The 72,089-nt window shown below is 45.0% G+C and overlaps 1 protein-coding gene across 1 annotated transcript; it reads right to left on the bottom strand.

Annotated features, from left to right (window-relative positions):
* Positions 1 to 32,799: 32,799 nt before the first annotated feature.
* Positions 32,800 to 56,882, bottom strand: LOC142259026 (uncharacterized). Its single transcript, XM_075331562.1, is given in 9 exon segments — positions 32,800 to 34,714; positions 34,717 to 35,910; positions 50,654 to 50,767; positions 51,161 to 51,236; positions 51,366 to 51,515; positions 56,049 to 56,146; positions 56,230 to 56,353; positions 56,435 to 56,614; positions 56,747 to 56,882. Coding segments are annotated over 9 exon segments (2,724 nt in total). The 5' UTR covers positions 56,819 to 56,882; the 3' UTR covers positions 32,800 to 33,998.
* Between the last annotated feature and the right edge of the window lie 15,207 nt (positions 56,883 to 72,089).

A 72,089-nucleotide genomic window follows, 5' to 3' on the forward strand; every position in this document is an offset into this window, starting at 1 on the left:
TGTCAACTGGCTGCAAGTGTGATTTAGTTATTGCCAACACCTGTTAGGTGCCACAGGTAAGTTACAGGTGCTGTTAATTACACAAATTAGAGAAGCATCACATGATTTTTCAAACAGTGCCAATACTTTTGTCCACCCCTTTTTATGTTTGGTGTGGAATTATATCCAATTTGGCTTTTTGACAATTTTTTTTTTCATTGAAGACAAATTAAATGAAGATAATAATACCAAAGAATTTGTGATTGCAATCATTTTCAAGGAGAAACTGAGTATTATCTGACAGAATTGCAGGGGTGCCAATACTTTTGGCCAGCACTGTACACACATACACTCAGCTTTATATATTAGATTTCACCTGAACCAATCAGTATAAATGATAAACAAGGGTGTAACCAATCATTATGTAATAGTGTTGGGATTGACCAATGAATGTTGGGGTACATTGACTTACATGTTAGAGCTTTGGAATAAATGACCTCCTGGGCACTTGCTCAGATGGGGAACCACACGACTGTCATCTGTCATTGCTGACTTCCTCCAGCCAGCGAAGCATTCATTGGGCACGTGGCTCGTGGCTTTGCTGATTGCCATAACAGTTTTTGGTGCAAAATTGCAGCCTCACAACATCTCCCCCCACAGGAACAGGACTGGATGCAGGACAAAAGGCGGTAAGTAACCCCTTGTGTTACTGACTGCCTCCTGTGCTGTCCTTGTGGTTTGGGGTGTGTCGTGCAGGCATCCTGCTGCCTAGTCCCCAATGAGTGTTGCTTTATATGTGCTATTGTCTGTAGGCGTATGAGTCTGAGTATGTGTATAAGCCTCTTACGGGGGAGGCTGAGAGAAGGGGCCCTGTATACAGGGGTCCAACCGTGAAAAAGGAGAAGGGGCCCTGTATACAGTGGTCTAACCGTGAGAAACTTAGGTCCCCTGCGATTCCACGAGCTGACCCATGTGAGGCGCCTCCGGCCAGGGACCTGTTTGTTTTGTCTATATCTAGGGACATCTGCTGAGATTGATGTGTATAGCAGTTGAAACTGAGGGTCTGAAACTCTAACATTCATGTGTAAAGACCTACCCAGACCCTGGCACGTGTTTGAAGGATTTGATAGACCAGGTCTGTCGCTCTTTGAGCTTGATAGACTAAAGGGGGCTTTACACACTGCGACATCGCTAATGCGGAGTCGTTGGGGTCACGGAATTCGTGACGCACATCCGGCCGCATTAGCGATGCTGTTGTGTGTGACACCGATAAGCGATTTTGCATCGTTGCAAAAACGTGCAAAATCGCTAATCGGCGACATGGGGGTCCATTCTTAAAAATCGTTACTGCAGCAGTAACGAACTTGTTCCTCGTTCCTGCGGCAGCACACATCGCTGCGTGTGACGCCGCAGGAACGAGGAAGCTCCCCTTACCTGCCTCCCGGCTGCTATGCAGAAGGAAGGAGGTGGGCGGGATGTTACGTCCCGCTCATCTCCGCCCCTCCGCTGCTATTGGGCGGCGGTTCAGTGACGCTTCAGTGACGTCGCTGTGACGCTGCACGGACCGGCCTCTTAGAAAGGAGGCGGTTCGCCGGTCACAGCGACATCGCCGGACAGGTAATTATGTGTGACGGCTCTGGGCGATGTTGTGCGGCACGGGCAGCGATCTGCCCGTGTCGCGCAACAGATGGGGGCGGGTACCCACACTAGCGATATCGAGACCGATATCGCAGTGTGTAAAGTAGCCTTTACTCAGAGGAGACTGAGGTGAGTATAAGATCTAGATACGCATCACTATAGGCAGGGAACGGTCGTACACCATTTGAGGCTTCCGTTCAGAAGGGACGTAGGTGCTGGGAACAAGCCAGGGACTTTGTGGTTTCTGTGTGTTTGGTAACCTTTGTGTGATTGTAAAAACATTGCAGCAAGTGTACTTGAAGACTGATTGCAATGTCTGTAACTGACGTTTTGACTGACTGGCAGTTTTGCTGACAGGTTGTGATTTCTTGTATGTGTGTATGTGGATGACCTGCCATTTGTGATGAGCACTGTCGGTTTGGTGTGAACACCGGCATGTTGTGTGACTTTGTAAAGACCGCTCTCACATCCTGGCTACTGACACTGACTGTCCCAGCCTCATGTCTGACAGTGGCCAAATTTGTGACTTTGAAAGCCCTGAACGCTGCTGACTTTTACAGCAAGACACTGTCTCATCTCTGTGCAAGCAGACGCTGGACGTCCTCCAACTAAGCTTTCTTATCTTGCAATGTCCTGCTCTTGCTCACATTCTCAGAGAAACTGACATATTATGCATACTGACATATTTTTGAGATGATGAATTTGTTTTTCCTGATCGCTAGTATTTGCATCTATAGTACTGATTTGGACGTTATTAGCCTGCCTTTTTTGATGTATGCAGTAAAGGGTTAATACCTTGTTTATCCAGGATAGGGGAGCCGTCCGTCCCTGACGCGCGGCCGTGTGTGTCTGTTTGCAAGCATGGTTACAACAGCGTCCTTAGCAGCGGAGACCTGGACTTACTCACTGACGTCACAGGAAGTTTTCTTCCCTCCTGTCTCCACTGTGGACGCCGGGTGGCTGAATGCCTCTGGACTCAGAACACCGGCCGTGCGCAGTAACAGCTGGGCGTGATGTGGTGTGATGGGGCTTACACGGGAGGCTTATAAGGCTGCACATCTCCACACTTTTTTATCTGTCCCCTGAAGAAGCGTTGAGACGTGAAACACGCGTCGGGACGCTGATCCCCACGTGCACCCCTGGTCCTATAATTACTAAATATGGGTGAGTTTTTACATTGTAATTTGACTGTTTTGACATGGCTGTTTAACTAGGGCAATTTTCTGCACCTGCCTTTTTACTCTGCCTTGTATACAGCATGACTTACCCATCCTATTATTAAAACATCTATCCAGGGGCACGTGGGGTCTTTTCTATTTCCCCTCTGCACTTTATATACCTGTTGATCTTTGTTTGTTTGTCTGATTTATACTATCTTGAAGCATTGTTATAATAAATATTTATATTGCATGAATTTTGGCTTTATGAGATGGTTTTTCACTAGCTAGCAAAATTTAAAGACTTCTCTCTTTTGTTCTGTGTTCTGATGTTCCTTGAAGTTGTTGCTTGACACGTGATATGAGATTCATGTCAGGTCCCTGTTTTCTTGTTCTCTATAATTTTATTACTGTGTTTTTTCACAGCCTCTTCACAGGGTCCTATGGATCATAAGGCCCGTGAAAAAATGTGGGCCACACAATTGGATCAGGTATTTGAAACCGAGGGGGGTGATGTACATGTTTTGGGTTCCAGATCCGCTCTGGACCATATGAATAGCATGAAGTCATTATTAAATTAAAAAAACCGCCTCTGGTGTAATGTGGCATTTATGAGGAGGTACTTGGAGCGTAGCTTGATTACAAGTGGACTACGTGTGAGGGTTTTTCCCTCCTTTACAGTCTCCGATGATTCTTTCAAAAAACGATGGGAAGAGGCAGCATCAACTTGCTCAAAAACGTTTATGCAGCTCCTTACTGAAATCAACGAGACCTCAATTAAGGAGGTGGAGAGCAACATTACTGAGACCCAAACCAAACACAGTTATCTTTAGAATTGTCACCTGATGAGTTAACTAAATTTAATCAATAATTGGAGAATGAATTTACGAAGTGGGAAAAAGAAATTCTGAGTACTAAGACCAGAAAGTATCAACGCGATGTGTCGGATTACAAACAAGGTCAAGTATACTGGTGGCGAGGTGCTTCACTCAGTAATAAAAAGAAACATGATGCATCATCAATGTCAATATCTGCATCATCTGCTTCTTCATTGGATGAGGAGGGTGTAGCAGACAATATTGGATCTCTATGACCTAACACGAGAGCTGCCCATGCAAAAAATAGATTTAACACCCCTGGTGGTGTCCGTGGTGCTCCTCCTCCATCTAGTAAAAAAGATGGGAACACAGGTCGTGAGGTAATTAATTTATCTAAACATCAATTAACCAGCTCCCAGATTGAAGTTCTTCAACTGGGTTTGACTTTTGTTCCCCAATCTAATTTTGATTTATTTTCAGTACTTAAAGGAGTTGTCCGACATAAACTCCAAAAAAAAATTAAGTTAATCTGTGCTGTCTTGTCATATAAAACACCCCCTACATTATTTTTTTGTTTTCTAATTTTTGTTTCTCTTGATTTTTCACTTTATTCTCTGCAGCTCCTTGTTTACATTCAACACAACCTAACATGACATGTTTGACTGCCAAACCCACAGTCACAGCTGGCACCGCCCCCGGCCTCAGTGTCCAGCCACACCCTCTGCACACACACATTCCCTCCTGTCAGTATACTGTCCCAGCACCTGTAGATAAATTAATACTATGTAATGAACATTATATATAGCCCCTAACGTGAGTCTATAGGATACACACACACACACACACACACACACACACACACACACCTAGAGTTATATAATATACATTATCCCACCTCATGCACTCTCTCCCACTGCACTGTCTCCTCTGCCCCCAGCACTCCCCTGTCTCTCACCCCCATGAAGTCTCGCCACTGCCCCCCTGCTGTGTAACCCATGATCTCTTCTCTAGCCCCCCACTCTGTCAGCAGTGCACTCTTCTCTGCCCCCTCCCCCTCTGCTCGCTCTGCCTTCTCACTCGTGCAGCATGCTGTCTCTTCTCCGTGCTGTGATGATTGCAGTGTCCTTACAGCTGAGCTATACAGAGCTCAGTGCTGTTGTTCGCTGGTGTCAAGTGGCATCCCTGCTTCTGACTGTATTCAGAAGCGAGGAGCACGGGAGGCTGCATTCATCACAGAGACAGCGCACGGGGGAGGGGGGTCACAGTTGCCCAAGCACCATACAACATAATGAGCTGAGGACACTGTTGGGAAAACACCACTCACAGTGTCCTAGACAGAGAGGGCAACCCTGTGTTTGTCCAGTACATACAGTGCAGAGATAGCAGCGCACAGGGAGGGGGCGGGACTCCTCACACTGTACAGCCCAGCAGGGCGGCAACATGCAGTGGCAGATTTGCATGTCAACATGGCCCTGCCCATGTTGACATGAAATGACCGGAAGTAGCAAAATCACAGCAGGAGCAGTCACATGACCACTCTGAGCCGGGGGAGAGGGGCTGACAGCAGGGCAGGTAAGTGGTCACTATCTACTTACCTGCCCCAATGTAGCCCAATAGTGTAAATAATAAAAAAAGCAAAATAAGCCGGATAACCCTTTTAAGGACCTCAACCTGTTCCTGCAGAAATTGATGCTACATAAATTGCATACTAAAAAGGATCCGAGTACATCTAGGGGCCGGGCCTTGTGCGCACTAGGCGTTTTTGCTGCGTCTTTAGCGATGTTTTTATCGCGTTTTTGCGCTGAAAACACAGTGACATTGCTTCCCCAGCAATGTCTATGAGTTTTCATTTTTGCTGTCCGCACACAGCGTTTTTTTGTAGCTGCGTTTTTGTGGTGCAGCATGTCAATTATTTCTGCGTTTTTCACTGCGTTTTTCACCCATTGAGTTCAATGAGATGTTCAAAAACGCAATGAGAAACGCATATAGCTGCGTTTCTGACTAAAAACGCAGCTATAAACGCAAGGGGTGGGTACTAAAGTGACGTGTACATGAAGAGGATTCCTTCTGTTGGTAAACACAGAAGCGTGAATCCTCCGGTACCGCCACCGCCGCTTCCACCTCCAGTCCTGTGCATGTCAGCTCCCGTGCGGCGCCATGTCTGGGCGGGAGGTGGAGGCAGCGGCGAAAAAAAAATGTCATACTCACCTGTCTGCAGGGTCCCGGTGCCATGTCCGCTCCCAGCTCCTCTCCCGGTACCGCCGCTCCGGCTGTGTGCTCTCAGGCACGTACGAAGCCTGCAGGACACGGCGATGCATCACCTGATGCAGTCACCTGACGCATCAGCTGATCGTAGTTCTCGCGGTGTCGCCGGCTTTTTAGCACCCGGCTGGCTTAACTTATCAGCTGATCCTGCCGTCAGAAGACTTCATCAGCTGATTACCGGCAGCTCCTGCAGTGATGGGACAGGATCAGACTCTCATCCGATCGCTCCAGGAGCTGCCGGTAATCAGCACGGACGTGACTCAGTATTTTTTTTTTTTCTACTGATGCATCAGCTGATTGTATAAAAGCCGTTTATACAAACAGCTGCTGTGTGATGTGATTCACGTCCTTGATCTTGACACATCATCTGATCGCTTTGCCTTCCAGCAAACTGATCAGATGATATTGGATCCGGATTGGACGGTGCGGGACCCTTGACCCAGGATTACTGCGGAGGGGGGTTCTTTATTTCAATAAAGATGGAGTCACTAATTGTGCTGTGTTTTTATTTCTAATAAAAATATTTTTCTGTGTGTTGTGTGGTTTTTTTTTATATTTTTTTTTATCTTTACTAGAAATTCATTGTGGCCATGTCTAATATTGGCGTGACACCATGAATTTCGGGCTTAGGGCCAGCTGACAATATACAGCTAGCCCTAACCCCATTATTACCCAGCGAGCCACCCCGGCATCAGGGCAGCTGGAAGACTTGGATACAGCGCCAGAAGATGGCGCTTCTATGAAAGCGCCATTTTCTGGGGCGGCTGCGGACTGCAATTCGCAGCGGGGGTGCCCAGAAAGCATAGGCACCCTGCACTGTGGATTCCAATCCCCAGCTGCCTAGTTGTACCTGGCTGGACTCAAAAATTGGGCGAAGCCCACGTCATTTTTTTTTTTTTAATTATTTCATGAAATTCATGAAATAAAAAAAAAAAAGGGCTTCCCTATATTTTTGGTTTCCAGCCGGGTACAAATAGGCAGCTGGGGGTTGGGGTCAGCCCGTACCTGCCTGCTGTACCTGGCTAGCATACAAAAATATAGCGAAGCCCATGTCATTTTTTTTTTTTTTTTTTTTTTTGGGCAAAAAACTCCTGCATACAGTCTTGGATGGAGGATGCTGAGCCTTGTAGTTCTGCAGCTGCTGTCTGCTGTCCTGCATACACTAGTTCTGCAGCTGTCTGCTCTCCTGCATACAATGAAGAACATATTGAAGAAGGAAATGACATCAGACCTTTTTTTTTTTTTTTTTTCATCAACAATCTTTAATGGCATTTGTTCACTGATTAAAAATGCAGTGAGCAAAAATGCAGCAAAAAACGCACACAAACGCGGTAAAAACGTATGCTTTTTTTTGCCGCGGGAGCGTTTTTAAAACAAAAACGCACATAAAAACGCAGCGTGAAAAAAACGCCTAGTGCACACATGCCCTATGAGTCTGCTCTCCGGCCACGAGGCAGCATAGAGCCGTGAGTTTGGATCTGCGCCCCGCCCCCCCCTGCTTCAGAACTTTGCAGCGTCTGCAGTGTGACAGTCTGGGACAGACAAATAAGTAAACAAACAAACAAAACTAAACAAAAACAGTGACTGGAGAGTGAATGATCTCCTGGAGTGATAACAGGCTCAGCTAATTAACTCTTAAAGCTAGGGTCACACGTAGCAACGCAGCAGCGATCACGACAGACGACCTGACCTTATCAGGATCGCTGCTGCGTCGTTACATGGTCACTGGTGAGCTGTCAAACAGGCAGATCTCACCAGCGACCAGTGACCAACCCCCAGCCAGCAACGACGCGTGGAAGCGATGCTGCGCTTGGTAACTAAGGTAAATATCGGGTAACCAAGCAAAATGCTTCGCTGGTTACCCGATATTTACCTTGGTTACCAGCGCACGCCGCTTAGCGCTGGCTCCCTGAACTCCTAGCCAGAGTACACATCGGGTTAATAAGCAAACCTTTGCTTATTTACCCGATGTGTACTCCGGCTGCGTGTGCAGGGAGCAGGGAGCCGGCACTGGCAGCGTGAGAGCGGCGGACGCTAGTAACTAAGGTAAATATCGAGTAACCAAGGAAAGGGCTTCCCTTGGTTACCCGATATTTACCTTGGTTACAGCTTACCACAGGCTGCCAGAAGCTGGTTCCCTGCTCCCTGCACGTTCAGTTCGTCGCTCTCTCACTGTCACACACAGCGATGTGTGCTTCACAGCGGGAGAGCAACAAGCAAAAAATGAACCAGGACATTCAGCAACGAGCGGCGACCTCACAGCAGGGGCCAGCTCGTTGCTGGATGTCACACACAGCCAGGGCCGGCTCCAGATTTTTGTAGGCCCCGGGCGGAAGAGTCCCAGTAGGCCCCATCCACACATAGACATACACATACATATACATATTTAAAGACAAACTCACAAAAATTCATATAAACACAAATCTATACAGTCATATACACTGACATACATAGATACACATCATACATGCATAAAGACAGACACACACAGCTCTGCTGCATACATACAGACATATAATTATTGTTATTTATGGCTATCTTTGCGGTTCCCTCCTAATGGTAACAAAGAGAATGGGTCTCCGTTTTGGTATGATGTATATGTTATAGGTAAATATAGGTAGATATATGTACATATTTTTTAACCTTTATTAATAGAATTTTAAATTAAATTATTTCATGTATGTATTGTATTATATTTATTAAATGAATAGTTATTTTTTAGGTTGCAAATAACTGATTAGTTAAATCCATGTTTTTATACTATTTAAATTTATGTCCTTGTGGTTCAGTCTAATTCATTGTAATGAACCAGAGTATAAATGGGGTCTCAAATGGTGGTTGGGCTATCCTTAAGGAAGGGGACCGGTAACGCCCCCGAAACGCGCGTCGGATCAAGCTCATTTGCACCTATTTTCTTCCAACGGCGGAACAGCCGGATTGTGTGTGGATTCAAACCTCCAAAGTTTAACTTTGCTGGAAAGAGTGAACGCCCTAATCAATTCTTCGGAATCTAGAAGGCCTTTTGTACCTTGGAGCTCTGCTGCAAACTAAAAGCCTTGGCGGTATCTCCACTACAGGAACGCAGGAGCTTACATAGGGGAGGAATCATTGCATCCCCGCTGAAAATTCTGCGATCAGGTACCCTTAATAACCCACATTACAGAGACTTGTCTACCTGTCAAAGTGTTAATTTATCTGTGGCAGAATAAGTGGACTGTGTCCTTCATTCAAACTTCTTACCCGGGAAGGCATTCATACCCTGGAGTCCCGTGGTTGTTAATCAAGCGGTGTCTGCTTTCTAGGAATCCAGGAGCCTGCACAGGAGAAGTTTACAGTGCCTTGCTGTGGACCTGCAATCAGGCATATTTAAAAACCGGCAGCGCAGAAATTCCTTTAATCTGCCGGAGCCTGTGTATTCAAGTTGTTATTTAAACACTCAAGTGATATCTGCTTTCTAGGAATCCAGGAGCCTGCAAAGGAGGAATCTGCGGTGTCCTGTCGTAAACTTGTATTCAGGCACACTATAAAATCCACAGCGCAAAAGTTGTCATTAATCTGCTGGAGCCTTGCACTGAGGAAAGAAACATATAGTGCAGAGACTTTCATTGCCTGCTGAATTGTTACATTTTGGACACATCTAGCGGTAATGTGCTAGATGTGTTGTTAATATTTAACCCTATAAAGACAACTGCAGCTTATGTGAAGTGCGTGACTCAAAGTGACATTTGAGGAATCTGTGGTGCAGTAACACAAATTATTATTCATCTATATTATGGGCTTTTGTGTATTTTGTAAAGATTCATATAAAACCCTTTCTTGAGATTTATATTCAGTTGTTTTAAATCATAATCAAGTACTTGTATATTTGTCCTTTTGATCATCAGCATATGATAGCCATCGGCCGAGACTTCATATGCTTAAATGATATGTGATGTTTTAGTAGAGTTTATATTTTTTTTGGTGTGAGTGGAGAATAAAGCAAAATAAAACATCATTCCTCAATACATTGTTGTGGTTCAGCGCAAATTTTTATATATATATATATCTACATACAGACACACACTGCTCTGCTGCATACATACAGTCACACACAGCTCTGCTGCATACAGACACACACAGCTCTGTATGCAGCAGAGCTTTGTGTGTCTGTATGCAGCGGACACACACAGCTCTGCTGGATACATATAGACAGACACATACAGCTCTGCTGCATACATACAGACACACACAGCTCTGCTGCATACATACATACATACACACACTGCTCTGCTGCATGCATACAGACAGACACACACAGCTCTGCTGCATGCATACAGACACACAGCTCTGCTGCATGCATACAGACACACACACAGGTCTGCTGCATGCATGCATAGAGACACACACAGCTCTGCTGCATGCATACAGACACACACAGTTCTGGGGGGGTGTCAGGGCATACATCTCGGGGGGGGGGAGGGGTGTAGCACATACTGCTCGGTCATGTAGATGGGGCCCACACAGCGACGGAGAGAAGCACTGTGCTGGGGGTCGCTGGATGGCATTGCACCTCCTTCATCTGTGGGACTGAGCAGGACGCCGGGCGGTAGCTCCGCCCACAGATGAAGTTCAACCAGGAGGATGCAGCGAACGCTGTGGTCTGCGCGCCTTAAAGGGACGACAGCCACAGTTTCCTGACGAGGACTGCGGTCCCCGGAACTCGGCCCGGGGGCAGCAGAACTAAAGGCGAGTGGGCATGGCCCTGGGGTAGCAGAACAGACGAGGCTGAGTGGGCTCCCCGACTCTCCAGGGCCCCGGCATTTGCTGCACACAGCGACAGCGATGGGACGTCGCTGCTACGTCACAGAAAATGGTGACTTAGCAGCGATGTCGTCGTCGCTGTCGTTGTGTGTGACATGACCTTAAGGCTCTACTTGCAGGAGACCGGCTGTGATATTTGTAATCAGTGAGCCTGTAAATGGAAGGTCTTGTCATAAAGCATTTCTGGCTGCAGAGATAAGGGGATGCCCTGCTGGGTGAAACTCTGAGGGTACCTTCACACTTTAGCGATGCAGCAGCAATCCGACCAGCGATCTGACCTGGTCAGGATCGCTGCTGCATCGCTACATGGTCGCTGGTGAGCTGTCAAACAGGCAGATCTCACCAGCGACCAGTGACCAGCCCCCAGCCAGCAGCGACGTGCAAGTGACGCTGCGCTTGCACGGAGGTATGGTTACCCGATGTTTACATTAGTTACCAGAGCACACCGCTTAGCTTAGCGCTGGCTCCTTGCTCTCCTAGCTACAGTACACATCGGGTTAATTAACCCGATGTGTAATGCAGCTACATGTGCAGAGAGCAGGGAGCCGCGCACACTGCTTAGCGCTGGCTCCTTGCTCTCCTAGCTACAGTACACATCGGGTTAATTAACCCGATGTGTACAGCAGCTACATGTGCAGAGAGCCGGAGCCGGCAGCACAGGCAGCGTGAGAGCTGCGGAGGCTGGTAACTAAGGTAAATATCGGGTAACCACCTTGGTTACCCGATGTTTATCTTGGTTACAGCTTACCGCAGCTGCCAGACGCCGGCTCCTGCTCCCCTGCTCGCTTCATTTGTCGCTCTCTCGCTGTCACACACAGCGATCTGTGTGTCACAGTGGGAGAGCGCCTTTGAAGAAAACGAACCAGGGCTGTGTGTAACGAGCAGCGATCTCGCAGCAGGGGGCAGATCGCTGCTCAGTGTCACACACAGCGAGATCGCTAATGAGGTCACTGCTGCGTCACAAAAAGTGTGACTCAGCAGCGATCTCGGCAGCGAGCTGGCTGTGTGTGAAGCACCCCTGAGTGTGCTTTGGTTCCTTTCTATCAAATAAAGTTAATCCCCCATTTTAATGGAAAGAAATCTGCTGAGAAGTGGTACAAAAGCCATAGAGAATAATATACAGCTCATCACTCAGGGGGATAACATGGTGTCTACACATGGGTCTGCACCTTCCACTCTGGCCCCAGAAGATGAGGAGGTGGTAGCGTCTAATGTGACACCGGGCACTCCGGAAATCTTCAGACAAATATAATGTATTGATTATAAACGACTGGCGGATGAGGTGGCAAATAGTATATTACCTGATATTTCTGTCACAGTTAAAGATTCAGTAAGGGCTGCACTCACGGCTTTGCAAAATCAGCTGGATGAGACAGCGGAGTAAGTCACGGCTATTGAGAACAGACTATCAACCTTAGAAGATGACCTGGGTTCGGATCACACTACAGTGATGCGCTTGTCAAGGGAGAATCTAATATTGCGAGACCAGATTGGCGATCTGGAAACCGCTCTAGGCGCAGTAATCTGCGTATAGTGTGTCTCCCTGAGGCCTACCCCTACGGAGAACTGCGTACTCTTTACAAATCAATCATACCCAAGACCTTGGGCATTGCAGTGGGCAGAAGAATAGAGAGAGTACATTGCATTGGGCCGCCTAGGAATAATTCGGAAGAAGACAAAGCCAAACATCCAAAACAAGTAATTACAAAATACTTGGATTACTCGGACAAACAAGAAATACTCCAGGCATACAAGAGAAGACCACAGCCTCTGGAGGTGCAGGGATCACGTATCTTGATATTTGAAGATTTCTCAGCAGAAGTGACAAGGCAAAGGAGAGCTTTTTCTTCCATCTGCTTGACTCTATTCAAGAAAAAGGTCCGTTTTCAGCTGAGGTACCCGGCTACTTTGGTTATACGGCATCAAGATGGTTCCTCCCATTCTTTCACGAGCCTGAAGGAGGCGGAAACCTATGTGGAGAATATGATCAGTCCACCTGGTTCCAGAAAATCCCCAGGGTCTGGCCATAACAATTCATCTGAGAAGGGTTCGGCGGGAGGAGCTTCGGAGAGGTCTACGCCGGCAGCATCGAAGGGGAAGAATCATCCCGGTCGGCAGCACAAAACCGCTGAGGGAGACTCTGACCCAGCAGAGTTTTCGATTGAATTTGGGGGTAGCAGTACTCCTTTATATGTGTGGACAATTGTACAGGAACACTGTCCATTGGTTATGGGGAGGTTATGAAAGTCTTTGTACATTGAGGTGGTAACGCGGGGCAGGGAGGGAGTGATCACTTTTTTTTATTTTTGCTTTTCTCACCATCTCCCTCTCTATCTCCCTCTCTCTCCCTTTTTCTCCTTCTCTTTCTCTCCCTCTTCCTCTCTTACTCTCCCACCTTCTCTCGCTCCCCATTTTTCTCTCTCTCTCCCTCCCTCACTCTCTTTGTCCCTCCCTCTTTCTCTTTTATTTCTCTCACCCTCTTTCTCTTTTATTTTTCTCTCCCTATTTCGCTCGACCTCTACTTCTTTCTCCCTTTCTTTTACTCCCTTTCTCTCTTCCTTCCCCTATTTCTCTTTTTCTACCTCTCCCTCTCTTCCCATTTTACCTCTCATTCTTTTGCTTTCTACCTATTATTATATACTTTTTTTTCTTTACCTCTCTTTTTCGCTCTCTCCCTCTCTCTCTTCCTCTCTCCCTCTCCGCCACGGTGGTGTGAATATCCTCTTACGAAGGTTGTTACATGGAAAAGTTTGGAGGTTTGACTGATCTCAGGGTCATGGTTGGAAAAAAGTGAAGTGTATTGGAGGCTGTGGGGAAACAGCTGAATGGTTATTAGTGGGAAAAGTTTTTCCCCATAAAGTGTTAATTATGTTGGTTATAAACAGTGGTTTAGACTGTTCTCTTAAGATTAGGTTTAGTATTGGTTCAGTGGTATGCGATATTGGCAAAATGAAAGGCTACAGCAGTAATACTCTTTGTCATCGGGGCAAATATGCGGATAATTACTTGGAATGTTAAGGGGCTACGTTCTAAACAAAATAGGCTTAAAATATTGTGACATCTCAGTCACTTCAAACCTGACATAGCACTCTTGCAAGAAACACATCTCGAGGGAAAGGATATACAGAGAATGTGCAAGTTATGGGTAGGGAAAGCTTACGGGGTCCCTTCAGTAAAAAAGAAAGCAGGGGTGATAACTAGAGTTGAGTAGAGTTCGCGGTTCGAGGTTCTCCAGTTCTAGGCTCGAGTGATTTTGGGGCCTGTTCTAGATCGAACTAGAACTCGAGCTTTTTGCAAAAGCTCGATAGTTCTAGAAACGTTCGAGAACGGTTCTAGCAGCAAAAAAACAGCTAATTCCTAGCTGGCTTTCCGCTGTAATAGTGTAAGTCACTCTGTGACTCACACTATTATGACATTTCAGTGTATAGTGTGCGGGAATAGCGCCTTCAGATCACTGCTGTTTCTATAATGGCGATCGCCATTTTTTTTTTTTTTCCTTGTCTTCCTTCCCTAAGCGCGCGCGTCTTGTGGGGCGGGCCAGCATGTCAGCCAATCCCAGACACACACACAGCTAAGTGGACTTTTAGCCAGAGAAGCAACGGCATGTGTGATAGGATGTCCATGTCACATGTCCCTGCATTATAAAACTGGACATTTTCCTCCAGGACGCCATTATCTCTTCTGCGTCTTTGGTGTCAGACATCACTGTCGCAGCTCCGTCCTGAGTCCTATCGCTGATACAGCTGTATGCGCTCCATACACAGCGCTGGACAGCTTAGGGAGAGCACTTTCTATCAGTCCTTTTAAGGGCTCAAACCGGTAGGGTCAGAGCCATAGGTGACAGGTCCTGAAAACAGCGATAGCGTCTGTGTAGCCAAGGTCAGGGATTTTGTCGCTGCATTTCACCATTAGGAGGGAATAGAAAGGCAGGCTTCCATTCCTCTACCCAGAGCCCCACAATCCTGGCACTGTACCCTCCTGTCCTCTGCACACTCCAACTCTTTTTAACTAAGCCATTATACTAGCAAACAGTCAGTGTACCTAGTGGCATCCTAAACGTGGCTATTGGACTTTTGTGTAGTCACACTAGTGGAAAGATATTTGCAGCACCTCTGCCTGCATTGCACACTCAAACTCATTGTTACTAAGCCATTATACTAGCAAACACTCAGTGTACCTAGTGGCATACAAGAAGTGGCTGTTGTACTCCATTAGTGCCCCACTGGTGCAAATCTATGTGCAGCACCTCTGCATGACACCCTCCTGCTCTGTTTTTAATGAGCTATAATGATAGCAAAAAATACTGCCATTTAGTGGCATCATAGAACTGGCTGTTGTATTCCATTAGTGCCCCACTGGTGCCAAGCTATTTATAGCACCTCTACATGACACCCTCATGCACATTTTGCTACGCTAATGTTATAGCAAACTCAGGGAATTCATTGCTGCATTTGATAATTCGGAGGGATAGAAAGTCAGGCTTCCTTTAGCTTTTCCTTCTGTTCATAGACAGCATCTCCAAGAGCAATTTCCCCTCCACGTCTAAGTGTGGAGAGGCAGCTAGTGCGCATGCGTGTGCCGATTTACCCCAGCTGCAGCCTAATTATAGTGTTTCGCCTAGTGAGTATGCTCAGCCTGACTGTGCCATTCCTGACGCTAAGTCTTCATTTCGGGATACAGCGCATGCTCCCACACTAAGTGTGAAAAGCCTCTTTGCACAGGTGCTTGCATTCCGTGCCGGGTCTAAGTCCTGTTTTGTGCCTAGACACCATGCTAAAGCTGATAGTCTTTTTTCAGAGACTGTATTTCATGCTACTGAGCATGCTCAGGCACTTACTGCATCAGAGACTAGGTCCGGTAATGAACTCTTTGGCCCTGCCCCTGATGTGGGGGTCCCATATAGACCACAGGGCATCAGGTGTCCTCCCAAATGGCTTGCAGAGGCCCACCCCTATGACTTGTCACCGCATTATTGATGGTCAGACGATGACTGGTGAGGTGTTTGGGTCATGGCAGCCATGAGGTCATCATTGAAGTTGCGGTTCCAAATAGGACGCTAGTTATGCCACTCATGACGTGTCACTCTACTTTTGTCTCCAGGAGGTGCTTTGTGGTTCACCCTGGTTTGGGGCGGACCCAGGTTATAAAAGGGGCTGGAGCCAACAAGGAGGTGTGCAGTCTTCTATTATGCTCCGAAAGAGCACACCTCCATGTGTTGAACCCATTGCGGCTTTAGGCCAGAGGTAGGCAGGGATAGGGTGTCGATGCAGGCCACCACCACAGTTGGTAACGCAGAACGGTTAAGACCAGCTCCTGTCCTACCAGTCCTGCTTGTGCAGCCCAGTGGCATTAACAGGCCTGCTGCTGCTGATGCGCCTGCTGTCCACAGGTGTGGCCCCAATGCACACGGTCAGCGTACTGAATGGCCCCTGTGTTGTTAACAGGGAGTTCCTGGGCTGGGTGGGCATGTGGACCCTGTGACGCTAACAGGGCTCCCAGTCTCCAGATCCGAATGGCGTCTAACTTGGTTCAGGCTACTATTAGTTTCATAGCCACACAGCTCTGCATCCTCCACCAAACCTTCCAGTTGCCAACCTCTCCTTTTCCAACTGGGAGCACGGTGGACACTGACTGCTGATGGGGATATATACCTTTCTCTTTCTTTTCTTATTAATTTTCGTTATATAGCGGTAACATAGTATATACCACTTTATCCAAATCTGCCAGTCCCACTGTAACAGATGGTGTTTCTTCAGCAAATGTTACTGTTGCTTAACCACCAAATCCACGGGCCAAAACTTTTTTCCCCTTTCCAACACACCTGTTCCCCTTTCCACCAGCATCCAGCATCTGTCCTTTTTCAACTCATTTTGGTATATGACCAAAAGTGCAACTCTGCAGGGACACCGTACTCAATGCCATCTCAGCACAGCAGCCAGCCCTCGGTCCCTCAGATGTGGACAAGTAAAAGACCATTTCCTCCTATCCATGACAAAGCGTTGAGATTCACTCTGTGCAGCACTGGTGTTTACTGGAAAAGCAGATCTAAGATTGCGTACCCCATTCTGCAGATACTCCTGTATACGTGCGTCCATTTCTATGGCAGGAATTATTTCGCCATATTTTGTCTTGTACCGGGGATGTAACAGTGTGGCAACCCAGTATTCTGGATTACTTTGAATTCGTACAATCCGAGGGTCATGTTGTAGGTAGTGCAGCAAGAAGGCGCTCATGTGTCTTGTGCATCCAGGAGGACCAAGTCCTTGGTGTGTTGGTGGCAGAGAGGTGAGAATCGTGCCTCCTTCCTCTGCCCTCTCCCCACAACCTCGCACAACCGAAATGTGAGCAAGCTCTCACTCATCTGCTGAGTCTTCCATGCCCATCGCCAGTTCGTCCTCCATTTCTTCATGGGCTCCTGCACCTTCCTCAACACTTTTTGCTGATACTATGCGCCCTTGTTAATCCCTCTCCCTCACCATGACTGCCGCATAGGTGCCGCTGACCATCTGGACCTCGTAGATCTTGTTATCCCTTCCGCATATGACTCCTCCTGTACTTCCTCCCCTTCCTCTTGTCCCAACACCTGACTCCGAATAATAATTACAGTGTGCTCCATCATGTAGATGACCAGAATTGTCACGCTGAGAATGACATTGCCAGTGCTAAACATCTTCGTCGACATTTGTAAACTGTGTAGCAGGGTGCATAGGTCCTTGATCTGACACCACTCCAGCAGCGTGATCTGCACCACCTCTGGATCAAGTTATCCCAGGCTATATGTCATAACGTATTGCAGCAGGGTTCGGCGGTGCTGCCACAAACGCTGCAACATGTGCAGATTCAAATTCCTGCGTGTGGGCACATCGCATTTCAGGCGTTTAACCACCAGACCTAAAGACTTCTGTAGCGACGAAAGTTGTTGAGCTGCTGTGTGCGCACGATGGAAGTGAGCACATAGCGAGCGTGCCCGCTGCACAAGGCCATGTAGGCCGGGATGGTATTTTAAAAATTGCTGGAGAATTAGGTTCAACACGTGAGCCATACAAGGCACGTGTGTCACATTGCCCTGACGATGGCCCGCAGCCAGGTTTGCATCATTGCCGCACACGGCTGTTAAGTCACCAACGGAGTCCGCTCCGTCAATTTGTACTCCGGTCGCCAGGTGACAACGTTTTCCTTTCATGCATAGTGCTGATGATGGGAGAGGAGTCGATGCCAGCGGCGCAGGTGGACGCAGGTTATGCTCACCCACTGGGCTGCATTACCTTGACAGATGCAGAATCTCTGGCTGAATGTAGCTGGTGGGTATCTCACAGATGAAATACCATCATTCAGCTACAACCAATGGGAAGACACCACACCCTTTTTTATGCCCATCCTGTCTGCAGACCACTGCCAGACATAGCTCTGCTTTTACCCCCAGTTCAGTTTTATGATTTTGTGTGCTTGTTACCTGACTACTTTTCCTGCTTGCTGTTTATGTACCTTGTTGGCCGATCCGCATTTCACCTCTGCTTGTTTTCTGATTAAGTCCTGGCCGTCCCATTCTGTTCCTGTTCCTCAATTAATGTTTTGACCCTGCCTGACTACTATTCTCTGGAACTGCAGCCTTCCACAGGTATTAATCACCTTGGGCCCTGTGTAATTCCTAATCCCTGTATAGGGGTTAAAGGGTTTCAGGGTTCTAGGGGTCCTGCTTGGTGAGTGGCTTCCCTCTAGCCTATCATTTACAGCCCATCTGAGTGTGTGGATCAAGGAAGGCGTTACACCGTGCTCTCTGCAGAAGGCCATGTGGGCCAGGATAGTGCTTTAAAAATTGCTGGACAACCAGGTTCAACACGTGAACCACACAAGGCACGTGTGTCACATTGTCACAGCGAAGGGCCGCACCCATGTTTGCATCATTGTCGCACCCGGCCTTCCCTGGCTGCTGGTTGAGTGGAGACAACCATTGATGAAACTCGGTCTCCAGAGCTAACCGTCCACAACTTCTCAGCGGTGTGACTCACATTTCCCATACATTTCAAAGTAAACCTTTGACCGCCTGATGGCATTGAGCTCTGCTGCCAGCATAGTAAGGAGGTGTGTGGTAGTCCTTGTGCGCAGTTACAAGGAAGGGTGGCCTGACCACACAGGGTTTGCGCCAAGGTGGAGGACCCACACGAGGTTGAAGAGGCAGAAGCAGTGCATTAACTTCTACATACAGAAGAAGGATTGAAACAACTCGTGGGGACGGCAAGACTTGTACAGCAGACCCTTCTCCATCTCTCCCCACAGTAACCCATTGCCCAGTCAGCGACATGTAACGCCCCTGTCCATGCTTACTGGGCCAATTATCTGTGGTGAAATGCACCCTGTCACACAGAGTTTCTCAAGGAATCAGTGATGTTTAGTGCGACATGCTGGTGTAGCGCGTGCACGCCTTTGTTGGAGAAGGAGTGGCGCCTGGGCATCGGCTCTTGGGGCACTGCGATGGGCATAAGGTCTCGAAAATCCTCGGTTAAAAAGGTTGGAAAGGCAGCATTTTGGTAGCCAACAGTTTCCAGATGCTGAAAGTCAACCTCTAAGCCATGTCATGCCCTTCTAAAAGCATGTAAAACACAGTAAGGGGACTCCAACCACAGTCTCCCTCGTTTCCACTAACTGGGCCACACACACCCCACTTGACTGGCATCGGTTGAGCCCCCTTTTGAAAAAGAAAAAGATGCTTTGCATGAAGCACTCTCAAAAATACGCGTGCCTTTCCCGTCCCCTGGCTGACCCAGGGGAAGAAAAGTCCTCTGAGAGCCATGACTTGTTCATCTTGGTTCTTTGAGAAACACAGCGAGGGGACTCCAACCACAGTCTCCCTCGTTGCCACTAATTGTGCCACACACACCCCACTTGACTGGCATCGGTTGAGCCCCCTTTTGAAAAAGAAAAAGATGCTTTGCATGAAGCACTCTCAAAAATACGCGTGCCTTTCCCGTCCCCTGGCTGACCCAGGGGAAGAAAAGTCCTCTGAGAGCCATGACTTGTTCATCTTGGTTCTTTTAGAAACACAGCGAGGGGACTCCAACCACAGTCTCCCTCGTTTCCACTAACTGGGCCACACACACCCCACTTGACTGGCATCGGTTGAGCCCCCTTTTGAAAAAGAAAAAGATGCTTGGCATGAAGCACTCTCAAAAATACGCGTGCCTTTCCCGTCCCCTGGCTGACCCAGGGGAAGAAAAGTCCTCTGAGAGCCATGACTTGTTCATCTTGGTTCTTTTAGAAACACAGCGAGGGGACTCCAACCACAGTCTCCCTCGTTTCCACTAACTGGGCCACACACACCCCACTTGACTGGCATCGGTTGAGCCCCCTTTTGAAAAAGAAAAAGATGCTTTGCATGAAGCACTCTCAAAAATACGCGTGCCTTTCCCGTCCCCTGGCTGACCCAGGGGAAGAAAAGTCCTCTGAGAGCCATGTCCACATTGTCAGTGGACAGACACGTGTGCTTATCTGCCAGCAGACCCCCAGCAGCACTGAAGACAGGTTCCGAGAGAACGCTGGCTGCAGGACACGACAAGATCCCCAAGGCGTACGTGGCGAGCTCAGGCAATTTATCAAGATTGGAAGCCTAAAATGAGCAGGGCTCAAGTTGCACAATAATGGAATCGATGTTTCCTTGCATATACTCATATATCTGTGTGTCCTCCTCTTTTTCCTTGTCCAGCTGTTTTGTTTTCGCATGAGTATATGTCCTTGTCACTTTCCCATGTGTTTGTGTTGTGTTGTGAGTTGTTTGTCACCTTTTGGACACCTTTGAGGGTGTTTTCTAGGTGTTTTTATGTGTTTGTGATTGCCTGCCATTGTTTCCTATGCAGTTCGAGTTCGGTTCGTCGAACGTTCGACGAGCCAAACTCGAACGGGACCTCCGTTCGGCGAACCGACCTCGAGCCGAACCGGGACCGGTTCGCTCATCTCTAGTGATAACACTAATAAATAAAAAACTACAACACCAGGTTACTGATCAATATATGGATAAGGAGGGCAGGGTTTTATTTCTGGCTCTGGAAGCGAGAGGGAAGTTGTATATCATCTTTAATGTTTACGCTCCGAATGATAATAACAAACCCTTTTTTCACCACCTTGAAATTAAAATTTTGGAACACCCACTAGTAGGAGATTTTAATTCAGTGGCCTCTGTGCAGGAGGATAGAAAATTCCTGGGTGGAAATCCTAAATATCATAGTAGTCATGATAGGGTCAAGGCCCTCTGTGGATGTCTACAGCACTAAAAGACACCTGGAGATGCTTGCACACCCAGGATAGAGAGTATACTTATTACTCGCACGCAAACAATACATGGTCCCGTATTGACTACTTTCTCATCTCTGGAGGGCTGTTGAGCAATCTGGAGGTAGTGGAGGTGGGAGACTTAGTAATATCGGACCATGCACCGGTGGTGATTGATTTGACAGATGCTTTCCCCAGAGACTCAGACTATCTTTGGAGATATCCAACCTTCCTTTATGAAAACGAGGAGTTCTCACTGAGACTGAAAGAGTGGTGGTCCGAGTTTGTGGATCACAATAGACAGCATCGAGATACTCCGATGCTATTGTGGGACACGGCAAAAGCGGTCCTAAGGGGCAAAATAATAGGTTATGTTTCGCCAATGAGGAAAAAAATTCAGACCAAATTTATTGAAACTTTCTTAAAGTTGAGGCAGGCTTATACGTCCTTTCAGGAAAACCCAGACAAAGCCCATAGGGATGTTTGGTTCCTGGAGCAGGGGGCTTTTAACAGGTGGGCAGTAAGGAGGGAACAAATATTAAAAACAGCCCAGGAGGCGACCCTTCATCGATTTGGGAATAAGGCGGGTAAACTGATGGCCAATCTGGTAAAAATTAGAGGGACACTGCAAGGACCTATGCAAATGAGGGATCGTGCGGGTGAGGTACACAATGATCCTGGGAGGATAATCGAAATAGTGGGAGCATATTACAAGGAACTATATACGGGGGACATATAAGTCACAATTCCAGATAACAATATTTAGACTAATATGACCCTTCCTAGGATCACAGAGGAACAACGTACTTTTTTGAACGCTAGAATTTCAGGGGAAGAGGTAGTTGGCACTCTCTAAAGTATGCAGAACAACAAAGCGCCAGGGCCAGACAAGTTCACGGCTGAATTCTACAAGACGATGGTAGATGAGACCTCTCCTATATTGTTAGAAATATACAACAAGGTCCTGGAGGGTGAAGCGTCTTTTCGCAACCTAGCCTATATAAAATTAATTCTGAAACAGGGTAAGGATCCGCTATCCCCAGGCTCTTACCGGCCAATTTCACTCATTAATTTGGACATAAAGTTACTCTCAAAAATAATGGCTAACCGCTTAGCCATAATCCTGGCCCATTTAATATACCCAGCTCAAGCAGGTTTCATTAAAAATAGATCAGCGACGCAAAATATGCGTAAAGTTTTATTGGGCCTTGATAGGGTGAGCTCTAAGGATCTGGTCAATGAGACTCCAGCATTATTAACAATAGATGCCGAGAAGGCCTTCGATAATGTGGAGTGACCTTGGCTCTATAGAGTTTCAGACACAATGCTATTCTCGGGGTCTTTCTACAATGTGGTACGCGAGATTTATACAAATCCTAGAGCACAGGTTTATATTCCAGGTTTCCTCTCGATTCCCTTTCATTTGCATAGGGGGAATAGGCAGTGCTGTCCCCTTTCACCACTTCTCTTCAACCTGGCTTTGGAGCCCCTGGCAAGGCTGTTAACTGACCATTGCACTTTTCAAGGGATCCTCATAAATAAGGTTCGAATACAGGTGTCACTCTTTGCCGACGACGTGCTGTTGTTTCTCTCTGATCCTAAAACTCAGGTACCATTTATATTAGATATATTGCGAGAATACGGAAGCTACTCAGGCTTTAAAATTAACCTAACTATATGTGAATCGCTGTAACTTAGCAATGGGAAGGCTCATTTGCAGGAGGCTTGCCAGTGTGAGCATATTTCTATAGCAAGATCATACATTACATATCTGGGCATTAGAATTGGTAAGGGGCAGACTTCTTTATATAACCTAAACTTCCCACCTCTTATAAATCAAATAGTTCAGGACCTCCAGAGATAGCAGGACCTCCCAATGAACATCATGGGCAGAGCACAATTAATTAAGATGATGTCCATGTCTACGTTGATGTATCATATCCAAACTCTACCTTTGCTCTTGAGACATAAGGATGTTGAACTTCTTAATAGAAGTTTCTTGAGGTTTGTGTGGAGGGGGAAATGAGCTCGCATTGGTATAAGGAAGCTGACTGCATCAAAGGATAATGGGGGATTAAACTTACCAAATGTTAGGGGTTAGAATCTGGCCTGTTTGTCGAGGTATTAGATAGATTGGATTCATGGCTCACAGAAACACGTGTCCCTTGGAGTTGAGAGAGATTATGCGTTTCAATGGGATTTAAAGGCCCTTCTTCACACCAGTCAAGCTAATCTACTCCAAAAAATTAAGCAGCCTTCTCTGTTTAAGGATACGATAGCAGCCTGGAGGGCAGTGAGGAAGCATTACAAGTTTGCATATAAAATTTCTAAATAGCTACCACTATGGGATAATCCAGAGTTCAGCCAGGGAATTAGCAATAAACTATTTGAAGAATGAAGGCCGAAAGGTATACAGAGAGTCTCCCATCTTTTTCATCCTTCTGAGCCAATGGTTGGGGAGTGAAGAATTGGTAGGCAATTATGGGTTGAATCCTAACCAAATGATCCAGTATGATCAGGTGAAGCATAAGGTTATGGCTCAATTGCAAGACATATCGTCGGAGGTGTCACTTAATACATTTGACGGCCTGGTCAAGTTGGCACAAACGTCCTCGTCAATTTCATCTCTATATGGGCCAATGCGAGACCAGTTGACTGGCTATCAGCCAGAGAGTTTCTTTAAGCCATGGGAAAAGCAACTAGGGGACCCAGACATTGGAACAAAGATCAGGGAGGGGTGGAGGGCCCTACGAAAGGCAATACTGAGTGAACAGTGGCGGGAGACTCAGTATAAAGTGATGCATTGGGCGATCAATGCATTCAATTTGCCCAGAAAGCTTGAGAATCCTGAGAGGATTACTCATTGTCCGAAATGTAATTTAGAAGCAACGGATCTCTACCATGGATTGTGGATGTGTCCCCACCTTGAGCCACTGTGGGCCCAAGTATCAAAGTGTGTTGCTAAACTCTGGGACATGAAACTCCTTCTCTCCCCTACTCTGGTTCTGTTCCATGCGTGGGAAGGGGTGAGCGTTGAGGGCAGGAGGAGAAGACATCCCCCTTTACTTATACATATAATCATACTTGCAACAAAGAGGATGATACTGAAATATTGGTTGGAGTCAAAAGTACCCTCATTCGAAGAAGTAATAATCCACATAAAACGGCTGATGGAGTTAGAAAGCCTTGATGCTGGAAGGAAGTCGGGACGATTGGGGAGTCACTTCAAAATTTGGAGGGAGTTTATTATAACCTACTTCAATTCGGAGGAAATAGAACATTTAATGTCACCATTTAAGGAGACGGCGTGGTATCACTCTGAGAAATTAAGAGGTACACTTGGAGGATTGGAGGTGGGGGTTGAAGGTGACTGGATGGGAGTGGGTATGAGTAGAGGAGGGTTCAGAGGGGGGGAGGTAAGGAGAGTTTAACAGGATGATTGCAAATTCATTCATATAGTTAGTTATAAGGGTTTCCGTGAGGTATTAATCCCTTAACAACCCATGACGTACTGGGTACGTCATGGATCATGTGCTGTTAATCCCCGCCCCCTGCCGTGGGAAAGCGGCGGCGATCCGCGCACATATCAGCTGTTTTCAACAACTGACATGTGTGCCTGCTAGCCGCGGGTGGAATCGCTTCCACCCGCGGCCATTAACCCCTTACATTTCTCTGCCAAAATCTGGCAGCGATATGCATATGGGCGCCGCCATGACAGCTACCCCGCCCCCACCGGAAGTCACGTGACATGATCACGTGACTTTCTGTGGTTGCCATTGTAGCACAGGGTCTTGTGATGACGCCTGCAGCTACGAAGTTTCACTTTCGTTTTCACCTGGCTCGGAGCAGGGTGAAACAGGAAGTGACTGTATCTGCTGTTTACAGCTGTATAGCTGTGATCAGCAGATAGATTAGAGCGATCGGATTGCTGATCGCTATAGCCCCCTAGGGAGACTAATAAAATAAAAAAAAGTTTAAAAAAAAAACAAAAAACCTAAAAGTTCAAATCACCCCCCTTTCACCCCATTGAAAATTAAAGGGTTAAAAAAATAAAAAATATACACATATTTGGTATTGCCGCGTTTAGAAATGCCCGATCTATCAAAATATAAAATCAATTAATCTGATCAGTAAATGGCGTAGCGGGAAAAAAATTCCAAACGCCAAAATTACGTTTTTTGGTCGCCGCAAATTTTGCGCAAAATGCAATAACAGGCGATCAAAACGTAGCATCTGCGCAAAAATGGTACCGTTAAAAACGTCAGGTCGAGACGCAAAAAATAAGCCATCACTGAGTCTCAGATTTCGAAAAATGAGAACGGTACGGGTTTTGGAATATGGCGGAAAACGTGCGCCACTTTTTTGGACAAGCTTGTGAATTTTTTTTAACCCCTTAGATACAAGTAAACCTATACATGTGGTGTCTACAAACTCGCACCGACCTCAGGCATCACATGGATACATCAGTTTTACCATATAGTGAACACAGTGAATAAAATATCCCAAAAACTATTGTACGATCACACTTTTTTGCAATTTTTCCGCACTTGGAATTTTTTTTGCCATTTTCCAGTACACTATATGGTAAAACTGATGGTTTCATTTAAAAGTACAACTCGTCCCACAAATAACAAGCCCTTATATGGCAAGATTGATGGAAAAATAAAAAAGTTACGGCTCTCGGAAGAAGGGGAGCAAAAAACAAAAACGCAAAAACGGAAAGTGCCCGGGGGCTGAAGGGGTTAAAGATTCTGAGTCTTACTGTGAATACTGTGAACATTGATTAGATGTTGTAGTACTGAATTGTAAAAGGAGCGATATACAATTTTCTTGTCATTTTGCTGATAGTATTGTTGATATTATTAATATTATTTGTTCTATGTAATGACTTGTTTGCTTTTAAAAATCAATAAAAATTATAAATTTATAAAAAAAAAATCTCCCATATACAAAAAATAATTGTTTTTTTAAAAGAATAGAGGTAACATCAAGAATGTACTGCTGTAAATCCAAAGAATAATTTGAATATTTTGACAGGTGCATTTTTAACGACAACAGGGCTAGGTAGTGAGGAATGGATGTGTACAGTGTGCAAACGTCCACTGTGATCCACAAATTATCAGAATCCCATTTATTATTTTTGAGTAGATTTAATACATGTTTGCTGTTTTGCACAAAACCTGAGGATGCAGATGGTAATCAAGCCAAGTAGAGAAGTACTCAGTAATAGAACCTATTCCCGATACAATTGAACGAAAACTGGGGGATAATTTTACCTTGTGCGTTTTTGGTAAACATGTAGCAGGGGAGTTATAAGGTGAGAGGGAAAAAGAATATATAAAATCAATGGTAGATTCATAGCTAGGGGGTATTCAAAAAATAATTTAGAAATAGCTAAAATAAAAACACAACAAAGATAGAGACCATTATTTGAAAAATAAAAGTCAACCTAAAAACACTCTTCTCAACTATTTTTTCCACAAAATAAAGTAAAAAATATTTTGAAATCATTCATTATATAAAAAAAATTTCTTCCAGTTCTAAATACAGATGAGACATTAACAAAAATACTGTGTAATGGCATAAAATTCGTACCAAAAAGGAACATTACGCTAGGGGCAATTTTATCACCAAGCGACCATTTGAAGAGGTTCAATAAAAACGGGTCTGATGAGAAAAATTGGCTTCCCACTAGGGGTTTGTTTAAATGTGGAAAAAAGGCATGTGGTTTGTGTAGATTCATGCCAAATATCACCTCTTTTGAATCTTACTCAAATGGTCGCAAATTTGATATAAAAACATTTATTAATTGTGGGACATCCAACTTAGTTTATATGATTTCCTGTACTATTTGCCGTATGCAGTATATAGGGTATACCACCAGAACACTCAGAAAACGCATCTCAGAACATGTTTATGAGATTTCTAATGCGGCTACCAGAAATCTATCAGGAACTTCACAACATTTTCTGAGTGTTCATGGTGGTAACCTTGATGGTTTACAGGGGAATGCTTTGGAAAAAATTCTGTTACCACGTAGAGGGGGTAATATAAAAAAACATTTTACTACGTAAAGAAGCACATTGGATTTTGGATATGCAAACAAGATCACCTGCAGGTCTCAAGCTTAAAAATGATTTAATGCTTCTGTATTGATTGTTTTTCCTTTTTTTTTCTTCTCTTTTTTTCCTGTTCCCCTTTGCACATACATGATGTTTGATTAATTAATTCAATTTGCCACTGCTATTGTGACCTCATGTCCTGTTTACTTGTGCTTTTAACCCCTTAGTGACGGAGCTAATTTTCACCTTAATGACCAGACCAAATTTTGAAATTCTGAACAGTGTCACTTCATGAGGTTATAACTCTGGAACGCTTCAACGGATCCCGGTGATTCTGAGAATGTTTTTTCGTCACATATTGGACTTCATGTTAGTATCAAATTTTGGACAATAAAAAAAAATTGAATTTTGGCAAAAATTTTGAAAAATTAGCAATTTTCAACTTTTGAATTTTTATAGCGTTAAACCAGAGAGTTCTGTGACACAAAATAGTTAATAAATAACATTTCCCACACGTCTACTTTACATCAGCACAATTTTGTAAACAATTTTTTTTCTTGTTAGGAAGTTAGAAGAGTTCAAAGTTTATTAGCAATTTATCATTTTTACATCAAAATTTACAATTTTTTTAGGGCCACATCACATTTGAAGTCACTTTGAGAGGCCAAGGTGACAGAAAATACCCAAAAGTGACACCATTCTAAAAACTGCACCCCCCAAAGTACTCAAAACCACATCCGAGAAGTTTATTAACCCTTCAGGTGCTTTACAGGAACTAAAGCAATGTGGAATGAAAAAAAGCAAAACAAAGAATTTTACCTAAAAATGTTGCTCTACCCCAAATTAATTCACTTTTAGAAGAAAGAACACAACAAAATGGACCCCAAAACTTGTTACCCACTTTCTTATGAGCGCGCCGATACCCCACATGTGGTAAGAAAACTCTGTTTGGACAAATGGGAGGACCCAAAACAGAAGGAGCAATATTTGAATTTTGGAAAGCATATTTGGCTGAAATAGATTGTGGGCACCATGTTGCATTTACAGGTCCGCTAAGGTACCTAAACAGCAGAAACCCCTCACAAGTGATGCCATTTTGGAAACTAGACCTCTCAAGGCTTCTCTCTAGGGGTATAGTGAGCATTTTGGACCCACAGGTACTTCACAGATTTTGATAACATTATGTTTTCATATTGAAAATTTTCATTTTTTTCTCAAAAATGTTGTTTTAGCATCAATTTTCTCTTTTTCAAGAGGTAATAAAAAAATTGGACCCCAACGTTTGTTACCCATTTTCTTATAAGCGTGGTGATACCTCACATGTGGTCAGAAACCTTTGTTTGGACAATTGGGAGGGCTTGGAACTTAAGGAGCAATATTTGAATTTTGGAAATGAAGTTTGGCTGAAAAAGATTGCGGGCACCATGTCGCATTTGTAGGGCCCCTAAGGTACGTAAATAGCAGAAATTCCCCACAAGTTACCCCATTTTGGAAACTAGGGCCCTCAAGGAATTTATCTAGATGTTTGCTGAGTACCCTGAACCCCCAGGTGCTTCACAGAATTTTATAACGTTGAGCCATGAAAATAAAAAAATAAAATTTTACCACAGAATTGTTACTTCAACCAGGTAGCTTTTTTTCTCACAAGGGTAACTGGAAAAAAATCACCATAAAATGTATTGTGCAATTTCTCTTGAGTTTGGTGATACCTTATATGTGGTGGAAATCAACTATTTGGGCACACGGCAGGGCTCGGAAGGAAAAGAGTGCCATTTGACTGCAAAATTGGCTGGAATCAATAGCGAACGCGATGTTGCGTTTGGAGAGCCCCTGAGGTGCCTATACAGTGAAGCTCCCCAACATGTGGCCACATTTTGGAAAATAGACCCCTCAAGGAATTTATCTAGATGTTTGGTGAGTACCCTGAACCCCCAGGTGCTTCACAGAATTTTATAACATTGAGCCATGAAAATAAAAATAAAAAAAATTTGCCACAAAATTGTTACTTCAACCAGGTAGATTTTTTTTCACAAAGGTAACAGGAAAAAAATGCACCATAAAATTTATTGTGCAATTTCTCCTGAGTACACCGATATCTCATATGTAATGGAAATCAACTGTTTGGGTGCATGGCAGGGCTTGGAAGGAAAGGAGCGCCATTTGACTACAAAATTGGCAGGAATCATTAGCGAACGCTGTGTTGCGTTTGGAGACCCCTGAGGTGCCTAAACAGTGGAGCTCCCCCACAAGTAACCCCATTCTGGAAACTAGACCCCTCAAGGATTTTATCTAGGGCTATAGTGTGCATTTTGAAACCACAGGTACTTCATAGAATTTGATAACTTTAGGTAGTCATATTGAAAATTTAATTTTTTTCAGAAAAATGTTGCTTTAGCACCAAATTCCTCCTTTTTTCAAGCGGAAAGACCAAAAAAATGGACCACACAGTTTGTTATCCAATTTGTTATTAGCGCACTGATACCCCCACATGTGGCTAAAAAACTTTTGTTTGGACAAAAAGTAGGGCTCGGAACAAAAGGAGCATGGTTTGAATTTTGTAAAAGTTGAAATAAATTGTAGGCAACATGTCGCATTTGCAGAGCCCCTAGGGCACCTATACAGCAGAAACACCCACAAGTGACACCATTTTGGAAACTAGACCCTTCAAGCACTCTATTCAGGGGTATAGTGAGAATTTTGAATCTACAGGTCCTTCACAAAAATGTTGCTGTAGCGCCAAATTTCTCACGTTTAAGCTACCTGCCCACAATCCAGCGACACTGTGTCTAGGACGCAGTGCTTGTACTGCACAACGTAGCGTTATGGACGCAGTGACAACACTCGGCATCCAAAACGCTGCAAATCTTGATTGTGGGTGCACAGCCTAAAGAGCTAGGATGGATGGATGGATAGATGTCTAACACGTATATAATGTCCTACCCCCTGCATATTCTAAGATGGTGCCCATTAGTGACTTTCATTGTGTTGTGCCTTGTATTTAGCTCAAATATAAATAATTAAAGAAAATGACGTGGGGTCCCCCCATTTTTGATAGCCAGCTAGGGTAAAGCAGACGGTTGCAGCATGTAAACCACAGCTGGCAGCTTCACCTTGGCTGGTGATCCAATTTGGAGGTCACCCCAGGCTGTTTTTTATAATTATTTTGAAATAATTAAAAAAAATATATCTGGGGTCCCCCTCAAATAGGATAACCAGTCAAGGTAAAGCAGACAGCTGTGGTCTGGTATTATTAGGGTGGGAAGGGCCATGGTTATTTGGCCTTTCCCAGCCTAAAAATTGCAGGCTGCAGCTGCCCCAGAAGTGGCGCATCCATTAGATGTACCAATCCTGGCACTTCGCCCCAGCTCATCCCACTGCCCTGGAGCGGTGGCAAACGGGGTAATATACAGGGTTGATACCAGCTGTAATGTCACCTGGCATCAGGCCCAGAGGTTTGTGGTGTCACGGCATCTAAACAGATACCCAACATCACAAACCCAGTCAGTAATAGAAAAAAATAAAGACAACAAAAAAATGTTATTTGAAAAAATGCTCCCCAAGACATTCCCTCTTTCACCAATTTATTGAAAATAAAAAAATTCTGGTCCATTGTAATCCATTTTGGAGGTCCCACGATGACTCTGGACCTTCTAGAATATGGGGGGGCACGCTCAGGGAACGTATCCCCCATTTTTTGGAAGAGCAAGCTCTTCATGTGAGCAGTGTAGGTGTAGTAATCTGAGAATACAGCACTCACACTGCCCCGGTCCAACCTAGGGCAGAGTGACCTGCAGTAACCTCATACCAGAATATGAGAGGCACGCCTAGAGAACATACCTCCCATTTTCTAGAACAGCAGGCCCTCCATGTGAGGAGTGTGGCTGCAGATTACTGCACTCACGCTCCCCCAGTCCACAGTACAGCAGCATGAGCAGCAGTGAGGTCAGCGTCCCTGATTGCAAGGAGCCAGCTTACAGCCGCTGTCTGCACATGCGCCACCAGCTTTCCAGAAAGAGGAGGAGGGATCATCACGGGGACCGGAGCAACAGCCAGGTACCGGGGAAGACAGGGGGCAGGGGGTTGACGGGGGGTGATTGGGTATGACCTGGCAGGACCTGGGGACGACTTTTCGGTCGCATGTGACGTGTCACATGTGACAGAAATGAGAGGAGGATCAGAGCGGCCGGCGTGCTGCTGTGCGCGTCGCCATCTTGCATGCTCCGGATGGGGGGGGAATCTCTGGAAAACCAGAGGGGTCCGGCGGACCAGAGGGCTCTGGTGTACAGGGGAAGGACATTTCCCTCTGATCTGAAATGTTTGATCACTTCAGATCGGAGGGAAATTAATGCAGAGCCGGTGGCGGCGGCAGTTTTCGGTGCGCTTCGGTGCCATTTTGAATGTTCCGGAGGGGGTGGTGTGGGTGGTGGTATTCTCCAGTACTGGGGTATTGGGGGCACTAGGAGTTTAAATGTTTTTCTCATCTGGCATGTTTGATCATGTCAGATGAAAAAGAAATCAGTTTTACCAGCCATTTCTTTTTTTTGATGGTCGGCATACGGTGTATACCGGCAATCACATTATCGGGGTCCAAAAAAAAAACCCCGATTCCTAATCTGGGTGGGTCTCAGCTACCTGTAGCTGAAATTCCCAAGATTTTTGGTCGCTGGGGGGTTCTACAGGCTTTTTTCGGCCTGACATCTTAAAGCGTCGGAATAGAATAAGCACCCTGTTTTTCCGTCGCTTTAAGTCGTATGGCCGTCGTTATGAGGTTAAAAGGCTTGTTTCATAATGTTCTGTATAGAGACAGAATAAGGATGTGATATCCAAAATGCATCCTCCTGCTCTAAGCTTTGTGTACTTGACATAATGGAATTTTATCTACAATGAAATAAAGAAAAGATTTTTTACTTTTAAATTTTGGACCTGTTTGCTGGACAATCCTACAAAATACTGAGGAATTTACCTGCAGAGTATAATTATGCATTAAATCACACAGATTTGTGTGTAAATAAGTGGTTAGGATGTGAACAAAACATTTGTGTAGGAACATCACTAATCCCAGTGATCGGAAGAGAAGGAACGATCGTTCCTGTAACAGTTTTGGGGATTCTTGTCAGCAATACACAATTAGTGTTTTATCAATTGCAGTACACATATTTTGCATTTGATGGAGTAAACACTGAACAATTAGACATTTCTTAATGTTTACATTTTGCTTCTAAGGCGATGTGTTTACCTGGACAGGATAAGGTGATCTATCATTCATGTTTCCATAATCATTCCTCTTGTCATGCCAGAATAGAGACTGTACAGACAATACATGATCTGGTGACCCCAGTAAGTCCAAATAAGATTTGTGATAACATGTCTGAGACAGAAGCTGTTTCTGCTTTCTTCCCTTCTTGTGTACATAAGTCAGATTTACCTATGGGATTGTATTATATAGAAGGAAATGTGAGATCTATTTCAAAGAAGGAAGGAAATTTCAATATCACTTCTATAGGAAAGAGAAACTTAACGGTATCCCCAGTACAATTCAATTCATCACAGATTAATGATTTCCCTTGGGATATGTGGACAAGTGAGATAAAGAAGGATAAAGGATTGCTAGATTCATTAACAAAACAATTAAAGGAAGCAGAAATTATATTCCGGCATGGACAAGGTAAACTGGATGATATTGAGCACGAATGGAACGCAATGTCAGGTAAAACTTGGTGGAAACGTTTTTGAAAATCAGTACAAACTTGGTCACAGCCTTCTGTGAAGACAGCAGTAGAGAATATTTTATTTATTCCTATTATAATCATATTTTATTAGTTTTGGTTTGCATTATCTATCAAGTTATTGCAATGTGCAAAAGATATATAAGAATATGAAAATAGAGATGAAGAAAGAAGATAATATCCTAAGAGAAATGCTAAGACACAAACACATGACTCTTTGACAAAAAGCTTCATGTTGGTTGGTAATCAAGGTGTTGACCCAGGATCTTCAAAAGAATGAATGTGATACGAATGGTGAGAGAATGAATTATGATTTCCAGGGATTCCTCAAAAATTCATTTCAGGGGGGATTGTAAAATAATAAGGATTCATGAATATTTTTAATGAATCTTACATTTAAGCCATTATGGTTTGAATGTACAGGGTTAAATTTTAGAGTACGAATTGATTTTGAAAAAGCTGGCCGACCGCCTGTTGGTAATTATTCAGTATGACAGTTCAAGGCTGTTTTCTCCTAGCTAGAACTGTAATTAGTTGAAACCTTGACAAGGAGACATATACATTACAGGCTGCCAGGACATATGGTGAACTAAAATATCCATAGTAAAGCCATGAGAGTGTTTCAAGCTATGTGCAAATATCCATTACAACTTAAAGCTCATATTCAACTATCGATAATTGCATCATGCAAAACCAAGATTGGAAATGAGTTGTATATTGGGTTCTGAAGCTCACTGTAGAACCATGTTTAGTCACGAGTAGGTGAGTAATATCCAAGGCAAAACAATATATAAGCTGGCCACGACTCATGGGAGATAGAAGGCTCTACCATTCTCACAAGGACGCTGATGGAAGACTGCTAAGAAGCATCACTGCCGTGACATCACAGCTATATGTAAGATACAATGGACTCTTTTTAAATACTCAATCTTTCACTAACAAGGCATTATTTTACTGTATCATTTTTAATGATTTTTGAATTTTAAATAAACCCATGTATTTTACCTCATTTTTCTTCTCTGAATAATCTTTAAGTACTGGGCTGATTATTCACGTCAATCCTATTTTTAACAGGGATATAGTCGGGAAATAATAATGTTTATCTGAGAAACCTCCCTAGGGGTTATGTTATGGAACAATCTGTTTAGGGCGTTTACCTTTGTGCCTTTCCCTTTATTCCCTTTGGGACACACTTGTGTACTATTGTTTTATGATTTCTTCCTGTTTGTGGGATTGCTAATTTTTGCAATAAAGATATTTTATGGGGTATTTTGTCTTAGTGGTTTTTTTTTATTTGAGGACCCCTTGATTATCTGCTGTATATATTATACCCGTGTGAGATCTTTGATGCACAACAAGTTCTAATTTCCGAATAAAACACTTCCGACATTCTGAACACGAAAATGGCTTCTCCCCTGTGTGATTTTTCTGATGTGTAACAAGATGTGATTTCTGAATAAAACATTTCCCACACACTGAACATGAAAACTGCTTCTCCCCTGTGTGATTTTTCTGATGCACAACAAGATCTGATTTCCGAATAAAACATTTCCCACACTCTGAACATGAAAATGGCTTCTCCCCTGTGTGAATTCTTTGATGCTCAACAAAATGTGATTTCTGAATAAAACATTTCCCACACTCTGAACATGAAAATGGCTTCTCCCCTGTGTGAATTTTCTGATGTCTAACAAGTTTTGATTTCTGAATAAAACATTTCCCACATTCTGAACATGAAAATGGTTTCTCCCCAGTGTGAATTTTCTGATGTCTAACAAGGACTGATTTCTGAATAAAACATTTCCCACACACTGAACATGAAAACTGCTTCTCCCCTGTGTGATTTTTCTGATGCGAAACAAGATGTGATCTCTGAATATAACACTTCCCACACTCTGAACATGAAAATGGCTTCTCCCCTGTGTGAATTCTTTGATGCTCAACAAGATCTGATTTCCGAATAAAACATTTCCCACACTCTGAACATGAAAATGGCTTCTCCCCGTGTGAATTCTTTGATGCTCAACAAAATGTGATTTCTGAATAAAACATTTCCCACATTCTGAACATGAAAATGGCTTCTCCCCTGTGTGAATTTTCTGATGTCTAACAAGTTTTGATTTCTGAATAAAACATTTCCCACATTCTGAACATGAAAATGGCTTCTCCCCTGTGTGAATTTTCTGATGTCTAACAAGTTTTGATTTCTGAATAAAACATTTCCCACACACTGAACATGAAAACTGCTTCTCCCCTGTGTGATTTCTCTGATGCGAAACAAGATGTGATCTCTGAATATAACACTTCCCACACTCTGAACATGAAAATGGCTTCTCCCCTGTGTGAATTTTCTGATGTCTAACAAGGACTAATTTCTGAATAAAACATTTCCCACACACTGAACATGAAAATGGCTTCTCCCCTGTGTGATTTTTCTGATGCTCAACAAGATCTGATTTCCGAATAAAACATTTCCCACACACTGAACATAAAAATGGCTTCTCCCCTGTGTGAGATCTTTGATGCCAAACAAGTTCTGATTTCCGAATTAAACACTTCTGACATTCTGAACACGAAAATGGCTTCTCCCCTGTGTGATATTTCTGATGTAAAGCAAGATGTGATTTCTGAATAAAACATTTCCCACATTCTGAACATGAAAATGGCTTCTCCCCTGTGTGAATTCTTTGATGCGCAACAAGATGTGATCTCTGAATATAACACTTCCCACACTCTGAACATGAAAATGGCTTCTCCCCTGTGTGAATTTTCTGATGTCTAACAAGGAATAATTTCTGAATAAAACATTTCCCACACACTGAACATGAAAATGGCTTCTCCCCTGTGTGAATTTTCTGATGTTTAACAAGTTTTGATTTCTGAATAAAACATTTCCCACATACTGAACATGAAAATGGCTTCTCCCCTGTGTGAATTTTCTGATGTTTAACAAGTTTTGATTTCTGAATAAAACATTTCCCACATACTGAACATGAAAATGGCTTCTCCCCAGTGTGAATTTTTTGATGATTGGAATTTTGGACTTGTTTGAAAAGAACAGGTGATACATCTTTCCTAGGAAGGACTGAAGGTATATCTGGCACAGCATGCTCTTCATATGTAGCATGTGTGATACTTTGATCATCTGTTTTAACTTCTGAAGATATTACAGGTCCATCTGAACTCCCGATACAGTCATCTGCTAAAAATAAACACAATGTTATTATTATTTAATATTATTTTGAACATTTTTTAAGCCATAACATCAGAAATTAAATTAGAAATAAATGTATTCTGAATCTGTTTTCCAATTTCGAGATCTAAGAGTTACATCTTCGTTAATTCGGACCGCCCAATCCTGTCTCCAAGATATCCCTCCAGTAGCAACAGTTCTCTTAAATGTCAAACAGTAAATAATCTGAGTGACTATCACAATGTTACTGCGGGATAACAAGGGACAGGGGGCTCCTATACTGTCGCTCATGCTAGGAGACCTTAGGCTATCCCTAACCTCTGAATTACCCCTGAAAGTAGAGATGCCAGAGTCTTGTGTAGATATGAGCGAAACGGGCGTGGTTCGGCTCGAGTTCGGTTCGCCGAATCGAGGTCTGGTTCGCGTTCGGTTCGGCGAACCACTCGAACCCCATAGGAAACAATGGGAGGTAATCACAAACACATAAAAACACCTAGAAAACACCCTCAAAAGGTGTCCAAAAGGTGACAAAACTCACAACACAACACAAACACATGGGAAAGTGACAAGAACAAATTCTCATGCGAAAACAAAACAGCTTGACGAGGAATAGGAGGACGAGACACAGATATAGGCATGGCATGCCCTTCTAAAATCATGCAAAACACCGCAAGGGGACTCCAAGCGGAGTCTCCCTTTTTTCCAAAAATTGGGCCACACAGAGACCCACCCCTTCAGTGGCAGCACTTGTGCCCCAGATGTACACTTCACAGGTAGATTTGCATCAAGCACATTCAAAAATACACAAGCATTTACTCTCCCCAGGATGACACCGGGGTAGGTAGCAAAGTCTTTGCTGAACCATGACTTGTTCATCTTGGCTCCTTTTTAAAAACACAGCAAGCAAGGGTTACTCCAAGCGGAGTCTCCCTTTTTCCAAAAATTGGGCCACACAGATACCCCTTCAGTGGCAGCACTTGTGCCCCAGTTGTACACTTCACACTTGTGCATCAAGCACATTCAAAAATACGCCATCCTTAACCGTCCCCAGGGTGACACCGGGGTAGGTAGCAAAGTCTTTACTGATCCCAGATCTGTTCATCTTGGATCATTTTTAGAAACACTGCAAGCAAGGGTTACTCCAAGCGGAGTCTCCCTTTTTTCCAAAAATTGGGCCAAACAGATACCCCTTCAGTGGCAGCACTTGTGCCCCAGTTGTACACTTCACAGGTGGATTTGCATCAAGCACATTCAAAATACACAAGCATTTACTCTCCCCAGGATGACACAGGGGAATTAAATTCCTTGTGGATCCATGACTTGTTCATTTTGAAGCCCTAAATGAGCAAGGCTCCATTTGCAAAGTCATGGCATCGATGTTCATTTGGTGATACTCCTGTATCATCCTCTCCAGCTGTTGACTATGTGTCAGACTTGTTGTCTCTGGTGGCCTTGCAAAGGATGGTCTAAAAAAATTATGAAAAGATTCAATAAAATTGCTGTTACCAGCACCAGATACGGTGCTACTGGTATGGGTAGACTGTTGAAGATGACGAGACCGTCCCATGTTTGTCGAGTTACAACTGGGAGATTCACTCCGTGCACCACGGGTGTTTGGTGGAAAAGCCAAGTTAAGATCGAGTAACAGCTTCTGCTGATACTCCTGCATACGTGCATCCCTTTCTATGGCTGGAATTATGTCACAAAATTTGGACTTGTACCGGGGATCTAATAGTGTGGCAAGCCAGTACTCATCATCACTTCTAATTTTGACAATATGAGGGTCATGTTGGAGGTAGTGCAGCAAGAAGGCGCTCATGTGTCTGGCGCAGCCATGCGGACCAAGTCCACGCTGTGTTTGTGGCATAGAGGTGCTAACTATTCTTTTTTCCTCTGACATCTCCCCCCAACCTCTTTTAACTGAAATTTGACCAAGGTCTCCCTCATCCGCTGAGTCTTCCATGTCCATGTACAGTTCGTCCTCCATTTCTTCATGTTCTCCTGCACCTTCCTCAACATTTCGCCTGCTATCATGTGCCCTTGTTGATCCCTGTCCCCCATGGTCCCATGCCTGCCGCCTTGGTGATGATGAACATCTGGACCTTGGTGATGTTGTTGTCTCTTGTGCATATGAATCCTCCTGTAGTTCCTCCCCTTCCTGTTGTCCCATCCCCTGAGTCCGAATAGTGTTTAGCGTGTGCTCCAGCATGTAAATGACTGGAATTGTCATGCTGATAATGGCATTGTCAGCGCTAAACATATTCGTCGCCATGTCGAAACTGTGCAGAAGGGTGAATAGGTCCTTGATCTGTGACCACTCCATCAGGGTGATCTTCCCCACCTCTGCATCTCGTTGGCCCAGGCTATACGTCATAACGTATTGCACCCTAGCTTGGCAGTGCTGCCACAGTCGCTGTAACATGTGGAGAGTCTAATTCCAGCGTGTCGGCACATCGCATTTCAGGCGATGAACCGGCAGGCCGAAAGACTTCTGGAGCGATGCAAGTTGCTCAGCTGCGGCGGTTGAACGGCAGTAGTGAGTAGACAGTTTTCGTGCCCTGTTCAGAAGGCCATCTAGGCCGGGATAGTGTGTTAAAAATTGCTGGACAACAAGGTTCAACACGTGAGCCATACAAGGCACGTGTTTCACCTTGCCCAGGCGAAGGGCCGCACCCAGGTTTGCAGCATTGTCACACACTGCCTTACCAGGCTACAGGTTGAGTGGAGACAACCATTTACCAAACTCAGTCTCCAGAGCTGCCCACAACTCAGCCGCTGTGTGACTCTTATTTTCAAGACATTTCAAGATAAAGACCGCCTGATGCCATTGCGCTCTGCTGCCAGCATAGTAATGAGGGGTGCGTGATTCCTTCTGCGCAGTTACAATGCTGGTGGCCTGACCAGGCAGGTTTGGGGCGGAGGTGGAGGACCCAGACAAGGTTGAGGAGGCAGAAGCAGTGGAGGAACTTAGACAGACAGAGGATTGACACACAAGTCGTGTGGACGGCAAGACTTGTGCAGCAGACCCTTCACCATCTATCACCATAGTTACCCAGTGCCCAGTCAGCGACATGTAACGTCCCTGTCCATGCTTACTGGTCCAAGTATCGGTGGTGAAATGCACCCGTTCACACACAGAGTTTCTCAAGGAAGCGGTGATGTTGTGTGCGATATGCTGGTGTAGCGCAGGCACACCTTTCTTAGAGAAGTAGTGGCGACTGTTCACCTTTCCACCAGCATCTGTCATTTTGCCACTCATTTTGATTGAGACAAGATTGTGCACTTAAAATGTGGTAGTAAAAATTGAGAGGTGGTGTAGATTGCAGCGGTGGTCTACCTTTATTGACAGCAGAATAAACAACAATTATCCCCAACAATGCAACTATGGCCCTTAAACTGGCAGCACAGTTTGCTATTCTAATAGCTTAGTAAAAATGAGTTTGAGGGTGCAATGCAGAGGTGCTGGAAATAGCTTGGCACCAGTGGGACACTAATGAAGTCCAACAGCCACTTTTAGGATGCCACTAAGTTTCCTCAGTGTTTGCTATTATAATGGCTTAGTAACAATGCGTTTGAGGGTGCACTGCAGAGGTGATAGAAATAGCTTGGCAACAGTGGGACACTAATGAAGTCCAACAGCCACTTTTTGGATGCCACTAACTGGCAGCACTCTTTTCAATTAAAATGGCTTTGCAAAAATGTGCAGGAGGGGAGAATGCAGAGGTGCTGGGACTTGCGTGGCACAAGTGCCACAATAATGGAGGACAGCAGCCACTCTTTGGATGGCACTAACTGGCAGCACTCTGCAATTAAAATGGCTTTGCTAAAAAGGGCAGGAGGGTACAGTGGCCGGGTTGTGGGTCAGTGTAGAGGAAAGGAAGCCTCACTTTCTATCCCTCCTAATGGTGAAATGCAGCAAGGAAGTCCATGAGCTTAGCTACACAGACGCTCTTATCTGTAGCTGTTAAAAACTGTTTCCACGGACCTGACTGTCACCTATGGCTCTGAGCCAGCTGTAATTAGCCCTTAAAAGGGCTGAAAGAAACTTCCATCCCTATTCTGTATAGCGCTGTGTGTAGAGCGTACACAGCAGGATCGGCGACAGGCGATGCGTCTGCGGTGACTGTCACCCAGAAGCAGAAGGCAGATAATGGTGTCCTGACGGTCAGATGCCCGTATTTATAATGCAGGGACATCCTATGACACATGCCATTGCTTCTCTGGCAAAAAGTCCACTTAGCTGTGTGTGTGTCTGGGATTGGCTGACATGCTGGCCCGCCCCACTACGCGCGCGCTTAGGGAAGGAAGAACAGAAAAAAAAAGAAAAAAAAAATGGCGATCGCCATTATCCCAGCAGCAGTGATCTGAACGCGTTGTCCCCGCACACTATATGTTGAAATTTCATAATAGTGTGAGTCACAGAGTGACTTACACTATTACAGCGAAAAGCCAGCTATTAATTAACTTGGCTTTTTGCTGCTAGAACCGTTCTCGAACGGAACTCGAGCTATCGAGCTTTTAGCAAAAAGCTCGAGTTCTAGTTCGATCTAGAACACCCCCCAAAATCATTCGAACCACGAACCGCGCTCAACTCTAGTCTTGTGCCTTACTATTCTCCTGACCAGATCTAATCTGTTATCCCCCAGTGAAGGAAGGGGCAGGAGTGTAATGGAAACAGATTAAGACAGATGGAAAAAACAAAATTCAGACACACTGCAAGCTCACAGAAAAAAACAGTGAGAGACTAAGGAGAAAAGCAGGAGCAAGAAGGCAACAACAAAAAGACAACAAGGGTTAACACCACAACAGCTCATAGTAATAATGCACAACAACTATCCGTAAGTCTGGATCACAACACCTCACCAGACCAGTATAGGTAAACTTCAAATGGCATTAATGAAATAGTCCAGCCAGCATATACAGGAGGGGAGCGAATGATACTGGCTCCCCTACAGCATGTAATCAAAGACATTAACAAGCAGCCCAGCAGAGATTAACTCTTGCTAGCCTACTTAAGGCTGTAGTTAGACGCCTGAGTCTCCCTGCGCTGCAACACAGACATCAGAGAAGTTAGCAGGCAAAGTGTAGTTTCAACAGATCCTGACACCGCCATAACAGTTCGCCAAACCTGCAAAATCTCCTTGTTACATTGATCCACAACATAGACAATTTCAAAGAGGTTGTTTTTTTTCAAAGACAAAAATAAAATAATTAAAGCCACATGTAATAAATAATTATTAGTTCCTATGTGACAATTCACCTGTATCCGATCCATTCCGCAGTTCCTGCTGCTGCGCGACTGATCAGGGAGGAGTAGTGACCATAAAAAGCACATCTGGCATTTTCATCAATTTTTCTCTTTACAGCGTTTACTGATTGTTGTAATTAGTGATGAGCGAGTGTATTCGTTACTATTCGCAGAATAGTACGGTACATGAGGAGCAGGAGCAGGAGAAGGGGAGATAGGAAGTGGCATATGATGAGGCGGAAACACTGGTAGAAGTTGGGCTCGCTATTCTTGGCATGTGTAGAATGTGTGATGTTACAGTTTGTGACTCTATCCCAGCCTCCACCAGGTTCACCCAGTGTGCCATGACAGATATTTATCATTCGTGTCCACAACAACTTGTCTACGTGTTTGTTGTTAGGTGGACCTTCCCGGTTACGGCGTTGGTCAGAGCACGGTTGAGATTATTTAAACACGTACTTGTGTAACGAAGGGACGGCACACCGGGCGAAATAGTGGGGGCTGGGAACACTGTATCTTGGGGCAGCCACAGCCTAGAGATCACGGAAACACTGCGTTCCCACAAACCTAAAAGGCAACAACTCCATGGCTAGATATTTGGCAATGTGTGAGTTTAGGTTTTGTACCTGTGGGTGCGTGGCTAGGTATTTACGCTTCTTTTCAAAGCTCTCAGGCACGGACAACTGGACACTTCGCTGGGACAAGGAAGTGGATGTGGTTAATGTTTACTGTGTCTGTGCAATCACAGATTGTGGACAGGATGTATGAGTGCCTGCTTCCTGGACAGCAGATTGTGAAGGACGTAGCACAGGTGACATGGCAGTGGTTTGACCCGCAGACACAAATTTAGTACCCTGGTGTTCTGCCCACCTACTGTCTGTCTGCAGTTTCCAATGTCATTTCTGCTTATTATTTGAAACTTCACTTTCCAAAACTGAACTACTTCTATTCCCTCCATCTTCTAACCTCCCCTCTCTGTGTGTGGTACCACGATAACTCCTAGGCAGCAGACTCACTGTCTGGGGGTTATGCTCAACACCGATCTCTCCTTCACCTCCTACATACAATCTCTTGGCCGCTCCTGTCGCTTGCAACTCAAGCACATCTCTAAAATCCGCTCCTTTCTTACCATGGAAACTACAAAAACCCATACTGTGGCCCTGATCCACTCCTGCCTTGACTACTGCAATTCTCTATTAATCGGTCTTCGCCTAACTAGACTCTCTCCTCTACAGTCCATCCTTCATGCTGCAGCCAGGGTCACCTACCTGGCTAACCGTTACTCAGATGCTTCTGTTCTGTGCCAGTCATTGCACTGGCTGTCCATATATCACAGGATCCAATTCAAACTGCTTGTTCTCACCCATAAAGCTCTCCACAGTGCGTCACCCCCCTACATCTCCACTCTCATCTCTGTCTATCACCCTACTCGTTCTCTATGCTCCGCAAACAATTTTTGACTAACATCCACACTAATCCAAACCTCACACTCCCAGATCCAAGACTTCTCCCGAATTGCACTAATCCTCTGGAATGCTCCGACCCAAGAAACCAGGACGAACCACAACTTACTCAGCTTCAGACGTTTTCTAAAAACGCAGTTTTTTAGGGTGGCCTATTGTAACGGGGTGCCGGGGGTGCCTCGGGGGTTGTAGTCGTGGCCCCTTCACGTATCAGGCCAACCCCCGGCCCCGCCGTCACTATTGGGACAGGGGATTGTTCTGTGGGGCAGAGTGTGATGGAAAAGAGCATACTATCAGCCGCAGGAAGACTCTTCAGGCAGGGATCAGATAAACCAAACGACATCTTTATTGCACAGAGTTTCACAGACAGCTCAATGCACGGATTTTGTAGCGCACGGTCACAATTCCTGTCCGGGGAAATCTTTCCTTGTTGTCTCCTCTAGTGGGGATGTGCCCGGCTACTCCACTTCACCTAGGCTCCCACTCCGGCTATCACAGACTGGACCCACACCAATTCTGCTTCACCATTGAGGACACTTCTTCTCTCCTTCCCTTCGTTCTTCCTGCCCACTCAGCTCCACACTCTGCCCCTGGCTGTTCCTTCTCCCCTGTCCCGGAATCAACTGCCTTCAACACACACACCACTCCCTTTGCCCCTAAGCTGCCGGCTCCTCCTCCCTCCTGTACAGTTTCTATGGGGACAGCCGTCCCACCCAGCCACTAGGGGAAACCCAGCTATACAGTGCAATTACAATAAAACATCAACATAAAACATCAACAGCTTTGTCTACCCCAGCGGGGGTATTTTCAGGGGGAAACACTGCACCTCCTTGTAAGGGGTCTGCCCACCCCTTACATTCCTCCCCTCTTTCTGCCTAAGCCTCCCGGCAAGGCTCGAACCTGTAAAACACAATTTAGCAGCAAGGAAAACTTTGGATAAAACTTTAAAACCTTCATAAACAAAGTCAACCACTGAGCGCACAAGTTCTGCGCCCGGAGTCCCTCCTGGGAGCTCCCGGTCTTTGTAGACAGTGTGCCCGGAGGCCGTTACAGCACTCCCGGTCTTGGCTGGTCTTCTGCCCGGAGGCTTTCACAGCACTCCCGGTCTTTGTAGGTAGGAGTACAAACAGTAAAGTCTCCGTTAACAACACAGAGGGAGCCCCTGGCTCAGTCCAGCATCAGGCTCCTTCCGGGCTCGGTAGCTTAAACATGGTTACAAACTGTGGAACTTTTTCTGGCTCTTTTAACAATGCCGGTACTCAACACGAACAGGTCCATTACCTCCGGTCATTACGGGTCACACGGGGTGGTAAGCGCGCTGCCATTCGGCCCGCTGAGCCCTCACATAATCGGAAAGGGACTGACCTGGCAAGCGGCACAACCTCCGGAACGGTTCGTAGTTGACTAGTGGTTCTGGCGCCTCTGTCTCCGGTTTTGCCTCTTCAACCCCCGACGGGGGTGACGGGGTCGCTGAACAGGACGGCTGGGGACTACCCACGACGATCACCGGGTGTGTGACCATGCTCTGGTGGATCGCTAACACCGCCGGTGTCCCCTTTTCTGGGTCAGCACTCAGTCCTGTCATGACTTTTGGCGACACCGCCAGCGTGTTTCTCGGCCGGGAAATCTCAGCCAGCACCGGTCTCTGTTGGGTACGTCTCCGGTATTGGCACTCTTCCCATTCGATCTCTTGCTGCCACTGTGCGGCCTCTTGTGCAGTGGGCATCCGGGTCACGCCTACCGCAAATAGGCCCCGGCATCCCACTTCTCTCTGGAACTTCACCTTTTCTCCCGGGTACAGCGTATGGAGGCGTTGTGGTAAACCCTCAGTGTCCAGGTTAACCCGGTTGTAGAAGAAATGGTCACCGGTCTCTTCGTCCTCAATGAATCCATAGCCCTCCGCCTGATTGAACTTGACCACGGTGCCAACGGTGCACTGCCGATCAAACTCGTCGCTAAGGGGACCGGCCATCATCTCGCGGGCCACGGTCTCGGCCAGTAACCTTTCCTGCACCGGATCGGGTTCAGGCGGTGGGGACTTTCGCTGAGTCAGGGGCGTCGGCTTTACCGGCTCCCAAAAGAATCCCCACTCATCTTCCTCTAGCTCCCGGGCATGTTGCTCTTCCGGGGTCGGAACTGCTGTGTGGGTTGGAGGTCCCACCTCGACTGGCGGGAACACCTCCGGACACTGGAGTGGTGCTCCCAGGACTTTGCTTCCCGGCCGTAGCTGCGCCTTGTAGGTGGCCCGGACTTCAGTCGAGGTCTCACCGGTCGCGGCATCCCAGGAAGTGACCCATGTTACTTTTGTGGGCCGTTCCGGTCCTCCTGGCACAGCCGGTAGGTTAAGGGTAAGTCCTTCCGCGGCCGCAGTCTGCTTCGGGCGTCCTCTCCCCAGGCTGGTTGCTACCAGCGCGCCCACTGCAGCATGCTGTTTTCTCGGGGTCTCCATCTCGCTCGGAGTCGGTCTCTGGGTTGGCGTTTCTTGCAATGGCGCCGGGGCAGGTGGAGATGCTGGGGAAGGTGGAGGCGGGCCTTCTTTTCCCGCTCTTGGATACACTCCACACCCAGTCTCGCACATCAAATCGACCCGGCCGAGGCGGCTCTTCTTTTTTCCTGTAACGCCACCCACTTCACATGTCTTCATCAGCATCCTGGGGCCAGCACCTCCCCTCTTTGAGCGGCGCACTCCGCACTTCTTTTTCTTCATCGGCCAGCCCCAGGCTTTTCTTTTGGCGCCAATTCTTCGCGCGCTCACTGTGTTCGTGCAGACGGCGGCCATCTTGCCGCCATCTTGTGCCCGGTCCAACGCCTTAGGCACCACTTGTTCTTCCCACCATGGAATCGGGACCCTTCGCCAATAATCCGGATCCTGCCGACTACGCCACATGTAACGGGGTGCCGGGGGTGCCTCGGGGGTTGTAGTCGTGGCCCCTTCACGTATCAGGCCAACCCCCGGCCCCGCCGTCACTATTGGGACAGGGGATTGTTCTGTGGGGCAGAGTGTGATGGAAAAGAGCATACTATCAGCCGCAGGAAGACTCTTCAGGCAGGGATCAGATAAACCAAACGACATCTTTATTGCACAGAGTTTCACAGACAGCTCAATGCACGGATTTTGTAGCGCACGGTCACAATTCCTGTCCGGGGAAATCTTTCCTTGTTGTCTCCTCTAGTGGGGATGTGCCCGGCTACTCCACTTCACCTAGGCTCCCACTCCGGCTATCACAGACTGGACCCACACCAATTCTGCTTCACCATTGAGGACACTTCTTCTCTCCTTCCCTTCGTTCTTCCTGCCCACTCAGCTCCACACTCTGCCCCTGGCTGTTCCTTCTCCCCCGTCCCAGAATCAACTGCCTTCAACACACACACCACTCCATTTTCCCCTAAGCTGCCTGCTCCTCCTCCCTCCTGTACAGTTTCTATGGGGACAGCCGTCCCACCCGGCCACTAGGGGAAACCCAGCTATACAGTGCAATTACAATAAAACATCAACATAAAACATCAACAGCTTTGTCTACCAGCGGGGGTATTTTCAGGGGGAAACACTGCACCTCCTTGTAAGGGGTCTGCCCACCCCTTACACTATCACACTCCTAATAGTCCATCCACGACTTCTCACAACATAACTCTCTATCAAACTCCACCCAAAAGTATCTCAAAGATTGGCTGACTGGTTCAGGCAACCTTTATCTATCATCCATTTCTTTGAGATGGCTGGCTTGTCATTGGAAATGAGCACCTGTACCTTGTCTCTTCTACCACTTCATTGTAGATGTAAGCTCTCATCAGCAGGGTTGTCTTTTTTTGTTTTTTGCTATAATTATTGTATTTTTCATAACTGTTACCTGCTTAGATATGTGCCTCTGAATTGCGCTGCAGAATATACTGACGCTATAGGAAAAAATATTATTATTATTATTATTATTACTGGGGTGCTTGGCTGCCATGTGGGTCTGCACACTGGTGGTGCTCAGGTTGCCTTTGCCCTGGCCTCTGCTCAACTTGGATGGCAGATGCTACAGATTACAATGTTTTTCTCTGAAGGACTTTCAGAAAAAAAACTTCCAGACAGCGGCTGAAGGCCTCCTTGCCCTGATTTGGTCCACAGTGGGGGTGCAGTTCGGAACACTTGACCAAGTTCTCACTCTGGGCAAACCACTACCCCTTGGTGCCTGTGTTGGTGGACATATCCATCTTCCTTTGTGTTGCTGTGCTGGCTATGTATGTCAACAGTCCTGGTTGGATCAGTGGACTCATCATCGACCACCTCATCTTCCATCTCATTTTCCTTCACAGTTGAGATTGTAGGCGGACCTGATGGAAACTGTGTCTTATCATCAGCAGCCTCCACCTCTGGAGACAGTAAATCAAGTTCCTCAAAGTGGCTTTCTTCTGGCTGTAGGTCCTCAAATACTTGCGCATCAACGCACGCCACCTTCTCCCGTCACTCTTCAATGCTGCACGGTGAGAGGCCAGAGGCAACCAAAGGATATGTACAAAACAGATCCTCAGAGTGGCCAAGCTAGGGGTAATATGTCTCATGTGACTGATGATGGGGGGAGGAAGGAGAACCAGGTTGAAGATTGGATGGGCCACCCTTCTGTGTATCCACAGTAGACTGTGTGGTCATGGAAGATTTGTTGCTGCTTGAAAAATGCAAAGAAACCTTGTTGTCTGCCATCCAAGACAGTATCTGCTCTCACTATTCTGGCTTACACACGTTCACATTCCAGACCGGCAAATTTGAGGAGGATGGTAAAGCCCAGTGCCACAATAGGCACATTGTAAACTGCTATGGAATATGTATTCCATCATATGAGTCTCAATGGGGGAGGGACTGCCTAAATGTATAAGTGAGCACAGTCCCTCCCAAAAGTATGTTACTGGGCCACCTCAGGGCCCTCACCAAACTCAGCTTTCTTGACACCTGCAGGCCCTCTGAAAACTTGAATTGAGGGCCGCAGAATGAAATGAAGGAGGAGGAGGGTAAAGCCCAATGCTACAATGGGCACATTGTAAACTGCTATGGAATATGTATTCCATCATCTGAGTCTCAATGAGGGAGGGACCGCCCAAATGTACAGGAGTCCCTCCAAGACGTACAGTACAGACCAAAAGTTCGGACACACTTTCTCATTCAAAGAGTTTTCTTTATTTTCATGACTCTGAAAATTGTAGATTGGATAGGACAATGACCCCAAACACACCTCCAGGCTGCTTAAAGGCTATTTGACTAAGAAGGAGAGTGATGGGGTGCTACACCAGATGACCTGGCCTCCACAGTCACCAGACCTGAACCCAATCGAGATGAAGGCAAAAGGGCCAACAAGTGCTAAGCATCTCTGGGAACTCCTTCAAGACTGTTGGAAAACAATTTCTGGTGACTACCTATTGAAGCTCATCAAGAGAATGCCAAGAGTGTGCAAAGCAGTAATCAAAGCAAAAACGTGGCTACTTTGAAGAACCTAGAATATAAGACATATTTTCAGTTGTTTCACACTTTTTTATTAAGTATTTCATTCCACATGTGTTAATTCATAGTTTTGATGCCTTCAATGTGAATCTACAATTTTCAGAGTCATGAAATAAAGAAAACTCTTTGAATGAGAAGATGTGTCCAAACCTTTGGTCTGCACTGTATGTTACAGGACCACTTGAGACCTCTCAAGTGAATGATCAAGATACCAATAAACGTGTTCTAGGTGGCCTTGTAAAGTACTTGGGAATAGCTAACTAGAAATGATATATGGCACAGGGACCTACAAAATGCATAAGTCAGGCCCCTCCAAATTATAAAAGAAAAAAAAGTCAAAAACACTACATGTGAACAAAAGTTAAAGGGGACTTTTGTTTTCTCTGGTTTATTTAGCGTTATATACAATTGATTATGCAGGGAAAACTGTTTATCAACCTTTCTGGCCTGTAAAATGCAATTTAGGTAAGGTGTTCTTGTGCATCTGTAAAAGTGGCGTAATAATGTGACATCCTTGTTCCCAGAAACCATATGTGAGTCAGAAATGCATTCAGGCATATCCTCCAGGCTTTCTCCATTCAGTTACATCACTTTCCCATCCATTTCATCCTTTTCCTCAGGCCCCCAGACCTCTCTGTTAGGCCTCTGCCACATTCACGTGAAAATCACGCACGTGCCGAGAGACACGTATTTCCCCTGCGTGTTGCGTGCAGGTAAGTACGTGTCTCTGGTACGTGCGGGACACGTGTGTTCTACGTGTGCTATCCGCGATAGCACACGTAGAACCGGTAATTAACATACTCACCTGGTCCTTCCTGATGTCCGCGCTGCTGTCCGTGGTGCTGATCCTCGGTCTCCAGCCCTGCCGTCTCCCCGCTGCTGCTGCTGCCAGGCAGTGAAGTGAATATTCTATGAGATTAATGAGCGGCGATCGGCAGCAAGAGGCAGCAGCGGCAGAGACAGGAGGGCTGGAGAAGGTGAGTAAATGTTTATTTTTTTTTTCACTGACACGTGTGTTTTCTCCGGCGCGTGTCACACGGGACCGCATCCACACTACACCCATGTGGTACGGATGCGGGCCGTGTGACACCCGTGCTGCGGGAGAAAACACTGACATGTCAGTGCTTTGAAAAACGCACACACGTACAAACGCACACGGACACTTGTGCCGTGTGGTTTTAAGTGTGTGTGCCTGCTACAATAGGGTAGCATTGGTGTACGTGTCTCCGTGCCGCCGGTACATGTAAAAAATGACAAACACGTGCCGGCGGCACGGATGTGTGTCGCAGGCCTCAGGCCCAGCAGAAAATTATTCGCATTTCCCATTGACTTGCACTGTACTCCCTATTCAGAACGAATACACGAATATTACAAAGTACTCGTTACGATTATAGCGATTACGAATATTACAGTACTCGCTCATCTCTAGTTGTAATTAATTTTCTATTTTCAGCTTGAGAAGAGTAACAATACAGCAGTGATGGGGAACTTAGTAACTCTTCAGCGTCCCGCAATCGCATCACAGGGCGCAGACAGGAGTTGGTATGTGTAAGTTCCATTTTCACGATGCTGTCAAAAATGGACATGCAAGTTTAAAGGGCTAAGAGCCGCCTCTGTTAGAGACCGATGCTGGATATTTAAATGGGTTGTCCAGGTGTGTAACATTGATGACCTATCCTTAGGCTTTATAACCGTAGCAGGGTCTTGCGGTCTATGAAGATAAACATTAGGGCCCCAATTCATCAAGATTGTTACTGTACACTGAAAAATGACGTCAGGGACTGTAGTGAGATTTCTGGCATAGGGAACACCGCAGTTTATTAAGATGTAAGGACGCGGTGGCATCACACCCTTGTTCTGGTCAAGCTCTGCCTATTTTGTCAAAGCTGGTTAACACACACACACACACACACACACACACACACACACACACACACACACACACACACCAACCCGTCGCCTTTTCAGCTTTAGACTCCTGCAAATAAGAGACCTTTGGTCACATGCCATGATGTCAAAAAGGTCCTTAAGCAGTCCTATAATTGGCATATAAACACTGAGGCCCCTAAAAGAATGGGGGCCCTATGAAACTGCCTAGTTTGCTCTCCCGTTCCCCTGATGCCAGTCCTTCATGCCAGCCTGTGTCCTGTTCAGTTTAGACTCCTCCAAATAAGAGACCTTTGGTTACATCATGTCACATGACTTTGAAGTCATCAAAGGTCCTTAAACAATCAACCTCAGAATACAACTAACGGGGACCCTAAGAGACTGGGGTTCTTGATAAATTGTGCAGTTTGACACCTCCCAACGATGGCCCTGACTGTAACTAAGGCTTATTTTTAATCCCATAAAATCATGCTATGGCTTATTTTCAGGGAAACAGGGTATTCATGAACCCTCTGCAGGTCTTTGAGTTGCCTTCATAACAACATAGAGAAGGCACTAGAAACAAACAGCAGAAGAAGCAGAAGCAAAGAAAATACAGCTGAAAAAAAAACAGAGCAGAAAGCCTAAAAATGTAAACACAAAATTAGTGCAGAAAGTACATGAGTAGATATCTCTTACTGGATAGACCTGAAGGAAACACATCCTGAGGAACATCGGGATCTTCTTGTTTACAGTCCTGTGGGAGAAGAGGACGGGGACATCTCTCTGGTGTTGTCCTCTTACTGGATAGACCTGAAGGAGACACATACAGGGACTGAATTCATTCCTTACATACAGATAATTATAGGCCGTGTGTATTTAGTCCTGTCTATTACCTGGTGATGTGAGGGGCTGGGGAACCTCCATCATGACGTCCTTGTACAGATCTTTGTGTCCTTCTAAATACTCCCACTCCTCCATGGAGAAATAGACGGTGACATCCTGACACCTTATAGGAACCTGACACATACAATGATACCGTCATCCCCCGATCCCTTCATAGCGTTACTGTATAATGTCCCAGCATTCCCAGCAGTGTCACCTCTCCAGTCAGCAGCTCAATCATCTTGTAGGTGAGTTCTAGGATCTTCTGGTCATTGATGTCCTCATGTATCGGGGGGTGAGGTGGAGGCCCCGTGATTGGGCTCAGGGGTCTTAACCATCCCGCAGACACAGGGGCCTGACAGCGCTCACTAGAGGTCTTCTTCACTACTGTGTAATCCTGGTTATGGAGAGACACAGTAATAAATCTCACTCCAGACATTTCCAGAGTCCTCACCTCTCCAGTTCTGTCCATCTGTTATTCCCATAGATAAGAATGGTGTAATGTGACATCATCAGAATCTCTCACCTCTCCAGTAAGCCGGAAGAGGATCTCTAGGGTGAGGTGTAATATTCTCTCCGCCATCTTGTCCCTGTCCATATCCATCCTTGATGGGGCAATTAGGAGAATTCTCTTATATAGAAGATCTCCACTGAGAGGATCTGATATTGTAGGGACCTGAATGGGGAGAAGATGACGATGTAACATCATAAATCCGCTGTAATAATACAATTACTGGAGACTTTATATCCGATCACTGGCTGCAGAAATAACACTAACATGTATGGCATGAAGGAGAAGACAATTCATGGTTTTGGGGCTGCAGGAACCGAAATGAAGATTCTTGATCCAATAATATTAAGAAGCGGCTTTTACTTGATATGTATGGCACATGACTATTTTATAATATTCATCTGTTTGCAGGTTTTTAGTTTTCCAGATTTTTTGGGCTGATTTTTAAACTGCAATTGTTTTTTAAATATTTGCAAAATTACTGCATAATAATGACACTGAAAAAGATGTGGCTGTGTGGGTGGACGGGAAAACCAACCAGGGCCAGGAAGCTGCTGCCGAGGCAGATAACATAATAGGATGCAGTGAACGAGGCACAGATGCTCCGGACAAGAACAGTTTTGCCTCTATACAAGTCACTAGTGCGGCCACACTTAGGGCGGCTTTGCACACTACGACATCGCAGGTGCGATGTCGGTGGGGTCAAATTGAAAGTGACGCACATCCGGCATCGCATGCGACATCGTAGTGTGTAAAGCCTAGATGATACGATTAACGAGCGCAAAATCGTCGTAATCGTATCATCGGTGTAGCGTCGGCGTAATCCATAATTACGCTGACGCGATGGTCCGATGTTGTTCCTCATTCCTGCGGCAGCACACATCGCTGTGTGTGAAGCCGCAGGAGCGAGGAACATCTATCGGCGTCACCGCAGCTTCCGTAGGATATGCGGAAGGAAGGAGGTGGGCAGGATGTTTACATCCTGCTCATCTCTGCCCCTCCGCCGCTATTGGCCGCCTGCCGTGTGACGTCGCTATGACGCCGCACGACCCGCCCCCTTAGGAAGGAGGCGGGTCGCCGGCCAGAGCGACGGTCGCAGGGCGGGTAAGTGCGTGTGAAGCTGGCGTAGCGATAATTTTCGCTACGCCAGCTATCACACGATATCGTACCTGCGATGGGGCGGGGACTATTGCGTGCGACATCGCAGCATCGGCTTGTGATGTCGCAACGCGCAAAGCCCGCCTTACAATATTCTGCACAATTTCGGGCTCCGGTGAATGAGGACATAACTGAACTAGGGCGGGTGCAGAGAAGAGCGACCATTAAAGGAATGGAAGGTCTGCAATAGGAGGACAGGTTAGCAAGCTTGGGGTTATTTATTTTGGAAACACAAAGGCTACGGGGCGATTTTATTACAATGTACAAGTTTATCAGGGGCATTACTGAGATATTTGTGATGAGCTTTTTACAACTGAGGCCTGCAATGATGACAAGGAGGTTCAGTCATAATCACAGATGGGGATTCTCTACTGTAAGAGCAGTGAGAATATGGAACTCTCTGACATATGATGAAATAATTGTTGATAGACTACAAAAATTCAAAGCGGGCTTGGATGCCTTCCGTAAAAAGTATATTTTTGCAGGTTGTCAGTAGTAGATTTTGTGATGGGACATTGATCCAGGGAACTAGTCTGATATATTTAGAGTCATGGAGGAATTTTGCCCCTTGAAAAGGTATTCACACCCTCGGAACGTTGCACTTATTTTTACATTACACCCACAAATGTAAATGTATTTTTTTAGGATTTTATGTAATATACCAGCATTAAGTAACAAGTATTTGTGAAGTGTAAAGGAAATGATAGATGTTTTTCTAAATATTTAAAAATATAAATCTGAATATTGTGACGTGTATTTGTATTCAGTCCCTTGCAGTATGATGCCCCTGAGTGACCAATTGTCTACAGAAGTCACATAATTAGTAAATAGAGTCATCTGTATCATTTATTGTCAGTATAACTACAGCTGTTTTGTGAAGGTTTCACAAGTTTTGTTTGAGAACATTAGGGATCAAACAGCATCTTGAATACCAAGGAACCCACCAGACAGGTCAGGTATAAAGTTGTGGAGAAGAGTAAAGCAGGGTTTGGTTATAAAAAAAAAAAAATAGGAAAAGCTCTGAACATCTCACTAAGCACTTTTCAATCAATCATCCAAAAATGGCAGGAGTATAATGTGGAGACATGAGGGTCAGTGGGTAGAGTCGTCCGCTGGCCTGGCTGTCTTCAGAAAGACTGCTCGGACCAGGGCTCATCCCACTGAACGCCTGCACTCCTTCCTTGTGGGCAGAACACTTCTTTAACAACACAGGATGAGGGAACCACACCTTGGTAAGATGTTACTGGTTCACCAACAGGCAAACACGTATTGTACATTTCCAACAAGATCACAAGATGGTACAAGCGACAGAGTCTCTTCCATCCGTTGGCTCGCAAGGGATTAAAATCTTTGCGACTTCGGGCCTTCCTGCGCCAACTATCCTAGCCAGCAGCACCCTGGTTTTAACAAGCACCCACTAAGAGGAGATAGCAGCAAGCTTAGAAAGCTGAACAAGCACAGCAAGATATGTAGCCAGGCAACTGAATGATCCAAACCTGGGTTTTCCAAGCAAATTTGTGGGCTCAACAATGAGCAGTGAAGCAGATCTGTGATCCTCCAGCTGAAAATGTGGATCCTAGGCTGATGTCCTGCAGAATGAATGTGGTGACAGGAGCAAAGCTCTTTTTATACCCTCAGTTTTCATTTCAGGTTATTGTGTCTTACAGGATTGGTGGGAGATGGCTGTTCTTTGGTTCAGTTCAATCTGACTGCATAATATTCCTCTAATTGACGTAGTCAAAGAGACTGAGGCAATCCATATTTAACAGGCAATAGGGCTTCGGTCAGTCTGACATGAAACAATGGTTAACTTCTCTTACTTTGCCAATCAAAAGCACAATATGTCTGGCCTAATTAAGAACAGTTCACCCCTCACACAAATCTCCAGATGCTGAGTTGTCACGTATAGCACAACTTCAAAACGACAAAAACATGGCCGTCCACTTAAACCAACATCCCAAGCAAGGAGAGCACTAATTATAGAGAAGTAGCCAAGAGGCCTGTGGTCAGAGGAAAAGCAGCAGAGATACAAAGCTCAGGGGGAGAATCTGTCCACAGGACAACTATAAGTCATAAACTGCACAAATTTGGCTTTTATGGAAGAGTGAACAATTTTAAAAGCAAAACATAAGAATTGAAAATTGCTTCACAGACGTCTTCATCCAATTTACCTGAGATAGAGCGGTTTTATAGAGTAGAAAGGGCAAAAATGTCACCTCTATATGTGCAAAGCTGGTAGACACATCCTCCAAGAAATTGGCAGCAGTAATTGTAGTGAAAGGATGTCCTGCAAAGTATTCACTCAGGGGGCTGAATACTAATGCACATCACAATTTTCAGAGTTATATTTCTTAAAATGTTTAGAAATCCCTGTATAATTTCCTTTATACTTTACAAGAATAAACTTACTTACTACTTTGTGCTGTTATCACATAAAACCCGAATAAAATCTATTTGTTTGTGGCTGTAATCTGAAAAAATGTGGAAAAGTTCATCGGGTGTGAATAGTTTTTCAAGGAACGGTATGTCTACCTTCCACCTAAAAACTAGGAAATTTTGTCAGAAATGTTCTCAAGTCCACACCCGAGATATTTTATGTAGCCCAAATATTTTGGTGCAAATTTGTCAAAATTTAGGAAAACATGAGACTTTTTGCACTAAAAAGTCAAAAACACAGGTCAAAGAGAAAAATACAAAGCGTTTCTATTGTGCACAAAATTCATGATCCACTTGGACTAATATGAAGAATCTGGAACAAAAACATTAATTAATATGAGAAGATAAAAAAGTGACTTAGAAAAACCCAACAGAATTGATGAGTTGGATGTAAGATTTGTGGTGCGGAGCCCGTTATACCGGCAGACGGGATGTGACCGGAGGCAGAAATATTCAGGGAAGGGAAAGATTTTACACTTTGTAGATAAATCCTCTCTTCCCGGGATGTAACAGCCTCTAATACCGGGATCACATGACCGGATAAAGAATCATCACAGCTTCATCCAGAAAACTAGGACAAGTCTTTTCTTATTTGTCATCCATATACAATCCGGTATTTACAGCCTCTATTAATAATTTACAAGACCATTTACAGCTTCCTCCATTACAGAACTGCAATGTATCCGTAACACAATGTCTGCTGTATGGCGGAGCTGGTGGGAATCTGATGAATTGTGCAGACACAGACCTGAATGGACGAGTCTCCTCCGATTTACAGAAGACACTAGAGGATGCTGGGATTATTCTCACACGCAGATTCTGTCAGTGAGAAAGAAAATCCCCATCTGCACTGCCACATCCAATAACAATGGTCTGAGGGCGAGACGTTGTGTTATTTTATGGACAGCACTGAAAATACAGTAGTGTGAACGAGAACTAAAAGGAATCATCAAAGCTCTTATCTCCTAATCCTGCCATCTCCACCGCTCTCATTACACAAGTATAACACATATAATACTGGAGGATAAAACAAGACTGAGCACAAGACCTTCACAGCCGTCTACACATCATAGGGGGATTTCATGGCATCTTCTCTCCATCTACCTGATGATCCTGAGGAACATCGGGATCTTCTTGTTTACAGTCCTGTGGGAGAAGAGGATGGGGACATCTCTCTGGTGTTGTCCTCTTACTGGATAGAACTGGAGGAGACACATACAGGGACTGAATTCATTCCTTACATACAGATAATTATAGGCCGTGTGTATTTAGTCCTGTCTATTACCTGATGATGTGAGGGGCTGGGGAAACTCCATCATGACGTTCTTGTACAGATCTTTGTGTCCTTCTAAATACTCCCACTCCTCCATGGAGAAATAGACGGTGACATCCTGACACCTTATAGGAACCTGACACATACAATGATACCGTCACCCCCGATCCCTTCATAGTGTTACTGTATAATGTCCCAGCATTCCCAGCAGTGTCACCTCTCCAGTCAGCAGCTCAATCATCTTGTAGGTGAGTTCTAGGATCTTCTGGTCATTGATGTCCTCATGTATCGGGGGGTGAGGTGGAGGCCCCGTGATTGGGCTCAGGGGTCTTCCCCATCCCTCAGACACAGGGGCCTGACAGCGCTCACTAGAGGTCTTCTTCACTACTGTGTAATCCTGGTTATGGAGAGACACAGTAATAAATCTCACTACAGACATTTCCAGAGTCCTCACCTCTCCAGTTCTGTCCATCTGTTATTATTCCCATAGATAAGAATGATGTAATGTGACGTCATCAGAATCTCTCACCTCTCCAGTAAGCCGGAAGAGGATCTCTAGGGTGAGGTGTAATATCCTCTCCGCCATCTTGTCCCTGTCCATATCCAACCTTCACGGGGCAATCAGGAGAATTCTCTTCTATAGAAGATCTCCACTGAGAGGATCCGATATTGTAGGGACCTGAATGGGGAGAAGATGACGATGTAACATCATAACGAATCCGCTGTAATAATACAATTACTGGAGAGAATAAGGGGAAACATATAATGAGAACATTCTGGGGGAACATTATACTGTGTGGGGGGCAGAAATGGGCCGAGAACCGAGGGCAGAAAGGGGCCGAGGACCGAGAGCAGAATGGGGCCGAGGACCGGGGGCAGAAAGGGGCCGAGGACCAAGGGCAGAAAGGGGACGAGGACCGAGGTCAGAAAGGGGCCAAGGACTGAGGGCAGGAAGGGGCCGATAACTGAGGGAAGAAAGGGGCAGAGGACCGAGGGCAGAAAGGGGCCGAGGACCGAGGGCAGACGGGTTTCCTCACTTCCGGCCTCTCATAGTTGGGGCGCTTGTATCTATCAGAGGAAAAGGAAAAAAACCTCACGATTCATAGAAATCAGCGAGAAAAAAAACAAGAAAGTCTCAGAGCTGAAGGGGTTAATGCCGCCTGCCCCAGTAATGGGGAACCTCCACACACCTCCACCTGCAGAGCCGCACACTAGATATATGGCTGCTCTGTACTTACAGGACCTGTGATGATGTCACATGGAGGGGAGGAGTCAGGGGTCACATGATCAGCTCCTCAGTGTAGTCCTATATTGGCGTGCACACACTGGATGAGGCGCGGTGTCAGTGAATGGTTATAGTAAACCCCTGTTGCGTATGTATGTGACCCCTGTTGCGTATGTATGTGACCCCTGTTGCATATGTATGTGACCCCTTCACACTCATTTCAGTCTTTGCTAAATTGAATTCTTTCTTGATAAGTTCAGGTGCGGAAAAGATGTATTGAGCGACTTTAGAAGAAAAACGTTTGGACCTGATTTGTCTCGATCACAAGTTGCTGAAATGTGTGTATGACGTATATGGAGCAGAGCCGCATGTGTACGATGTGTACAGGACAGTGATATGTGTGTATGATATCTACGGAATGGAGCTGTGTATGTAACAGAGCCATGTGTGCATGACATGTATGTAGCGGTGTTGTGTTTCCCCAAGTGTATATATACCCTCTTATACCACTTTATTAATCCTCAAAACACCCATGCAAGCAGGGCTGCCACTAGGAATTTCGGGGCCCCTTGAGGCTCCACCCCAGCTCCGCCTCCACCCCAGCTCCGCCTCCACCCCATGAATCTTCCACAGTCCCACCGCCACTCTTGGAAAACTTCACTTCTGCACTACAGCCTCACCAATCACACATTAACTCTTCACACTGAACACCGTATCACACACGCAGCCATCAGATTTTGTTTTGGCCATCAGATTTTTGTAAGCCTGCCACCACCACAAGGTGGACTCTTCTGGCAGGGCCCTACTCTGCTCTAACTTTTTTTTTTTTATATCTAACTTTTTTGTTATATATTTATTTTTGGTTTATCTACTTTTTTTTTCTTTAAGGGAATGTGTCACATACAGTTTTTAAACTAATTGAAACCAAATTCTGATAATGCAGACTTGTGGATTTAGACCTGACAACCCCTTCAAATGGAATCTGTCACCAGGTTTTTAACACCTAATCTGAGCACAGCATAACATAGGGGAAGAGATTCTGATTCCAGCGATTGTCACTTATTGGGCTGCTTAGTGTAGTTTTGATAACATCACTGGTTAATCAGCAGGATATTATCATTACAGGACTACTTGGCATGCTGCAAGTAGTCCAGCATATTCATGAGCTCTGTATAACTGCTAGATCTGCAGCAGAGAAACATGGATTTTATCACAATGACAGCAAACAGCCCAGTAAGTGACACATCACTGGAATCAGGGTATGTGTCTCTACATTATGCTGCTCTCAGATGGGGGAGAAAAAACCTGCTGACAGATTCACTTTAAGGCTTCTGCCACACTCACGTGTAAAAAACGTACGTGTGCTGTAGTTCGTGTTCCGTATTTTGTGTCCGTTTTCCCCCTCCGTGTAGTGTCCGTATGCATATCGTGTGTCATACGTGTGTACGTGTGTGCGTTTTCCTGTGCGTGAAATACGTCAGTGTGTGTTCCGTGTGCAGTCCGTTTTTTTGTGCGTGTTTAACATGTTTCACACATTGAGATAATGGTCATCAGTTGGAATTAAATGACACATAGGTGTATGTGATTAGGACATAAATATAAGTTACCTATAAACTGTTTCCTGCTTGTATTCTGCCTTGGAGCACCTATGTGTTGTGACAAATTTTCCGCAATGCCATTATCCACGGAGGCCTTAGTGTTTTTATGTTGGATTATATCTCGTCGTTTTGGCGTTAGACGGCACATGTTGCAATATGATAATGTAAGAAGAACCAGATTGTGGGTGCATCCACTAATGATGATGCGGCCTATGCATGGTCATTTCCATACTTTATTTTTTGAGTTACGGAATTTCCCAGATAAGTTTTTTTCATACTGCCGTTTGTCAGTTGAGAGTTTTGATTACTTACTAAATATTTTACGACCTCATTTGCAACATCAGGACACTTGGATGCGGCTTTCCATTTCCCCAGAGGAGAGATTTATGGTGACTCTGAGGTATTCTTTTTTTTTTTTTAAATTTTTGTAAATGTGTTATTTTTCACATTGAAATGTGTAATTGATCTTTATTGATCTAATCTCTTTTTTGAATCAATGTTTGTGTTTTCTTTTGATTGCTTTAATTTAAAATAACATATTGTTAATTGTAAATCATTGTTTGTCTTGTTTTCATAGATTCTTGGCGACTGGTCAATCTTTTAGTGCGTTACATTTCGATTTTTTGTTGGGGAGATCAACCATTGCCGTTATAGTACGTCACACATGCGACATGATATGGCAACATTTAAAAGAACAAATGATGCCTCAGCCAAACAGAGAAGATTGGTTGAAAATCTCTAAGGGCTTCAAGGACTCTGTTGACTTTCCTAACTGCATAGGAGCTTTGGATGGCAAGCATTTCAGAGTTAAAAAGCCACCAAACTCTGGGTCACGTTATTTCAATTTTCATAAGTTTTTTTCGGTTGTTATTTTGGCATTGGTTGACACAGAATACCGTTTTATTTATGCAGACATTGGGGCCTATGGTAGTGCCTCAGATGCCCGTATTTTCCGTTCATCAAGATTAGCCCAACGCCTGCAAGAAAATGCATTATTGATCCCCCCACCAGTTGCCCTACCTGGTACATCTGGACCTTTGGCACCATATGTGATGGTAGCAGATGCAGGATTTGCATTATCCAAACATGTTATGCGACCATATCCAAGGAGATCCATTGATGACAGGAAACAGTACTTTAATAATCGGCTAACTAAAGCAAGACGTTATGTGGAGTGTGCATTTGGTATTTTAGCTAACAAATGGCGCATTTATCAGACAACTATTCAGTTGCAGCCAAACTTTGTCACATCTGTCCTCAAGGCTACCATAGTGCTTCACAATTTCTGTCGGATACATGAAGGAGGAACTTATGTGGATGATGAATTTCAGATAAACCATGTTGTTAATCCAACAGGTGAACCTATGTCTCATAATTCCGTGACATCTGGTTTACAAATTAGAAATTTATTTACTGATTACTTTAATTGTTTTGATGATAATAATAATAGTGATGTTTGTTAAGATTGTTATGGATTTATTTCGCTAAAAATATATTATTTTTTCTTAGACGAAAATGTTTAATTTTTTCAAAACATCTAAGAGCTTAAATCTTACTTGTATTAAAGTGAAAATGCGTTAATCATCAACTGACATTTCTGTTAACAACATGGATTTCTGAATGTTGTATGTATGTTTTTTTAAATTTCTGTGTTACTATCATGTTTTTTTTGTTTTTTTAAACTTACAACATTAATAATGTTAAACGTCTATTTTAAAAATTCAATATTATTTTTAAATTTAAATAATAAACATGATAGTTTTTTTCACAAACATATTTTTTTATTAATAATAAGCATATTAATCCATAAAGTAATGCTGTTATTTTTTCACATCAAAATAAAAAATGAAAATATTGTTCATCTTCTGTTAAATTTTACAAAATGTTAATTTTGATGGTATTCTTTCTAAAATTAAAAATATACTTTACTTACAAGAGTACATTTTCAAAAATGTGTGCATTGCTTACAATGTTGTAAAATTGTCGACCAATTAAGTTGCTCTCATGTTGGACATTGACATACACATAATAAATGTAAACTGTGTTTTGAGAATATAAGAACTAATCTAACCATCAAATTGGTTGGGTACAAATGTGTTCCTAAAATAAAAAAAAAACCAGGCCATAAAACATATATGTGATCCGTCACTAAATATAATCACACATGTTTTTTTCTTTTTTTTTAAACTCAGAGTTTACACATTTTTGGAAATCCCTCTTTTTTACATTTTGACACATTCATCATATTTGTTGTTTGAATGTAAAGATTAACAAAAATGTGTATCATAAGTCAACAAGATCTTCTAGTGAAGTAACCTGAGTGTTGCTGAGTATGTTGTTTTGTGTGGCCTCAGAAATGGTATTTTCAGGAATGGAAGCAGTTGTTTGCTGAACAACATTCCTATTACTAACTACAGTAGTGTGTGGAACAGTCTGTTGCATGCTTGTTTGTCCCAACACATTGCCTGTTGTTGAGTACACCTGTGGGTCTACATGGGTAAGTGGGTATTGTGTGTGTGTGTATGTTGTTGACCTTGAGGATAGTTGACTGATGTTTGTAAGTGTGCTGTAGGTAACATAGTTGAGATTGGATAATGAGGCATCATGAATGATTGTGGGTATGTTGAACCAGGAAACAAGTTAGGTAAACCACCAATATTTGTGGGTTGAGTAAAGTAACTAGTACTTGGAGTTGGTTGTAAATTCATATAGTTCATGGGTTGCTGTGAGGTAGCACTTTGTACAGTGCTTAAGGCACCAGTATTGGTTGCAACATACCCTTGTCTAATTGGTGTTGGGAATAACGTACTTGAAGCAATTGAAGGTTGACCAGATTGTTGTAATACTGGATTATTGACTATTACAGTTGCCATTGTTGTTTGTGTTGAAATTGTATTTTGATTGTCTGTTGTGTTTGGGACTGTATGTTGTTGCATAATGGTACGCCAATTTTCTATGGCCTCATATACTCTCACTGGTTCCTGTTCTGCCTGACTAGCTGACAGTAGGGTAAGCATAGCAGCTCGTACACGTTCCTGCCTATCGGACGGAATTTTTGTTAAGCTAGAAGATAAAGACCGACAAAAGCGCTCGGCATCTGTTTCTGGAATTAGAGTGTTCATTATGTGAATAATGCGTGTGTCAATTATTTCCGGTAAGGATCTCATTTCCTCAGGTCTGCGGATTCTTCTTGCACGTAGAGGTTGTGGTGCAAAACGTGGAAGTACATTTGTTTGTGTTGATTGTGTAGCTTCATTCAAAAGCATTTTTAGACATTCACACATAACAAAATAATATTTCTGATAAATTATATTTGAAGTAATTGTCATATATATTTAAATTTTCTTTTTTTTTTTTGTTTTAGCAATAACATTTGGCAATAAATTACTAGAAATATTATTTTATTCATGTAGGTCATGATATTGAAATGTCATTTAAATAAATTTTAAAAAAAAATTAAAAATAAAACAACATGCATTGAAATTGTGATACTAAAATTAGACTAATAAAACAGGGAATTTAAAAACACATGACAGTTTAATCAGTTAATTAATTAACTTCATGAAGAATTCAAAGTCAGATTACAAAAATAAGTATACTTTGATTTTTGTAAGTTATGAAATGTTTGGTTACCTTTTAAAAAATTTAACATGAACTCAATATATAGAGTAGTACATATACCAATTCTTCACAAAGATTTTTTAACTAAAAGACAACATAACTATAACAAAACATTCACAGTTTGTAATTATTTGAAAAATCCGAATATATATATTAAATAAATAAATTAAAAAAAATACAACAACTTACCATATTTAGCACGCTTTGCAGGCGAACATCTAGACCATGCATTATTGGGGTACACTTCCTCAGCTACTTGATTCCAATGGCGGTCAACTGTCAGTCGGTCATGGTAACCATCAACACGTGTATCCCATAATGGTGGGTGAGTCTCGACAGCTGTTATAAGTTTCTCCGTGTCCACCCGTGGTGCCATTATTATATTTCGAAGCCGAAATTTTGCTCAAAATATATCTTTCAATACACAGAACTACAACTGCTTGCTTGCTCACTCCTTCTGCAAATTCACAGTTAGTTTTGTGCAAAAAAAATATGTTAGCTACGCCACCTGAAAGTATTTGAGATTGTAACAACCTTTCTAATTAAAACACGGACACGGACCACACGGATAGCATACGGAGGCCATCCGTATCACGTACGTGTAAACACGGACCCATAGGATTTAATGGATCCGTGAGGACGTTATGCCGGTGGAAAACGGACATGTCAGCGCTTTTTCGGCACGCTCAAACGTACGCACGGAACGGACACACGCTCCGTGCGCAAACACTGAGGTGAGGCTTTTTAGATTAAAAATACTGTGTCAACATCAGCACGTGTCTCCGGTACGTGTAAAAAATGCCAAAAACGTACCGGAGGCACGGATGGGTGGCGCAGGCCTAACATGGTATACTAGTGTTCCCTTTATTTTTTGAGCAGTATCTATATATATAATTGCCTTATTCTGTCTGTCTGTCTTTCTTCATTGCTACAAAATGACGTCATTATAGTGACAACCGTCGCCACACCGCACGCGCTAAAGAGCCTGCGACCAACGGCTCAGCTAACTGAACAGCCCCAACTACAGGACGACGCCGGACACTTTTCCCCGCACCCATACGGAGCCCCAACTCCCCGGTGAGTGCTGCACCCCCGGGAGCCCACACTGGCAACCAAGCTGACACATACCGCTCGCCTCCGCCCCCCGCACACATTACCCCACTCGGCTACACCCCCCTGCACTCCACATGTATACATTGAGCACACACACACGAATAGTCACCTGTCCGCAGCCATGGAGGGAGCCAGCACTGACGTCCTCAGCGCCATGGCGCCACTCGGCTCCACCCCCCGCACTCCGCCCCCCGTACACATTACCCTGCTCGGCTCTGCCCCCCCACACTCCGCCCTCCGCATGTATACACTGAACACACACACACACCTGGATAGTCACAGTCCCCAACACTGACATCCTCAGCGCCATGGCCCCGCTCGGCTCCACCCCCCCGCACTCCGCCCCCTGTACACATTACCTTGCTCAGCTCTGCCCCCCTGCACTTCGCCCTCCACATGTATACACTGAACACACACACGAATAGTTACCTGTCCCCAGCCATGCAGGGAGCCAGCACTGACGTCCTCAGCGCCATGGCGCCCTTCGGCTCCACCCCCCGCACTCCGCCCGCTGTACACATTACCCCGCTCGGCTCCGCCCCCCCCCACTCCGCATGTATACACTGAACACACACACACACACCTGGATAGTCACCTGTCTTCAGCCATGCAGTCCCCAGCACTGACATCCTCAGCGCCATGACCCCACTTGGCTCCACCTCCCCGCACTCCGCCCCCTGCACATACTACCCAGCAGGATGGAGGTACATGTCAGGATGGTGGCTGCACCACGATGGGGGCACATAGCAGCATTGGGCCACATCGCAGCATCAGCATATTTTTACTTAACTTTATACTGTTCATGGCCTTCATTCATTACAAGCCATGGTCATCATTAAACATTGGACTCATCTATTAAAACTGTTCCTTATGTTGTTTGTCATTTTAAAACCAATAAACAATTATAAGAATACTAAATTAAACCTAACCCATCCAGTCCATTCATTATCTTATTATGCAATCTGCTAACCTACATACACATTATAGACTACAGATACGTTAGAATCGGGCCACCTTCTAGTATATATATAAGTAGCTCATAAACCCTCAATTTATATTTTCTAAAAGGGGAAAAAAGGATTTGCATTTCTCTATTCTTCTGTTCAACTGCTGCAGTCATAAATGTGTCCTTTTCTGCATTCTTGTGCATTCTTGCTGAGATTGGCCTCACATCTGCTAGAGGATTCTCTTTAGTTACCTGTTTCCAAAAGAGGGGATCAGCTGCATAATAGTCTTGTAGAGTCATTATAGATTTTATTATTTCTATATGACCCAGGATTACATACTGATGTTTTTCCAAAATCGAGCTTTTATCCCCTTGAAAGCCAAGCTCATTTTTTGGACACTTTCCTCGACTTGGTGCATGAAGAGTTTAATAAAAACAGAAACATTACACTCCCATCTACACAAAATAACCTAAATGGAAAAGAAAAGGTGGTGCTAAAATCATTATGCAATGATTCAAATATAGTAACTATTGGCCGACAAGGGGGATGGAATAGTCATCCATAACAGAGATGTCTGTATAATGCTGTTGTCGCGGGCGGAGGGGCCGCGCTCGCTACGCTCGGGTCCGCGGCTGCTGCTGCTGCTCGGTGGCTCGAGCGGTGGGCCGGACCCGGGGACTCGAGCAGTGCTCCACACCCACGAGTGAAAAGGGGGTGGTTTGTTTTGGGAGATAGTTCATGACGCCACCCACGGGTCTTGGTGATGATGGGCACCACCGCTGCTGATGACGGGGATCGATGGCAGGGAGCAGCTAGAATGTTGTCCCCTCCGTGGGTAGGGGTTGGTGATCCCGGGGCCCGGTTGTAGAACGGGGAGGCTGGATGGCTGGGGTGCAGTGTTGCAGGGGCAGCGCGGTGCGGTGCCAGATGGCACTGTGGTACTCACTCAGGCACGAATTCACAGAGTCTCTGGCAAACCAAACGGCTGGATGGATGGGACCCGCAGCCGGCCACAGTGTCTTTGCTCTCCCCGGACAGGTTGATGGTGGCTGTCTTTCCCTGCACCTGTGTATGTATGTGTTGACTCCGATGGTTTCCCAACGGTAGTCCGCTCCCCGGCGTATAGGTACCGGAGGAGCCCGTGTTGCCCACAGGCACTTGCCCTTGGATCTCTAGCCTGTGGCGGTGGCTGTGTATCCTCATGGTGTGGACTGTTGCCTTCTGTTGGGTCTTGGGTGTTAGGAAACCCCTGGGGTTCCGGTCACTTTCGGATTTGACCGTTGTCGGCGGCTCCAAGCCTAGTCGGGGTCCGATGGCCCTGCCTTTGTGCTTAGTTTCACTCCGCTCCCCGGTTCGGTACCGGCGGGCCACCGCCCGACCCCAGTCCTACGGTTCTGCAGAGGTCCACTAATTCCTGCAGACGGCCACCACTGTCTGCCAACCTTGCTGACAGTGCCTGGGCTCCAACCCAGACACTAACAGGTTCTGTCCTCTCACTTTCACCTCCAAACTTAATCTATCACTTTTCCCGCCTCCAGGCCTGTGAACTCCTCGGTGGGTGGGGCCAACTGCCTGGCTCCGCCCCACCTGGTGTAAACATCAGACCCTGGAGGGAGGCAACAAGGGTTTTTGTCTGACTGGTGTGAACTATCCAGGGGAGGGTGTGTGTGTGATGTTATGTTTGTGGCTACCTGGCTAGTCCAGGGCGCCACACTATGTGCGCACGTTGCATCTTTGTGGTGACCACAAAGATGCACGTTTTGTACCCCCAAAAAATGCAAGACCTGAAGCTCACAGCAAGTGCCATAGAACATGTCTGACCTCTGTGAGCTCCATGTATGAGTGAAGTGAGTGGTGCGGTCAGCGGTGACATCACTCAGGTGACCCATGGCCACAGCTGGAGTCCTCCACCTGTGACAGCAAATCACCCAAGTGACTGAAGTGAGCCATGCAATCAGCGATTTCCAGTCACAGATGGAGGACTCCAGCTGTGGCCATGGCTAATCTGAGTGACATCTCCGCTAATTGCGCGGCTCACTTCAGTCACTCGGGTGATTTGATGTAACAGGTGGAGGACTCCAGCTGTGGCCGCGGCTAACCTGAGTGATGTCCCTACTGATTGCGTGGTTCATTTTAGTCACTAGGGTGATCTGCTGTCAAAGGTGGAGGACTGGTAACCTGAGTGACTCCCCCGCTGAGCTCGTGGCTCACTTCACTCATGCGTGGAACTCACAGCAAGCAGTCATGTTCTATGGCGCTTGCTGTGAGCTTCAGATGTGGCAGTTGTGGAAGCATCGTGGGACCTCTTGTGGATTACATCGGACTCAGGTGTTTTTGGGGTTAATAAAGTGGTGAAAGAGGGTCCTTTTTTGTCTTTTATTTCAAATAAATAATTTTTTCAGTGTTTGTGTTTATTTTCTCTCACTTACAGATTAGTAATGGGGTGGAGGGTCTCATAGATGCCTTCCATCCCTAAACTAGGACTTAGGTGGGCTTTACACGTTGCGACATCACTAGCAATTGCTAGCGATGTCAAGCGCGATAGTACCCACCCCCGTAACACATGCGATATGTGTTGATTGCTGCCGTAGCGAACATTATCGCTACGGCAGCTTCACACGCACATACCTTGTCGGCGACGTCGCGGTGACCGCCGAACAATCCCTCCTTCAAGGGGGAGGTGCGTTCGGCGTCACCGGAGACGTCACTAAGCGGCCGGCCAATAGAAGCGGAGGGTCAGAGATGAGCGGGACATAACATCCCGCCCACCTTCTTCCTTCCACATTCCTTTGACAGTGGACGCAGGTAAGGAGATGTTTGTCGTTCCTGCGGCTTCACACACAGCGATGTGTGGTGCTGCTGGAACGACAAACAACATCGTATCTGCAGCAGGAGCGACATTATGAAAATGAACGACGTGACACAGATCAGCGATTTTTGACTGTTTTGTGCTCGTTCATCATCGCTCCTAAGATTTACACATTGCGATGTCACTACCGGCGCCGGATGTGCGTCACAACAACCGTGACCCCGACGATATATTGGTAGCGATGTCGCAACGTGTAAAGCACCCCTTAGTGGCTGCTGTGGACTGCCATTAACTCTTTCATTACCACCGCACCAGGGCAATTGGAAAAAGCTTGATAAAGTGCCAGGGTTGTCACATCTAATGGATGCGACGATCCTGGGCGGCTGCTGGCTGATATTTTTGGATGGGTGGCGCCCAATAACTATTGGTATCGCCAGCCTGAGAATACCAGCCCCCAGCTGTTAGGCTTTATCTGTGCTGGTATCATAATGTGGCGGGATCCTATGGCAATTTTTTTATTTATTTATTTTACTGTACAATATAGACCCGCCCACCGGCGTCTGTGATTGGAAGCCTCAGACACGCTGTCGTGGTGAGTCGGCTGACTGCAACCAATCACAAACACCGGTGGCTGGGGGAAGCAGTGAATATGTATGAGGTTAATGAGTGGCCCGGGAAGAAGAATGAGAGGCCATGGGAGCAGTGTGACAGCTGAGCCGGTGATCAGTGAGTATGAAGCGCTTGCTATTACTCCCTTTGCACTTTCTCCTACCCCTCCTGGCCAGATACCAGGGATCAATCCCCTGTCGACTTCGAGTCAGCGGGTGTTTGATCTGCCAGTCCTCCGAAACACATGGACAAAATGCAAAAACAATTGACATGCTGCATCATTGTGGTCACCACAAAGATACAGAAAAAAACCCTGCAACATGCGCACAGCAAGAATAAAATCTCATAGACTTTGCTGGGGAAGGAAATGCATGCAGTTTTGGGATCAAAACTGCACCCGAAACACGCAGAAAAAACACAGTGTGTGCACAAGGCCTAAAGAAGCTCAGAATATTCTCTCCAACCCCATACACTAAGGCGGGCTTTGCACGTTGCGACATCGTAAGCCGATGCTGCGATGTCGCACGTGATAGTCCCCGCCCCCGTCACAGCAGCGATATCTTGTGATTCCTGGCATAGCGAACATTATTGCTACGCCAGCTTCACATGCACTCACCTGTCCTGCGACGTTGCTCTGGCCGGCGTCCCACCTCCTTCCTAAGGGGGCGGGTCGTACAACGTCAGAGCGACGTCATACGGCAGGCGGCCAATCAAAGCGGAAGGGCGGAGATGAGCAGTATGTAAACATCCCGCCCGCCTTCTTCCTTCCGTATAGCCTCCGGCGGCAGGTAAGGTGATGTTCCTCGCTCCTGCGGCTTCAAACACAGCGATGTGTGCTGCCGCAGGAACGAGGAACAACATCGGACCTGTCACGGCAGCGTAATTTTGAAAAAGTCGGAGCCTACACCGATGATACAATTACGACGCTTTTGCGCTCGTTAATCGTATCATCTAGGATTTACACACTACGATGTCGAAAGTGACGCCGGATGTGCGTCACTTTCGATTTGACCCCACCGACATCGCACGTGCGATGTTGCAACGTGCAAAGCCGCCCTAAGGGATAACAACTATGGATCCTTTTTCCACATTTAAAACAAAATATGTTCTCATAATAAAAGCTTTTGAGAAAGGAATCTTAAAGAGAACCAACCACCATCCAACATATTGTATAACAATTTAGAAAAGACATCAGCTGGATTGATTGCAATCTATGGTAAGTAGTATTATTTTCTAAAATGTCATATTCTATTTTTTATATAAAGAGGCATCAATAGCACTATACATCCTGCCTTGTCTGACTTACGTATAACCAAATAATTGTTGTTATTTTAAGTTCACAATTGGCATTAAATTGATTTTTTCTTAAATTATATACTTTATTTTGATTGGAGGAGACATAACGGTGGAGAGCACCTGGAATGTGTGTAATGATGGTACGCGAGATGTTACTGGATAATAACGAGGGTTTGAGACCTTTGCTTTTACATCATGGTCCCCCACCAATTCTTCCAAATTACGATCTTCATCCATTTAGTTTAACATTACAATAGCCTTCTGTTCAGAGAAGGAGAATCCTTCAAATTCATTACACATTGTAAATTTATTACTACAGTAATTCTGATCTGAAACATTTCTATCCTCAGCAAAAAAAATGACAGGGACAAAATGTAAGCCCATGTCCAGGACTTCGATCTGCTCAACCGATAAGCCTGTGGGTGTCAAAACCAAAACATTATGTCACGCCAGAGCGTACAGACACTCAGTGTGCAGCGTTACAAAAGAAAAAAGGGAAGGCCCTGATGATGGAGAGAGGGGATACCTCCTGCAACTCACCTAAGTCTGTACCCTACGCTCCCTAATGTCTCTATACGGGTCCTTCCCCCAGTTGTCATGACGTTCTTAGGCCTTCGCTGTCTGTCAGTTATTATATTATTTTTTGCAATATATTTAAACATATCTTTTAAAATGCCCTCAAAAACTTTGCACACTACTGATATCAGACTTACTGGATGGCAGTTGCCTGGATCCACCCTCTTACCTTTCTTAAATATCAGCACCACATCAGCAATCCTCCAGTCCTGAGTCACCAACCCTGTTACAAGAGAGTCTATCGCAAATAGGGGTGGAAAGGGATAAATTACCGCGCTGCTGTGCAATGAAGATGAATGCTGGATTTTCGATATGTGACTTTATTCAACGTGTTTCAGAGCAACCTCCTTCATCAGGATCATCACAGAATGTGAAGGAGGTTGCTCCAAAAAGCGTTGAATAAAGTCACATATCAAAGATCCAGCATTCATCTTCACTGGACAGCAGCGAGGTAATTTAACCCTTTCCACCCTTATTTGCGATCACAAAGTATTCCCGATACTGGGAGCTGCAGCAGCTGTGTTTCCAAGATTCTTCCTAGTGGTTGTGTCTGACACAACCCTCTCAGGTGAGTAAAACCTTAATCGTAGGTTTACCATATTTCACAGATAAGACCCTATTCTTGCACTTTTTGTTTTCTTATAACAAGAGGGTATAAGAAGATAAGATACCGAGGTCTGTCAATTAATGAGCTCAATTCCATCAAAATTAGTGGATGAATGCCAAATGGCCAGGGGATTTGTCAATGTTTAATTTACTCAGACGCAGACATACTTCTTGTGTTAAATTAATTATATCAGGTGGTGAACTTTGATTTTTCACTTGTTGAATGATCCCTGGAACAGTCAGTTCCTTAGTGAGCACCGATGAAAAGTGCCTGTTTAATATCTCAGTATTTGCTTTGTCCTCTATAATTAACCTGTTATTATATTTAAAGAGGCATATACCATCCTTTGTTTTCCTTTTGGCATTAATGTATATAAAAAAAAAATTGGGATTTGTTTTAATGTCCTTGGCAATTTTTCAGTAGCTTATTTTGCTAGCTTGGTTACAGTTCCTATTGATATCTTTATACTCCTGAAATGCTATTTCTGTATTCTCAGCCTTAAAGATTTTATAGATTTGTATATATTAAACTTTATACTGTCTTATGTATCCATAGTGGTTTATTTTTAGTCCTTGACATTTTATTACCAGAGGGTATAACTTTTTTTTACAAGACTCTAGTAGTATATCCTTAAACTTACCCCATTTATGTTCGGTATCCCCAGTTACCATGACATTGTCCCAATCTACACAATTACGTTTTTCCCTTAATTCCAGGTTTTAGCATCTCCTTTTTCAAATTTTCTATTGCATATTTCTTTGAAGCTTACTATATTATGATCGCTGGTGCGCAAGTGCTCCCGGACCTGTAGATCTGAAAATTGTATCTGGTCTATTGGACAGGACCAGATCTAGCAAATTATCTCCCCTGGTTGCTTCATCTACCACCAGAGGTAATAGTCTTGAATAATAGATAAGAACTTCCAACTTTTAGCACAACCAGAAGATTCTATGTCCCACTGAATGTCTGGATAGTTGAAATCCCCCATAATAAGGACCTGATTATTATTACTTGCTGCCTTTTCCATTTGTTGCAGTATTTCACCCTCTTCCTATTCGGGTATGTTAGGAGGCTTATAGCCAGCTCCAATTAGCAGCTTTCCATTATTCCCCTCCCCATGTACATTTACCCATACTGACTCTACATTGTTGTCATTGAGTACAGGTCTTAGGTTAGATTTGATAAATATACACACCCCTCCACCTTTTTTGTCTTTCTTGAATGTAGTATAAACCTCTACGTTTCTCACCCAGTCATGGCTGTCATCCAGCCAGGTTTCCATAGTGCATACCACATCATAATCCATGGATGACATAAGAGTCTCCAATTCATTCATTTTGTTTGCAAGACTTCTTGCATTTGCCAGTATACATTTAATACTATTAACGCATTCCTTACTCCTAGCCCCCCTACGTTCTTTGCATGTCCCAGCCCCCCTTAATCCCTCATTGACCCCTACTGTCTCACTATC

This window comes from Anomaloglossus baeobatrachus (genome assembly GCF_048569485.1).
Source record: "Anomaloglossus baeobatrachus isolate aAnoBae1 chromosome 5 unlocalized genomic scaffold, aAnoBae1.hap1 SUPER_5_unloc_22, whole genome shotgun sequence".
In the NCBI taxonomy this organism is placed as follows: Eukaryota; Metazoa; Chordata; class Amphibia; order Anura; family Aromobatidae; genus Anomaloglossus; species Anomaloglossus baeobatrachus.